The sequence below is a fragment of the Vigna unguiculata genome, chromosome 7 (assembly GCF_004118075.2).
Source record: "Vigna unguiculata cultivar IT97K-499-35 chromosome 7, ASM411807v1, whole genome shotgun sequence".
In the NCBI taxonomy this organism is placed as follows: domain Eukaryota; kingdom Viridiplantae; phylum Streptophyta; class Magnoliopsida; order Fabales; family Fabaceae; genus Vigna; species Vigna unguiculata.
Genome location: NC_040285.1, coordinates 26777393 through 26838340, shown reverse-complemented (window position 1 = coordinate 26838340; position 60948 = coordinate 26777393). Strand labels below are relative to the sequence as shown.

The 60948-nt window shown below is 31.1% G+C and overlaps 4 protein-coding genes and 1 long non-coding RNA gene across 8 annotated transcripts; 1 reads left to right on the top strand and 4 right to left on the bottom strand.

Annotated features, from left to right (window-relative positions):
• Positions 1–6464: 6464 nt before the first annotated feature.
• LOC114191569 (bifunctional TH2 protein, mitochondrial) lies at positions 6465–11192 on the bottom strand. 2 transcript variants are annotated; one of them, XR_003605981.1, is made up of 7 exons: positions 10736–11192; positions 10125–10233; positions 9257–9547; positions 8702–9116; positions 8330–8596; positions 6809–7419; positions 6465–6713 (listed from the first exon to the last, which is right to left on the bottom strand). XR_003605981.1 is itself a non-coding variant. In XM_028080814.1 (6 exons), the coding sequence occupies exons 1-6, from the start codon at positions 11074–11076 to the stop codon at positions 7007–7009; spliced, it is 1836 nt and encodes a 611-aa protein (XP_027936615.1). In that variant the 5' UTR covers positions 11077–11192; the 3' UTR covers positions 6481–7006. The 2 variants fall into 2 exon arrangements, 1 of the variants encoding a protein (XP_027936615.1); XM_028080814.1 differs by having other exon boundaries at positions 6481–7419.
• An 8309-nt stretch (positions 11193–19501) lies between these two features.
• Positions 19502–20915, top strand: LOC114190147. The gene is made up of 4 exons (XR_003605773.1): positions 19502–19645; positions 20239–20336; positions 20431–20520; positions 20816–20915. It is a non-coding gene; the product is annotated as an uncharacterized LOC114190147 (long non-coding RNA).
• Positions 20916–22971: 2056 nt separating this feature from the next.
• On the bottom strand, positions 22972–38625 carry LOC114189755 (myosin-11-like). Of its 2 annotated transcripts, XM_028078426.1 has the most exons (38): positions 38298–38625; positions 36907–37035; positions 35900–36043; positions 35675–35820; positions 35438–35594; positions 35232–35290; positions 34688–34847; positions 34464–34613; positions 34231–34367; positions 34007–34153; positions 33785–33886; positions 33581–33638; positions 33399–33500; positions 32769–32806; positions 32446–32572; positions 32193–32363; positions 31898–32029; positions 31668–31777; positions 31489–31549; positions 31063–31240; positions 30700–30905; positions 30501–30620; positions 29684–29782; positions 29299–29520; positions 27486–27625; positions 26919–27030; positions 26787–26831; positions 26438–26704; positions 26184–26339; positions 25895–26101; positions 25608–25751; positions 25148–25218; positions 24957–25056; positions 24818–24874; positions 24673–24729; positions 24519–24599; positions 24305–24387; positions 22972–23504 (listed from the first exon to the last, which is right to left on the bottom strand). In XM_028078426.1, the coding sequence occupies exons 1-38, from the start codon at positions 38298–38300 to the stop codon at positions 23381–23383; spliced, it is 4602 nt and encodes a 1533-aa protein (XP_027934227.1). In that variant the 5' UTR covers positions 38301–38625; the 3' UTR covers positions 22972–23380. The 2 variants fall into 2 exon arrangements, with proteins under 2 accessions (XP_027934227.1, XP_027934228.1); XM_028078427.1 differs by lacking the exons at positions 22972–23504; positions 24305–24387 and having other exon boundaries at positions 24519–24612.
• Positions 38626–39890: 1265 nt separating this feature from the next.
• LOC114189810 (GRF1-interacting factor 1-like) lies at positions 39891–42968 on the bottom strand. 2 transcript variants are annotated; one of them, XM_028078509.1, is made up of 4 exons: positions 42664–42968; positions 41569–41645; positions 40683–40767; positions 39891–40557 (listed from the first exon to the last, which is right to left on the bottom strand). In XM_028078509.1, the coding sequence occupies exons 1-4, from the start codon at positions 42742–42744 to the stop codon at positions 40162–40164; spliced, it is 639 nt and encodes a 212-aa protein (XP_027934310.1). In that variant the 5' UTR covers positions 42745–42968; the 3' UTR covers positions 39891–40161. The 2 variants fall into 2 exon arrangements, with proteins under 2 accessions (XP_027934310.1, XP_027934311.1); XM_028078510.1 differs by lacking the exon at positions 42664–42968 and adding an exon at positions 42115–42547.
• Positions 42969–54123: 11155 nt separating this feature from the next.
• LOC114190533 (putative pentatricopeptide repeat-containing protein At3g11460, mitochondrial) lies at positions 54124–57048 on the bottom strand. The gene has a single exon (XM_028079459.1). It carries the CDS (start codon positions 56855–56857, stop codon positions 54971–54973), a length of 1887 nt encoding a protein of 628 aa, XP_027935260.1. The 5' UTR covers positions 56858–57048; the 3' UTR covers positions 54124–54970.
• Positions 57049–60948: the final 3900 nt, after the last annotated feature.

Below are 60948 nucleotides of genomic sequence, written 5' to 3'. Positions count from 1 at the left end.
CACTTATTTGTTCTTTGTGCTCCATTTATTTGTCTATTTGGTTTGGCCAATTTTTTTTCTTCAAGCTAGCCATCTAGAGCAAGCAATAAGAGTTGATTTTTGTAATTTATAATCAAATTTGGCGTAAATAAGGGGTACATCCCATTGAATGATAAAAAAAAAGATTTCTTAGTAAATTTTAAAAAATTGTACGAAAAGTAATACGCAACTCCCAAATTATTTGTTCTTTGTGTCCCACTTATTTGACTTTCTGGTTTGGCCTCTTTTTTTCTTCAAGCCAACCATCTAGTACAAGTAATAAGGGTTGATTTTTGAAACATATTGTATCACACCTAGCCGGTTCCGCTAGCGTATCAACACATATCACCCTTAACCGACACCTATGTCGATCAAGGCTGGGGGACTGGTGTATCACACCAAGCTAACTTAACAAAATAATGATAAAACGATCACCATATACCTAGGCATTCGAGTAACTGGCCAAGACCGGTAACCTAGACGTCTAAAGGAACTACCTGCCTAAGACGGCACACGAGCAATACAAATCGTCAAGGGAAGTAGTCGGTTGAGGCCGATAACTTCAATATACTTAGTAAAATGGAAGTCCCCGCGTTCAATAGGTCTTAAGGGCCTGGGTTAGGGTCCAGGCCCACTCACAGCCCAAGCTAGAGCCCAAGCCAAGGCCCGACCCATGGGATAATCAGACATAATTAATGCTCTATAAATACGCGTGGACCCCAGTAATTAAAGGTACGCATTCATTAATCATAGATTTGACCTTTTTGAAAGTTTTGACTCACTTGAGCTTCGGAGTCCCTTATGCAGGTAACCTCTTTTGGGTCCAAACCGACATGTATCAACCGGGAAGAGGCCAACTGAGGAGATAGCGGACTACATGGTAAGGTGACGCTTGTGCCTAACTCATCTTATTTGTTCTCTGCAGGAACACATATAATCAAATGTGGTAAACAAGAAGTGCATCCCTTTGAATGATAAAAAAAAGATTCATCAGTAAATTTTAAATAATTGTACGAAAAATAATACGTAGCTCTCCATTTATTTCTTTATTATGCCCCACTTATTTGTCTATTTGGTTTGACCTATTTTTTTTTTCTTCAAGCCAGCCACCTAGTTTAAGTAAGAAGGGTTGATTTTTGTAACATATAATCAAATTTGTGGTACATAAGAAGTGCATTCCTTTGGATCATAAAAAAAAGATTGATCAGTAAATTTTAAAAATTTATACGTAAAGTAATACGCAGTTCCACACTTATTTGTTTTTTGTGCACCACTTATTTTCCTATCTGTTTTGGCCTTTTTTTTATTAAACTCAGTCTTCTAATGCAAGTAATAAGGGATTATTGATTGATAAAAAAATATTGATTAGAAAATTTTAAAATTTTAAAAAATTGTAATACGCAGCTCACCACTTAAGTGTTCTTTGTGTCCAATTATTTGCCTATATGGTTTGGCCTTTTTTTTTTCTCCAAGTCAGCCAGTCATCTGGTGTAAGCCATAAAAGTTGATTTTTGTAACGTATAATAAAATTCGGTGTACATAAGGGTATATCCCATTGGATGATAAAAATGGATTTATTAGTAGATTTTAAAAAATAATACGAAAAGTGATACGTTGATTCCCACTTATTTTGTATATTATGCCCCACTTATTTGCGTATCTAATTTGGCCTATTATTTTTCAAGCCAATCACTCATTGCAAGTAATAAGGGATTATTTTTGTAACTTAAAATCAAATTTGTGATACATAAGAAGTATCGCTTTGCATGGTAACAAAAAAAAAGATTGATCAATAAATTTTAAAAAATTATACGAGAAGTATTAAGCAAATCTCCACTTTTTTTCTTTGTGCCCCACTTATTTGTATATCTGGTTTGTCTTTTTTTTTTTTTCAAGTTAGTCACCTAGTGAAGCAATAACGGTTGATTTTTATAACTTATAATAAAATTCGGGGTACATAAGAGGTACATCCCATTGGATGATAAAAAGAGATTGATTAATAAATTTTAAAAAGTTGTACGAAAGTAATATGCAGCTCTCCACTTATTTCTTTATTATTCTCCACTTATTTGCCTATCTCGTTTAGCCTTTTTTTTGTTCAAGCCAGTCCACCTGGTGCAAGTAATAAAAGTTGATTTTATTAACTTATAATCAAAGTTGGGATACATTAGATACATCTCATTGGATGGTAAAAAAAAAAAAAAAAAGAGGATTGATTAATAAATTTTAAAAAATTGTATTGAAAGCAATAAGGCTTGATATTTGTAACTTATAATAAAATTTAAAGTACATAAGGGTACATCCCATTGGATGGTAAAAACAATTGATTAGTAAATATTAAAAAATAGTACGAAAAGTAATATGCAACTCTCTACTTATTTGTTTATTATGTCCCCATTATTTATCTATCTTGGTTGGCCTATTTTTTTTCAAGGCAGCCACATAGTGACACTTATTGGATGAAAATAAAATTGATTAATAAATTTTAAAAAATTATACGAAAAATAATACGTAGCTCCCCACTTATTTGTTTATTATGCCCCACTGATTTGCCTATCTCGTTTGGACTATTTTTTTTAAGCCAGCCACCTAGTGCAAGTAATAATGATTGATTTTTTTAATTTATAATCAAATTTGAGGTACATAAGAGGTACTTCCATTGGATGATAAAAAAATGATTGATTAATAAATTTAAAAAAATTGTACGTAAAATAATATGCAGCTCCTCAGCTATTTGTTCACTGTGCCTCACTTCTTTGCCTATCTAGTTTGACCTATTTTTTTCTTCAAGTCAGCCACCTAGTTCAAACAATAAGGGTTGATTTTTGTAACTTCTAATAAAATTCGGGACACATAAGGGGTACATCCCATTGATGATAAAAAAGGATTTATTAGTAAATTTTAAAATATAATACGAAAATTGATACGTTGCTTCCCACTAATTTGTATATTATGTCTACTTATTTACTTATCTAGTGCAAGTAATAAGGGTTTATTTTTGTAACTTATAATAAAATTCAGGGTATATAAGGGGTACATCCCATTGAATGACAAAAAAATATTGATTAGAAAATTTTAAAATTTTAAAAAATTGTAATACGCAGCTCACCACTTAAGTGTTCTTTGTGTCCCACTTATTTGCCTATGTGGTTTGGCCTTTTTTATTTCTCCGCCATCTGATGTAAGCAATAAGGGTTGATTTTGGTAACTATAATAAAATTTGGAGTACATGAGGGATACATCCCACTTATTTGTTTATTATGTAAGCAATAAGGGTTGATTTTGGTAACTATAATAAAATTTGGTGTACATAAGGGGTACATCCCACTTATTAAAAAAAGATTGACTAGTAAATTTTAAAAAATTGTACGAAAAGTGATACGTTGCTTCCCACTTATTTTTTTATTATGTCCCACTTATTTGCCTATCTAGTTTGGCCTGTTTTTTTTTTTCAAGTCAGTCACCTAGTGCAAGTAATAAGGATTGATTTTTATAACTTATAATAAAATTTGAGATACAGGAACATCCCATTGGATGATAAAAAAATTGATTAATAAATTTTAAAAAATGTATGTAAAATAATACACAACTCCTCACTTATTTGTTCTTTGTGTCCCACTTATTTGCCTATCTGGTTCGACCTATTTCTTATTCAACCCAGCCACCTAGTGTAAGCAATAAGGGTTGATTTTTGTAAATTATAATCAAATTCCGGGTACATAAGGGTACATTTGATTGGATGATAAAAAAAATATTGATAAATAAATTTTAAAAATTTGTACGAAAAGTAGTCAGATACGTAGTAATGCAAGCAATAAGGGTTTATTTTTATAACTTATAATCAAATTCGAGGTACATAAGAGGTAAAGATTGATTAATAAATTTTAAAAAATTGTACGAAAAGTAATACGTAACTCTCCAGTTATTTGTATATTATGTCCCACTTATTTGTCTATGTGGTTTGGACTATTTTTTTTTACAAGTCATCTACCTATTGAAAGCAATAAGGATTGATTTGTGTAACTTATAATCAAATTTGTGGTACATAAGAGGTGCATCCCTTTGGATAATAAAAAAAATATTGATTAATTTTAAAAAAATTTATGAAAAGTAATACGCAGCTCCCCACTTATTTGTCTATCTAGTTTGGTTTATTTTTTTCTTCAAGTCAGCCACCTAGTGCAACTAATAAGGGTTGATTTTTGTAAATTATAATCAAATTTGTGGTACATAAGAAGTGCATCCTTTGGATGATAAAAAAAGATTGATCGGTAAATCTGAAAAAAAATGGTAGGAAAAGTAATACGCAGATCCTTCTTTGTGGCCCACTTATTTGTCTAACTGGTTTGACCTATTTTTTCCTTCAAGTCAGCCACCTAGTGCAAGCAAATAAGTGTTAATTTTTGTAAGTTATAATCAAATTCGGGGTACATAAGGAGTATCCCATTGGATGATAAAGAAAATATTGATTAGTAAACTTTAAAACATTGTACGAAAAGTAATACGCAAACCCCCACTTATTTGTTCATTATGTCCCACTTATTTGTTTGTCTAGTTGGCCTATTTTTTTGCCTTAAATATATATTTGGTTCCAATTTTAGCTATTTTTATTCGATTTGGTCATCATTTTCGTTGTGTTCAATTAAGTCCTCATTTTCGTCAAATTTTTTTAATTTAGTCTTTTGTACTAACGGTGTTTAAATAATTAACGTTTTTGAACAATACATGTCATGTGTCAGTTCCTGCTTTTTAAATTTTTAAATTTTTAATTCTTTTTAAACTTTTTAATTTTATAAAAATTAGCCACGTGTCAAGTCATAATTGTGTCATGTGTTAATGTCAGTGCCACATGTTAGGTTGTGGTTGTGTTATTTTTTGTGTTCAATTTAGGTTTTAAATTCATTATTTTTTTCAATATAGTCCCAATTTTTGTTAGAATGAATCAATATTTTTCCTTTAAAATTGACACCAAATTTAATATCTTTTATAAAAATTATACTAATATTTTTTTTAAATTGAAATTTTTATTAATTATTTTTTAAATATTAGTTTACTTTTTTTTATTAAATATAAGAATTTTATTCAATTTATAATTGAATTTCAAAAATAATTAATAAAAATGTCAATTTTAGAAAAATATTAGTATAATTTTTATAAAAGATATTAATTTTGGTGTAAAGGGACAAAGTTGATTTATTTTAACCAAAATTGAGACTAAATTGAATAAAAATAACGAATAGGGACTAAATTGAACAAAAAAAATAACACAACCACAACTGACACGTGGCATTGACATTGACATGTGGCACAATTATGACTTGACACATGGACAATTTTTTTAAAATTAAAAAATTAAAAAACCAGAAACTGACACGTGACATGTACGATTCAAAAACGTTAACTATTTAAACACCATTATTAAAAATAACCAAATTGACCAAAATTTGATGAAAATGAGGACCTAATTGAACACAAAACGAAAATGAAGACCAAATTGAATAAAAACAATGAAAATAGAGAACCGATGTATATGAATATCATTAGAAGATATATCAATATAATAAAAATGAGGTATAATAAATATGTTTGTTTTCTTTACTTAACATTTTTTATGGTATGAAATGTGAACATAATTAGAATGAATTATAATATAATAAAATGAGATATAAGATCATGATTAAAATATAACTGGACTAAACTATATCATAATATGTAATAAAATTAATATTATGAATGTTATCTAATGTTTAGTATACACCAAATAATATCATTGTTTCTAATTGATATGATGATGATGAAATATATATAGATAACAAAATAGTAGCAATGATAATACTAAAAGTGACTGTAACCATCTCCAATATAGTACTAGCTTCTTACTACGGGGATTTCATGTGTCACTCAAGTCTTGCACGATAGCTTGAGCCTAGCACACCCTAAAAAAACAAAAATGATCTCTATTCCAATTGTGTCACTCAAGTCTTGCACGATGGCTTGAGCTTAGCACACCCTAAAAAACCAAAAACTATCTCTAGTCCAATTTTATTGCGTTTCCGAGCATATACAACTTTTTCTCTATGCTGAAATCTTTCGCTGTAGTATGAAGTAACAGTAACTCGATTATGTCCTTTAAACTTACCTGCTTAAAATTTAGAAGGCTTGTGCAAATCAGCTATGAAAGTATAAAGGAAAAAGGGAAAGGAAAAGGGAAACACGAGTTCTAATGTATCCTCATCAATTATTAAAACATACTATTCAAAATTTCCTTTCTCTATTTAGCCAAACTTCTCCAATTCATACGCGAATTAATTCTCACAAGTTTGATAAATAAATATTAGAAGTAGAATACATTTTCTATATTTTAAGAACATACATAAAAGGCCCCTCGGCCATTCCATTCTTAACCTCTCCCACATATATAAGAAAAAATCCATAAATCTATCATAAAACTAACCAAAATTATTCGAAAAGGAATAAAATAAAATAAGTGTCCCAATATAAACATGAACATCATTTCTGCATCTGCATTCATAAATGATCAAGGAGTCAACTGAAAATACACAGGATCTCTGCTGAATTCTTAAAATTATGGAACAGCAATAGCCTACTAAATACCAGTACAAACACTTCCAAGCCTGAATTGATGTCCGGATCTAACAAGCATTTGTATTATTGCTGTCTGAAATTTCTCATACCTGACAAGATTTAAGGGGAAAGAAGATATCAATAACAATGAGCAAACAGAAATATCAAAGAAACATTCGAGAAAATTCCAGGTAATCGCAGATACCCTGGTTACAGCATATCCACTAATCAGAGTGACACCATATCTCTGAATTGCAACATCCTGTAAGAGAAATAAGAGACAGCAGAAAATCTGTGGCCGCTAATAAAATTAGCCACCTGCTTGTGTATTTGTATTGCACTATATATATGTTTCTTTCTTTTAGCCTAGCATGAATTTGGGTGCGAGAGACACAAAATAAGACTAGCAACCCAAAATAAAAGCATGCACTTCAGCCCAACTAGAGACTGTGTAAAGAACGCCAGATAAACCCTTCCAATTAGAAGTAGTTCCTTCAACGTATTCTTTCTGTTTCTTAACCAAGCCAGAATACAATGGGACAAATGAAATACCAAACTGCGTCCCTACTCTCCTAAGGCTTGAACTTGAATCAATGACAATTCCTACATCTGCTTCAAGTAGGCAAAGTAAATCACCCACTGAATCTCCGATGTAAACAGTCAATTTCTTCTTGTCATCGTTGCAATTTTTCAATATGTTACGAAAAGCTTCAACCTTGTCAATGGGAGACTCCATCTTCTTAACAATTTCACCCGTGGAAACAGATTCCTCATAAGTGAACTCATTAGCATGAATATCCAACTCATTTAAATCGGCTGCTCAACAATTAGAGAAATAGAATTATAAGACAATAGGAAACAAAAACATAAGCAATAGGAAAATTTCAATCAAGTGGCAAGTTCAAAAAAAACTGTAAACATAAAGTATAAAGTACTTGGGTAAACAACAAAGACATCCACTATTATTTAAATTACAGTGAAGCAATGAAGGTTTGAAAACGGAAATCAGTGTCAGACAACAGAAAACACGTATGTTAATAGAAAATTACACACATGCTCCAAGCAAATAACAAAAAGAGATCAAGACAAACAAGAATGCGGAATCCATATCGACCAATTCATTCTCACTAACTATAACAATAAAAAGTCCATGCTTTCCGTGTAACGAAGAAATGTACAACTTTAACAGATAATATCTTATCTGGTTGCACGATAAAAGTTGAATCTGTATCTGTAGTGTTTTTTTTTTACTGGCTGTCTACTGTAGTTAAAATCACTAAAAGTTGAAAAAGAATTATATATCTAGTAGCAAAATAGAAGCTAGCTAAAGTGGATCAAAATTCCAGCAGAGCTTTCCACTTTTATTGCATAACAGTAACAAAAAGTCCCTTAGCATAACCATGGGTAGAGCAGGAATGAGAAGCACTAAAAAATAGTATTCCCTAGTAAAAGTAAAGATTTAAAAACACGGAAAATTAGTTCACTCCAAACACATCAAAGTTCCATAAACCTCACAATACCATTATCTGCCTTATTCCGTACAACTTTAAAAGCATCACAAGAATACCTCAGCACTGAAAAGACATAATTGTTCATCAACAACCCAAACAACTTACTCTATGCAACATGGCTTGATAAGGATGACTCTAGAATGAAAATTAAGATGATAATATGATTCACTATTAGCAAGAAACAGAGATTACAGCTCATGGCAAGGGACATGTACCTGAAGAGAAAGCAGACCTGATGAGGTCAACACACCAGCAGTATGAAAGAACATGCACGTTGGCATTCAAATTTTCATTCTTAACAATGCTGTGAAAGAAGTTAGTGCAACCATCTTGGAGGATCAGACGCTCTCCAGCCCGCTTTATATCTTCTAGACTTATACCTTTGAGTACCCCAGACTCGATAACCCTATTATTTGCCGTGTTCTCAAATTTTGAAAGTTGCTCAAGGGCAACTGACAATTCTTTATAATCAAAATAGTCCACTGCAAAAACACAAGGTTAAAGCCAATTAACAAAGTATGAGAAAAACAATGGCTGCCTAAACCATTAAAGACAACTGGAGAAAGAATAGTTGAAAAACACCATACATTTATCGGAAGGCATAATGTTTTCTATACATTGCTCATACTCCTCTGTATACTGTTTAGACAAAAAGCCCCACGTATTCCTGAGATCAGAAGATGACATCCGAACAATTTGATCTTCAGGTTGATTCTGATCAGATTTTGGTGCTGTCACTATAGCAATTTCAGCCAAGATGGCAGACGAATCAACAACGGTGCATGTTAAGTCAAAATCAGAAAATATTATGAGATGATCTTCCTCAGGCTTATGTTCCTTAGTCAAGGGTGCTATAGTCGGCTGAAAGAGTGGCTGAGCGGAGAAGAACTCTATTTCAAGTTTCATTGCTTGGGAATAAAGCTTTTCAATGACATCAAGTTCTTCACCAGTCAAAGAGACACTTAGTTTGTCGAGCAAATCTTCAGTTTGCAGAGCAGTAGCCTAAATTCAAATATAAGAATAACTGAGTAGTTGGGGTGCAAGAATGCCATGACTAAAATGTATATTTGACCAAGATTCAAAATAGTATCCAAGCACCCACAAGGGCAATATGGTATGGCTCTACTGTCAATATGACAAACCTGGAAACCATCAGATGAATAGTTGTCGATCCACTTGTTATACGGGTGAGTACCGTCATTCGAATCCAAAAGTTCCTGGAACTTCTTTCCCAAAACGGCATAAAGCCTCATGCAAGGAGTCATGGCACCTAAAGTATAAGCAGAAATTTTTGTTTTCTCAAACGGTGTAGCAAGTTTACCAGGACCCTTTAGTCCTTCAATTTTCCCAGAGGCTGTGGCCAGCAGGAAATCTGTGTACTTAACAGTTGCAGAATTAATACTGTGCTCTTTGGTAAGGTCCAACCCCCATTCCTAGACACCATCAGCAAAAAAATAAACAAAGTATGCGCTAAATGAATGGCATAAGGAAAGAAATCAGAGCATGTAAAGTATAAATTGGTTTTTTGAAAATTCATAAGTTAGCACAATATGTTGCATACGATTTGTATATTTGAAGTTTAAAGATTTGCTTAATCTCATATACAAGAGTCAAGACCCCGACTAGAAGTTAAAAATTGTACATTTCTTTCCTTCCCAGAAATAATTTACAAGCACTCATTGCCTAGTCCCACTGGAATGGATGTCCCGTGTGGTCAAACTCAAACATAAAAAAACAATGCAAATTTATTGAGTTTTTTAAATAATGAAAACGGATCCAATCATCATATAGAAGAGTTTTATTTCCTTATCTATCAACACACAAATCCTACAATATTTTTCGTGGGGTTGTCCTATTTACAAGTTGAAAATCATGGCAAATGACGTTCTAAACCTGGAATTATTTACAATTAGAGTAACGATTTACAAATATAAGTTACATAAGCATACTGAGTAAGATCTGAACACCATAATTCAGTCCAGCACCATGTTAGTGTGGAAATTGTCTTACCTGTACCAACGAGTGGTGCATCTTCAACTCCTCTAGAACTGCCTTCCTCAACTCACAGATTCCAAGTTTTGCATCGTCATCATCGGCACACTCTTCAGCCAACTCATACCTAAGTAACAATTAAACACGGGAGAAACTTTAAACAACCAAATTATTTTGCACAACCTTCTAACACCTTTTTCTATAACAAAAAAAAAAAGAGAAAAAAAAAGACCAGGGGAGAGTAGAGTGGGTCTCGCACGGTTTCTTTCCTAGATTTAAAGACCGAAACTCACATCAATGAATGCATATGCAATATCACCAAAAAATCTAACCTTCCAGTTTTGGTTGCAAAGAAAACCGACAAAAGGAAAAAAGACAAATATGAATTGAGCGGCACTAACTTGGAAATCCATAAATTGAGTGAGACGAAATAAATAACGCTGAGTGACGAGAACATTTTCACATTTTCACACTCTACCATCTGAGACAGACAGATAGATACCAATTTCAATATAATTGTCGAGCTTCTCCGCAACCAAACTAGAGAGAATAAGACCTAGGGAAGCCATTGTTTGTGGATAAGCATGTATGAGTGTATGAATAGTATAAATTGAAGAGAGTGAACTCACGCTTGAGCAAAGGCGCGTAGGAAATGGACGTCTTGGGCGATGTAATGGTGGAAGGAATCGATGTTCAAATTCCCAGACGCCAAGGCGATGGCGAAGGGAGTGTACATGGCGAAGATGGATTGGCGCGTGAACTTGATCCAGAAGCGTCTGGCAAGTCCAGCTTCGCTGTTGCTGTTGTTGTGGATGGCTGCCATTGGAATTGACGATCTCGGAAGGGAGCGACGAGAAGCGGGACTCGGCCAGTGAGGAACCAAAGCTCTCAACGAGAATGAACGCCTCGGGCTCAGGTTCAGATTCAGCGGGCTTTGGATTGGGCTTCGGAGGAACCACCGCATGCGCATCAAATATCAATTACACACACGCGCCGATGCCTCTCTTTCTCTCTCTCTCTCTATCTATCTCTCCCTCTCTCTTTCTCTCTCTTGTCTTGTGTGTTTGTTTTACAATCTACACAGTGAGTGAGACGGAGAAAGAGACGAGTGCTACTCCTGGTCCTGGGTCTCTTCGCTTCCGCTCTACATGGGCTAGCCTTTTTTCATTCTGCGCCTCCAAATTTATGGATACACCCCATAAACTACGAAATGACCAAAAAACTCTTCGGGTAAGGGTGCATCTCATTTTTGAAACTCCGAATCTAAAACTTTAAATCCATAAACTTATCGAGATTCCCAATGATAATGATGGAGTATTTCTTCCATATCATAATTATGGAATTATTTCCATATAATTAGAGATTACACAATATAAAAAATAAGTAGTATCCGATGTATTAATAATTTTTTTATTAAGTTTAAAAAAAATAATTGTTTTAATTATAATTTTGGGTATTTTAATTGAGTTCATATTAATATTTGTTTGTATTGAGTTGGGAAAATGTTTATAATTTTTAATAGAATCTTTATGATTTAATGTTTTTCGTTAATTCAGTGATGGACATCTCGCACTGCACGCTTAATTGTCTTCACATGCTAGTTTGTGTTAATATCAAAGTGCTTAGTGTTGTGGTTAACATAATAAGTAAATTTTATTGTTAAATGAGGGTAAAAAGAGAATAGGAAAACAAAATGAAAATGAAAACTTAAATACGGGATTGGGAGACTACGGGACAAGTATAAGGTTGAACGGCATAACAAGTGTGAGATGAGATTGAAAACGAAGTGGAAACGAAAATGTGTTGGATGAGGGTAAATAAGAACAAAAATAAAACGAAAACTTAAATAATATGTTGAGAGAATGTGAAACAAGAGTGAAGTTTGTTGTACCGATTGCTGGTGTAGAAAAATTTGGAACATTTAAGCTTGTTAGATCTTGTCTTTCAAGTTTTAAAATTGGTTGATCAAGGGATTTAGAAATAAAATATTAATTAATTAAAGTACTCGGAAACTCCAGAGAGTCCTAACAGTTAGTAATTATATATATGGTAGTTCCTTATAAAACACAAAATTTGTTTCATTGTACTAATTTATTTATACTATGTGTTTGTAATGTGAATATTGATTTTTAAGTTAGATGATCTTAGTAAGAGAAAATACTACATCAAAATTATAGCTGTTAAATTATTTATGAACAATGAAATGAGTTTGGGAAACATGTGTACTTGGTTAAATTGTTATACGAGAAGCACGTAGTCTCCTAAAACTGTATTCAAGTGGTTTTTATTCTTCTTCTTTTCTTTTACCCGTATCCAACAAGTTTTTGTTTCCACTCTCATTTTCAATTTCATTCCATCTTTATTTTATTGTACTGTTATGAATTAATGATCGTCCATTAATCTGATATAATTATTTATGATTGATATTCATATCATTCATTTTTTTTTATATAAATATTTATATTAACTATTTACTATTTAATTTGTATTCTTTATAGAATTACTATATTATATATATAATTACCCATGATTCTTTCTATCGGTACTAAGACACATAAAAGAAATGTTCCCTTCATTCTCTCATTGTCTATCCTTCTTTCTGTTTTATATTATTCTTTATGTTATTAGTTTTATTTTATAATTTATAATTCAACATTTATTTTGCGGTCTTCCAATATTATATTTAGGTTTTCACTTTGTTTCTCTCTTTATTTTTGTTTGTCTTATAATCGAATAATAAAAGTATTGTTACGTTAACCACCGAAATAAATTGTTTAATATTGAAAAAAAATATGTGAAAACAAATAAACAAGAAAATGGAGTAAAATAATAACCACCTCAATTAGTTAATAAAAAAGTTAAACTATAAAAAATTAATTAAAAGTTAAAAAATTGGTTAATTAATTAATAAAAATTTTAATGGAAACTCAATTAAAATATACTTAAATTTTAATTAAGCATTTTAAAAAGAATAATATTCAAAAACAAAATTAAATATTCAGAACATTTTGGATAAACAATCTGAAATATAATATTGCTGTATTTTTTAGTGATTATACGATTTGAAATATAAAATTATATTTAAAATTATAATTTGTTATTCAAAATATGTATTATATTATAGCAGCTTTATATTAGCACTGTGTGGTTATACCATTTCATTCAAACAATCTGGAAGCAACGATTGACAATTGTATAGCACGTGCTATGATGAACTCCATCGACAATCCTTGGTAAGAGCGGAAGGCGAAGAATGCAGAGACATGGAGGTGTGTGGATGAATAAGGTTTGGTTTTTAACTTTTACTTAAAAGTTATTTTAGTGATTTTTCACCCACTACAGGGGTGCGTGCATGTGAAAATCATTGAAAGAATGAACAGAGCGACTTCTCTCCTGCACCTTGTTTGGCATCCCAAACATTTTTTAAATTTTCACTTTATCCTCTCAAGTAATTATATTTTCTCTCTACTTGATTTATGCAAGTTTATATTTTAACAAATGTCGACATCTAAATACATTATATTTCCTTTTACTGTTATTATATCTGTTATGTTATTTTTCTTTTAAATTTTTGTATGTTACGATGTGAAAAATACATTATATTTGATTTTATTTTATAAATGTCAACATTCAATATTTATTTCTTTTTTACTTTTTTTATTATGGATATCAACATTTTTCATTTATGAAAGTCAATATCCCATTAACATATATTAAAAAATGTTTATAACAAATTCATATATATATATATATATATATATATATATATATATACATATATTAGGTTTAAACGAGAGTAGTAGAAGTTCGTCCAAGTTTTATGCATGTGTGACTTGATTTCATGAATTGAATTTGGTATGTTGGCATGAGTAAAACATGGAACACGATTTGGCTCGTTGGTTAAGGATTTACATGTCATTTGGATGATATGAGATAACTTGTGAGAACATGGATATGACATTGGTTAGATGTAATTCCATGAATCCTTTGTGAGATTTCATGGTAGTGTGTAGTGTGTATAATTAAGATAAAGATTTAAGTAAGGATTGTATCCCGAAACTCTAAAGAATCAGTATCAGTCAGTATCAGTCAGTATCAGTCAGTATCAGTCAGTATCATCAGTATCATCAGTATCATCAGTATCATCAGTTAGTATCAGTTAGTATCAGTTAGTATCAGTTAGCAGTTAGTATCAGTTAGTATCACGTAGAGCAGACTGATTCAAGTGGTGAGAGTAGCAGGAGGTTCTAGTACTTTGGCAGGATAATGGCCTAATATGTGGTAGGGTGAAACCCATTGACAATGATTCTGCAGAGCAGTAGAAGCCACCACAAGTGCAAGCATCCAGTGAATCTGATCTTCTTATACGTATCCACATAAATTGAGTCTTAGAGTCATACTGTTTGTTTGTCCTCACATGTTGAATACCTATACTATTCTGCCTGTTTGAAGTCTGTGTAATATTACTTGCTCAATGCTATGTTAAAAATAAAATTTTATCTCTAGCTTACTTGTGTTTGTTTTCTTGTGAGAGGTTTCTTTTTGCGATGATCACCAGATCCTTGGTGTGAGCAAACGTGGAGATTCCTGGGGATCGTTCAAATGATAGATCCTGTTGTCTTGTTTTGGGCATGGTAATTGATACTCTTTTGAGCAACTTTTGTCATACAGTTTTATTTTTTTTTGCAACTCTTTACTCTGTGAGCATTCTATGAGCACTCTCAAGTTAAGCTTATCGCGAAATGTTTTGTGCCTTAATACATTTTCTCTTAGTATATTATGGATAACTTTAGAAGGTTAATTCATATATGTTTTAAGTTGGTGCTCTATTTTATGCTATAAACCTACGACATTTTATTTATTGAATTATTCTACTAAATTGGACGTTTCAGATATTTGAATACTATTTAAATTCTATAGTTCTTAGCTATGTTATTTAATTTTCACATCAAATAAAATATATACAAATTGTTTTTTTATAATGCATAAAACTGTCATGAAAATTTATATTTCATTTAAATGAGTATATTTAGAATACTATGATACAATAATTCAATATTTTAAAATTTTTATATAATATAATGCACAATGAACTCTCTTTATATATATATAGATTTGTTTATATATAAATATATGAAAAATTTATACCTAATTTAATTGATATGTATAAAAATTATTTATTATATATAATTGAACTTTCTTTTATTTCAATAATTTTTTTATTGTTATTATTTTTTTAACTATTTTAATTTTATAGTTCGTAATTATTATATTTAATTTTCGTACAAAATAAAATATGTAAAATATATTTTTTATAATGTATAAAACTGTCATTTTAATTTATGAAGATTTATATTTGACTTTACTATGATAAAATAATTCATTTTTTATAAGTTGTTTTACAATATATTGCACAATTATGAATTGTTTTTAATATATATATATATATATATATATATATATATATATATATATATATATATATATATATATAAAAAGAGGATTCCGTCTTTTGTATCCACATTTTAAAATTCCAATTTTACTCTTAAAATGTAATTATTTATTAATTTTTTTAAAAATAACTGTTATTTTTACAAGTTTTTTATAAAATCGTCTATCTTTACTTCTTTTCTTTTTTCCTATTTATCAACCGTTATTCTCTCATTTGTTATGATATATTCCATTTTATTTTTAATAAATATAATTTTATATCGTCTATCTTTACTTCTTCTCTTTTTCCCTACTTATTCTCTCATCTTTTCTGATATATTCTATTTTATTTTATATTTTAACTTAATGACATTACATTATTATCACCTACTAATATAATATCATGCATATGTAAAAAATGCGTATACACAGGCGCGATAGCCTGTGTTTAAGCTAGTATATATAAATAATAAGTTTGTCTAATATAAGTGATTTATGAAAACGTATTTATTATATATCATATTTTTTATTTCAATTTTTTTTTGTTCTTCATTTTTTTAACTACTTTTAATTTTATAATTCTTAATTATTTTATTGAATTCTCATATAAAATTTATTTTTTGTAATGTATAAAACTATAATTTAATTTATAGAGATTTATATTGACTTAAAACATTGTATTTAAAATAATATGATACAATAATTCAATTGTTATCATAGTATTTAAATTTATTTCTACAAATTTTTCTTGTCATGTATTATGAATGCAATGCAATCATAGACTATATATTAATAATCTTTCTCAAAGTATAATTCTGTCATGAAATAAAAAATAATAATTATATGAGTGCTTCTTTACTTTATTGAATAAAACACAACTTAACAAGCTTGAATCAATCCTAAACTAATGAAATAGCAAAATTAAAAAATTTCAAACTTTCATCTGAATCGGTCCCCGAAAAACCATTTTATAAAATCTATTTTCTATTTTTATCCCTATCTTATTTATTTTTTAATCAGATTTTTATTTTATTTCTATAGATTCTGAAAGATGAGAAATCCAAATTTTAAAATTGGATCACATTTGTATTTAGATTTATCTAAACAACAGACACCCCAAATTTCTCATTTCAAAATTTCAATAATCTGAACTCTAAATTTCTTTTCTGTTCTTTTCTTATTGTTGATCCATCAAGGTAAGTCTAATTGTTAATATAAACAATAATAATGTATAAAAAGGTCTCCTCTTCTGTGATTACATTTCAAAATTCCAATTTTACCCTTTAAAATATAATTATTTATTAAATTTTTTAAAATTAATCATGATTTTTACAAATTCTTTTAACACTAAGAGTATGTTCACTGCAGTAAATTGTTTTTTATTTAAGTAACACACAAACATTTGAGTGATAAAAGAGGTCATAACCAACCTTTTTTTCTTGATGTATATTGCTTAAGTAATTTATATATTCGATACTATGCATGTTGTTATCTTTTATAATTAAAAATTATTTTAATTGCAAAGCTTGTAATCTACTTATTGATGATTTTTTTTAATTGTTACTTGTGTTTTAGAAATATGGAAAATTCATTTCTAATCAAGTTTGGAAATAAGTTTCTAAAACAAAAAACTACCTTATTGAGATGTAGAGTTATGTATGAGAACCATTAAAGATATTAAAACTTCAGTAATGTCAATAGGATATTAGAGAGAAAAAAAAAAAGTAATGGAGAGTCATGAAATACAACTTTGATCTTTGTACTAAATATAAATATCTACCATAACATATTGAATTAATCTATATATGGATATACTTTGATGTTATGTTTTAATAGTAGATGTAACTTTGATCTTAAGTTAAATTTTAATATTTAATAGATGTACTTAATATATGTTTAGAAATCATTAAATTTAACTACGATGAAAATCAAATAAAACTTATAAGCATAGAAATATATTTTTTATGGTGTAGGATTTTATCAGAAAAAGTAGAAATTTAATCATGTAAGTTATTGACTATTTATACAATAATGATTATGGTTAAAATTTTATATAAATTGTGTTATGACGCGTTCATGTGTTGTTGTTCTATTTTTGTTAAGAGATAGACTTAAACCTAACTTAATCCCACAAAATCAGTTTGTAAAGTGAGATTTGCACCCTACTTATATTAAAATTCTGTTAATGTCTAACTCAACGTCACAAAACTAGTTTGTAAGGTAAAGTTTGTACTCCACTTATATATTATGAAATTATTTTATCTCTAATTAATGTAGAACTTCCAACAATTTTTGAATTGTGATTTTGAAATGTTTACTGGTCCTGTTTTCTGACTTTCTCAGCAAATTTTATTTAAAAAAAAAATATAAAAGTTTCTCTTAAAATTCTTCAAAATTGTAATACTCCTTAAATTTAAAATGACATGGCTTTTTTAGCATCTACTAAACTTTGAGTAATTCTTATTTAATTCTAAAAGTAAACATTATGTTAAATTTAAGATGTATTTGTGTATGTAATTATTGTTTCTCTTGGATAATAATTACAGAACAATGCAGCAAATTATTACTTGAAAATGAGAATCTATGTTAATTTGAGTGGTGTGAAGAAAACTTGGCAAGAGGGGTTTTCTTTTTCTTCTTTTTTATGGTGCTGGTTTTAATGGTCTGTACTGTAGCCTTATTAGATTATAAGTGATGATAATTTGCAATGTGTTAGTTTGTGTCTCAGGTTTATTTGTCTTTCTAGGCTCTTCATTTGACTTTAAAAGAGATTCCAAAAAGCACGTTAAAATTTAGGAGACTAACAAAATATAATATGTTTTTTTTTTTCAGTAAATAAATAAACTAAGTGTCTAATGTTAAGAAGAAGCTGGAATCATATGTTATGATTTAAGAATAACATGTGATCTTTGTAAGAAAACGTGCTTTCTGAACAGAATGTCAATTATTTACTGATTATTAATGGACTACACGTTTTAATCTATTACGAGAACACGTTACTCTTATTATAATCCCAAATCAATTCTTTCTTCCGTATTAAAATTTCATAATTCCAATTTTATTTTTTATAATATTATTATTTATTAAATTTATAATTATTTATTAAATTTTAAAAAATTAACGTTTACTTTTACAAAATTTTATAAAATTATTTCTGTTATTAATATAATATCATACGTATTAAAAGAAATTCATATACAAGATGTTTACGTAATAAGATGTTTACGTAATATAAATAATATCGCAGATGAATATATTTCTACGCGGAAATATAATTAATATTAGTGGATGGATCAGAACTTTTCATACGATTTGAAATTCGAGTTGTGCTATTTTTCTTTTCAAAATATTAAAACGAATCTTTATTAGGGTTGCCAATGAAGTGTTTTCACAAGAATAGTTCAACACAACATTTTATAGTCGTAAAAAAGTTGTAGTAACAAGAGTTTAGTTTTAATATATTAACTTATTAATCATTTTACCACATATCACAATTCACAATGAATTTTACAATAAACAGTTGCGTTAGTTTATTTAAAGAGAACAAATTTTGTATACTTTTATTTAATTTTTTAAAATTAAAAAAATAGTTATTTATTATATTCTTTTTACGACTGAATTGTATTTTTAATTATTAATTATATTCCCAGGCTTTAAATTTGAAGAAAATTCAGATTTAATCTTTATTCAAAAAGACAATTTTAACCTCTTAAATTAAAAGAAATACATTTTTTTTTCTTAAAAATTAATGTGAAAGATCAAAGTAATACTTTAATACTATTTTTCATTTTTTTAAAATAAAATGAGATATTAAGTTATTATTTTTCAATACGAAAAATTAAAAGAGTTTTTAAATTAAGAGATAAAATCAGGATCTTCAAAGAGAACAAAAACTTAATTAATTGGTTATTTTAACATTAGTTGTTTCTGAAAAAATCTATGAACTTTTTGTCACTCTCTGGCATACTGTGTAGCAGAAAACATATTTTCTGGGGCAGTTACCATAGCCATACACTGCACACCTTCTACGCTGGGCATCGCCAAGATCAAAACTTTCCACTCTTTGAAGATCAAACCATGTCTCATTTCAACTGGGAGGCTGATAAAATGTATCAAAACCTCTCACTCTTTGAACTTGGAACCTTTTTTTTTTTCTTTCTTGACCCATTTCATTGTTCTTTCTTCTTCCTCTTTGATGCATTCTGTTTCTCTATTGGTGACTTCTGTGTCAGCTTTTTCCTCTTTTGTTCATGTTTTAGGGTTTAGGTTTTCATGTGATCATGTTGGTTTGAGTTCTTGGATTTGATTACACTCCCTTCTGTCACTGTTCACAACTTCTTGGGTTGCAAGACTTTTGCATTATCTGCGTTTTATTACTTTCTCGAGTTGCGCCTTTGATTTTCTTCTGCATTTCACCACAAACATTGTTTTTTTTTTTTTGTTGTTTTCTGTTCATATGCAATCTTATACGTCCTTTGGGTCTTTAACCTGTTTCTTTTAGTCCTAAATATTTAATTTATGATGACAATCTGTCTTGTAGTTATCAACTGTTCTTTGCATGATATGGCATACCTGGATATTTTATTTGCAATAACAAGATTTGGTTGCTGTGTGGGTCTCTGGCCATCACTTATTATTTTATTATATTTTGCTCCACATTTCTAATTAGCTGTGTTTGTCATTTTTGGGGGCTGGAAAACAGGTTAGATTTATATATCTACCATTATCTTACGAAGAGACAATTGCATACTACTGCAAGATTATTCAAGGCCGAAGCAAATGTTTCAACGGGTTCTGTTGGTAAGATAATATGAACATTCTTAGGGGACTGAAATAAGGTATATGCAAATGTTCTAAGTTGAATTTAACCTTTACTTTTGGCCACATTCCTCAGTTATAGAAGCACCTTCTGGTTTTCTCTTTGAGTGGTGGTCTGGGACATATATATTGCCAGGGCAAATCAGAAGCAGCATCTTACAGTAAGGTATATTTCACATACGTTAATTACTTTGTTCTCTTCCTTGTGATTAATTCTTTGTTATCCTACTTAGTATATGCTATTTTATTTATCTTCCTGCTTCTAGTCTTTCTGTCATTTAAGAATGATTCGTCCAAAGGAAGATATTAAGTTATTATCTTCCTGATTCGTCCGTCAAAATTAAAAAATCTTTCTGTCACAAGTGTTTTGTTAGTTTCTATAAATATCTAGTTAATTTAGACAGAGTTGTTTTGCAACTGGTCTTTCTGAATTTTAATTTTAATGAGAACGTGTCTGACAGATACAAGTGCCCAAGATGTCCAAACCTCAAAATGATCCCCTTCTGCAATCGGGGACAACTTGTGGAACACTTCTCTATGAACTTCATCACATAGTTACCGAACAGAATTCATTCAATTCAGAAACTATTGTAAAAACTAATATTGGTTAAACAAATAAAAAAACAAAATATTAATTTGAAATCTTTAAATTAAAGAGAACACATATATTTTCCATCAAAATAATTCAAATGAGTAAATATATTAACTCTTGGTCTTCTGGAACTAACTCCATTGGAAATATGAATTTTTGTTGAGTTAAATTTGTCATGAACCAACATTATACAACCCTTAGTGATTCTAGTTACATTTGAGATATAGACATATTGCAGTTAGACTACTAAGGTAGGCAAATTTGGATAAAAGAACAAAATGAGTGCAAATATCTGTGAAAACATATAAATGCTGCAACATTGCATAATGAGATAAAGATTTAAAAGCCTAATTGTTAAAAAGCAAACTTTAAATCGTAAGAAAATACTCTATGTTAATATGTTTAAAGTTCAATATTTTTCCCAAAATACATGAAAAATGCAAACTTTAACGTCCTAAAAGGAAAATAATTTGTGTTCATATGTTTAAAGTGTATGAAGTTTAATACTTTTCCCAAAATAGATTAATTTTAAGCCGTAAAAACAATATCATAAAGAATAACTATTAAAATTTTATTTTTTGCACAAAAAGAAGACAGTTAAGACACATAAACAAATGTTGCATAACAGTAATAAGATAAAAGTTTGCTCTTTTGACAAAGAAAATCGTTATATGAACAACATAAAGATTATAAAGGATAATAAATAGATTTAGTTTTTGCACAAAACGAAGAGAGTTTAAGCTGTATAAACAAATATTTCTAATCGTAATAAAGTTTGTTCTTTGACAAAGAAAATCGTGATATAAACAACATAAACAAATACAAAAAAAATCAAATCCTAATCGTTAATCGTGAAAAACGAAAACTTTAATCCGATAAAAGAAAAATATCTTATCAAATCTACATAATCAAATTTGAATTTTTTGAAGGCAAAAATAACAACATGAAGATGTGTTTTGTAAGTAAAAAAGAAAAAAAAAAAACTTAATTTGAAATCCCAAAGAAAGCGAAGTTTAGATCTTAACGGATTTTATTTCCAGAGGTGTAAATTTTGTCGTTTTTGGTCACCACTAGACTCAAACTACAACCCCAATACCAAGTGCAATGTATCAATTTGGCAAACCATGACTTCAAAGAGTGCGTATGTGTGTGTTCATAGAGCACGAAAAGCATTTTACAGTGCATTGTATCACCATTTGGACGAACCTTAAAATTCTTAAATTAACAATGATACTGATTTAATTTTTTGACTCTCATTTTTTTCATGTTTACATGATTTAGTGTGAATCATTTATTAATATATTAATCTATCTTTTTTTTAAAGAATCAATGACTCACACTAAATTACATTAAAAAATAAACGAGGAAGATCGAAAGTATGTACCATATATGAAGACAAAAACGTTTGAAAAATGAGAAATATGTCTAAGAAAATATGTACCTTTTTTTCTAAAACAGTATGAGAGAGACATGTGTGATGAAGGCGTAGAGCATGACAATGAGAGAAGTTGTTGTTGTTTGCTGCATCCTATCAGTTTTCTTCCTGTACCCCATCGTCACAGCTTCCTACAGAAAATATCCAAAATAGGAGTGGGTGTATTTTCCAAAAAAGTGGGTGAGTGGCTACCAGACAAATGTTTCCGGAATTGATTTAGTGTATTCCGAAAAATAAAATCCATAATGATGGGGTGCCTGAGTAATTTAATGGGGGCGGAGGAAGAAACAGCCATGACAGAATTGTGGAGCATTTTGAAAATGGAGCACCATGTTCTATGCACTAGAGAAGCCCACGATAGTCCCATTAGATTCCTTCTAGCAAGCTTTTATTTATTTTGATTTTCAACTTTTTTGGCAAATTTCTGCAACTTACACGTATCAAAAGTTTCCAAATGTATTTCCCCGATTGTTATTATTATAGATTATAGATACCGAGAGAGTGGATTCATTATTCAAGAATTCGTCGTGATAAGATAAAATAACAAATCGAAAATGAAAATGTACGACGAAACATGTCCATATAAAAAACGAACTTTTGTTACCACATTCTAAACCATGGTCATGGACTTCATTCACTACCATAATTAGGTAAAATTCCTATACTTGTTTCTAGATACAAAATCTTATTCCAAGCAAAACAAAGTGCTCAGAACTAAAAAGGTTCATAAAAAATGAGGATGAAAACTTTATCGAAAAAGGCTATTACAGTATTATTCCTTTTACTCTCAGCCCAAAAATCCACTTGCACGACGTGATGATCTATGTTTTGTCATCCATCACTACGATGTAAATTTTGGTATGTTTAATACAATGACTTGTTCTGACAACCAAAGTCAACAGTTCAAGCACAACCATGATAGCATCTAACTGATGTGACCTGGTAACTCCATGGTGGTGGGTAACAATACTGGTGGATCAAAATCTACATCAAAAGCTCTCAATCTGGGCGCGGCAACAAAAAGCTAAAGCCAGAGTTTTCACGAATTAGTGGCGGGGGCTCTATATCTGCAATATCTATCTGTTCCATTGATTTCGATATGTCGTCAACAGAAAACGGAATGCTGCACAAAATAGATGATTTCACATGGTTAATGATACAATGTCACGATGCATATTTTCAAGAGGATTTATTAAGAATACAGGCTCTCAAACCAGTATTCATGTAAATTTGGATAAACTTTTCAACAAAAACATGTAAGAGTAAAATATAAAATAAATGTAAATTAAACTTTGCATAAATTCAGCTTACACAACTATACTTTTTCAGAAGCTCCCTAGTCCAAATTGTTCGTCAGCACCAGTAAATTCACAAAAACATGACATTCTTGCCTTAAATCATATTAAGTTTTCTTAATTAAAAACCTCAATCCAAGCTACGCCTTGGTCCTCACTTCCTGTCCAGATTAGCATATTTTGGAACTAGATTTATTTATTTCCCTTTCTACAATATTTCTGGAAAAAGGAAACATTGTCCTTAAAATCGCTACACCAAGCACGCTTTCTGCCTCGGGACACAACAAAGTAATCTTGCAGTTAGGGTTCAGCTGAATGCATGTGATTATAAGCTTGGTAGCTTATACATGAAAAAACTGTCTATTTTCCGTGTAAGCGTGTGCGTGTGTTATTCTGGTCAAGTCAGGGATCACAACTTTGAATATGAGAATAATTAAAGTCAGGGATCACAAATTGAAAACTTCAGGACTGCCACAAGCTTAACTAAGTTTTATATTTTTCTTTATTTAGTTTCAGTGCATCATGGTTAAACTAATCAGTAAGAATTAAAAGTGAGTGATATTTTGCAAGAATATTAAAAATAGGAAAACCTCAACAACTATACAAGAACTAATGATATCTGACTGACCTTGAATCATCATCCAACAGGAAAGAGTTACTAACGGCATTATTTGAATCTTCAGTCATCAATACTCTCATATTGGATATGACCTAGATGAAAACATTAATACCGCAAAGCTCAGCATGGTTTTTCTGTACATCTTATATTTGAAATTATCGTACTGCTTTCTAGCATGGATGATTTTAAAGAGCTTAAGTAAAACTTTTCTGTAAAAACTTACATCAGAGGACACACTATGCGTTCCATATTTGTCATCCCAGTACATGGTGCTTATCCGATATAGTTGCTGTATACTAAGGACCTGTACACAGGAACTGATAATGGTAACTATACCATAAAGTGAACTTTCAATGACAAATATTTTTTCTACTTACTGGGCACAGGTCATGACTTATTTCATCCAATGTTTTCTTTGGTTTCTGATGAATGACCTAAAACAAAGGAAAAATCATTTGTATCCCCTCTGACAATTTGCAAAAAAGAGAGCCAGACGGTAGGGAGCAAAAAATAGACCGATACCAGAAATCCAATAGCTTGTCTAATATGTTTGAGCTCATCCCAGGCAGAACCTGCATACTGAAATTTTTTTGGAGGGCCGAAGATGTTAGTACATGTAGTTAAAAGAACTGCAGAGAGCAACATTGCAAAGTAAATGCACCTCATCTGTTGCCTTATAACACCAATGCTCCAATTCACACAGACCAGCTTTGACATATTCTCCATTACTAAATGAGCAGCACTCCCGTCGTAAAAGAAGACTAACAAAAAAAACGAGATGATTAAAATGAAAATTCCAATATACCGAACAGAAGTTTAAAACGGGATATTAGAAGTGCAGAACAAACCAACCTATTAAACAATTGTACATTGATGAAAGAAAAAATTTGCGTGAACACCTTACGAACTAAAAAGGGAGGAACCTGCCAAAATTAAGCCGCAAGAAATTACAGCACTAAATAAATGAAAATATAACAACTTCCAAAGAAAGGCAAATAAAATCATGTTAGAAGAATATATTATGCAATATGAAGACCAACCTTTTTGTTCAAAAATTTATTCGAACGTCTAGGTGAATTATCAAAATAAATCTCCCTTTATTTTAAATCAAAGTAAAGAAAAAATATGTAAGTTGAGAAACAATAAGGGAGGTCATGTAATTTTATTAAATTTTCAATAGAGGTATACGTAATTTTATTAAACTATATTTAACGGCACCAAAAATATATGTAAAGAGCAAGAAGTATTATTGGCACATATTGCTATGAGGCAAAAGCACAGAAAGAATGCTTCCAAAAGAGATTATACTAACATGATTAGCTTTCAAAGTGTTTAAAAAGTTTCCTAGGCTCTTCACTATCCCCTGCCAGTGAGCAATCAAGGCGCGCTGGGCTTCAGTGTTTGCAACAGAACGTGATGATCCCTTGACAAGGCTTGCTCTCGATGTTCTTGGTGCCTATCTCGTCACATACCAACAGTGATGTTTTAAATGAATGATATTCCAAGGAAATGTGAAATATATAAATTGGAAAAAAAATTATAATTTTAAAGTCTGCATTATATTGTAGAATCTACACATTAAGGAATAAACTGTCACACCTGGATGCATAATCCGAGCAAGGGAGAAATTTCTTTCTTCAAATTATCACGAATCATTCCATATATCTTTTCCACATATGCTGTAAGCTGCTGTTTGAAAAGAAGGGCAGGGTACTTGGCTTCAACTTGTCTTAATGTATCTACTCCTCTGCTTGCGCTACCATTGACTAGGGAAAGGTTTACTCCAGCTGGAGTTCCACGGAAACTCTGGAAAAAAGGAACAATGCTTACCTGAAGAATAAAAGATTTTCATTGGGAAACAGTTCATTAAGTCAGAAGCTATGCTTACTTGAGTCATCCTCCCAAACAAGGTTGCAGATGAAGAACGGCGGCGTTGCGGAGCCATTCCAGCAGCACCACTAGCCTTGAGTGTTCGCTGGAGTAACAAGAGAAGTGTAGAGGCATTGGATAACCAATAAGCCAAGACGTCATTATTATCCTGGGTCTGAAATTCGAATGGAATCTATCAGCAACTTGAAAGTGTTAAGCTGAGAGGAACAAGAAAAAGAGGGCACTAGCATGTGGAAGTTGCCTTTTTCACACCTCAATTGCATGGCCAATAGTTTGGATGATACGATCAAAAACACTAGTACGCTCAACTTCAAAAGATCGCCAGTGCAAGAGGCATTTGTATATGATACAGGCAGCAATTGGTCTGTTCCCAGCAAAGCCAAGATGTTGTGCAATACATCTGATAAGTAACTCTTGATTCTCCTGTTGTTTCTCATTTAGTGACTTTTGTGGTTTATCATCCAAACCGTCGGAGGGTTCCCTCCGGTGCATTGATGCGCTATGCATTTCCTGATTAGACTATTAGGTGGCCAAGAAAAAGTCAAATCCATATAGACGTACCCAAAAGCAATAACAACGAATTTGTAATAGATGTATTTACCATAGGTGTCTTTGCTTCCGGTATAATATGACCACTTTCAGTTCTCTATAAGGACAGACAAGAAACCACGTTAAATCAATGTCAAGCTTATTATTGTTTCCGGGCATATAATATTTTTTATTGCAGGATTACCTGGATGATTGATCTTGAACGTCCTGAAAGGAACTTGTTAGGTGCCATGGACACAGCTTGTTGACGTAGTACCTGATTCTCTGATTCTAAATTAGTAATCTTCTCTTCTAGCCTAATCATAGAATTATGAGATTTCAGTTAATGAAGAGTAGGCATGATATGATGAAAATTTTAAATTAGATATAAATTATTCTGAGATATAAAGGAAAGATAAAGATAAGTTTTTGAACAGCTAGCCGATGATATTATGGAACATTTTACGAAAAAAGAAGTCTCTAAAACAAAGAATTTGGCACACAAGTTTAGACAAGCCATCCAATATTTTCTGGGTAGATCATCACTGATTAAAGGGTGACCCAGTGGACAAGGCTCCCACTACCTAGTAGGGTCTGGGTATAGTAAATGTACACAGCCTTACCCCCATGAACAGAGACTCTATCCAAGATTTGTGCTAATGACCTCTTGGTCACAGCTAACACCTTAACAGTGAGCCAGGTTCGCCTTTGAAAGGCATCATTGATTATTTCTGGAAAAGAATTACATTAGGTTATTCATTATTTATGTTACCTAGTCAATGATTCTTGAAGATGACGACCCTTCTTCTCCATGTCTTCTAGTCTTTTACCTCTCTCATCAATACAAGCTTGGGCTTCATTGTATTTTCTTTCAAAGTCATCAGCTTTCAGTTTCTCTGACTCAAGCGAGGTCTGTGTGAAGATATAGCCAAGACAAATCACTTAAGATGAGATTACCACTATATGCTGATAAAAAACATTGGTATATCACCATAAGCCTCGGACAAAAATTATGCTCCATCATCAATTTTTAATAAAATTATCTAAAGACATTCAAAAACATAAACATTTCCGTTACATAATTTTTGCACTCTTATTTGTCCATCCAATCAAATATATAATCCTAATGCAAGTTATTTGAGTAGAGATATAACCTGTGGCTAAGTGCCTCCACCTAACCTCTTAATTTTTTAAATGATTTGTTCTTGACATTTTTACATTGTATGGAAGCTCCATAACATGAAATGTACTAGTAAGTTTTAGTGCAATCATTATCATCCTTTACATGTAGTACATTTAAACATGGTATGGAAGCTCCTAACCACCCTCATTCATTCTTCACAATCATTCATAATTGACGTAAGTTTTAGTTTAATGTGCACACGTCAAAGGACATTTTGTGGGTGAAGAACATCACTCTATCAACTAGCATCAACTATGTTTTTCTTCCATAATGAAGAATTTGATTCGATAATATTGATAATCTGAAGAGAATGAAAATTTATCTTGCTGTTCCCTAAATCAACCAGAGAGAAACTTGCTTTGTTGTATCCCTTTATATTAAGGATCTATAGAATGTTAATGAAGTAAAGAATAATTTAGACTACTAGTGGTGTTTCATGATAACAAAAAACACAGAGGTGGATCAGCATCGTATCAGAGAAGCCTTGGCCAGTCTTGTTATACATCTTGCTCACACATCTACTACACTACAAGTAGCTGATAATTTTACCAAGGCTATGAAGACAGAAGCACAGGTTTCTTATTGCCAAAAATTTGTTGTTGGTTGGAAAACAGCCTTAATTTGAGGGGAGGGGGGCGGTTCATGAAATTAATGGCTGTTAGAGGGCTCATATTTATCACATGAGTTTTAGGCTGGGCTGTCATAATCATTATTGCCAACTGTATAGACATAATCTTATGAATATATCTGCTTTCTAATAAATCAGCACTAAATATTTGAAAAGATAGAAAAGATGCTGAATGGCATTTAATAAGACTAGCGCGAAGAGAGCAGTTCAATTTTTCCAAACACAACTTCCTAATCCTTTGTTATGGTTCTTCAGATTTCTTAACACAATAGGTCTCATCAAGTTCTGAAAACATGTTTGGTGAGTTGCATATTAGGCCTAGTTTGGATTAACTTTTCAACAAGTACACTTAAGAAAAGAAAATAAGATAAAGTGAATCAAACTTTTCCCATAATTAATCAACTCATGCACATGTTTTCACAAACTCTTTCATTAATTTCTTATAAATGCTTACTAAGAAATATATCCAAAATAAGCCATAGGCTAGGTTGCATAACTGGATACATGTCCGGAACAAAAATATATAATTTGAATAACATCCTCACATTGAAATTCTTTATGGTCCCAATCAGATATAACAAATTCCAGATCTGAAGTTTTTTTCTTTTTCCTTTACCAACTAACCAATGAAGAAAAAGAGGCTACGTAATTAATGTACCATTCTAGGAATGATATATATCACTGAAAAAAAATAATGTAAGAAATAAAAGCTTTAAACTTTAAATGAAGCATTTTGTATAGAAAATGATGCATCCTATGACTGAACTTTCTTACCTTTAGGCTCTCAATTTCTGCTGTCAGTGTCTCAGTCTTCTGTGTATCTTCAACAATAACCTGTGTTTCTTTAATGACAGGAGATTCTTCTTCAACAACCTTCTTTACATTCTCTCTCTCTTTGATGAGCAGAGCATTAGTTTCTTCATATTTGATCTGCAACTCTTGCAATGAATTCTGCAGTTTTGCTATCTCCTGAGCTTTGGATTCTTCCAAATTTGTCTGCACATGATTCCACATGGCTTACTTTATGCCTTACCAGTTGTAAGGGTACTTAGTAACTTGCAAATTTTTCCTCTTAACCTTTTTTTTTGTTTCATATTTGTACAAGAGATCATCAGAACAACAAAGTCCTTCCAAAAGTATATCTATCCACAGATCTTACCTTTAAACCTTTTTCTAGTTGGAGACGCCATGTTAGTTCCTCCACTCGTTTTTCAAGTTTATCCTTTGCTTCTTGTAAGGCACCAGTTTCTTTTGCGGCCTATAGCAAATGGAAACAAATGTAAACTTAGAGAGAAAAAAATTATAAAGATATAATGAAACCAGAAAACAATATAGGAAAGGTGAGGTTTATGCTACTTTATTATGAATTAGTCAAGCACAGGCAGCTTAATCGGTTAGATCAAGGTACGGTTAGTTTTAGATTCGATCATTCATATCATAAAAAGGAAAGAAACAGTAATGTCACACAACTCTCGGCTCAGATCCAATGTGGACGCGATATTCTATTTTGTAGATTTCTCAAGGTCTACTTTGTATCTATTTCATTTCTTTCAAAATAAAATATGATAGTTGTTTATGAAATAAAAATAAAAAGGGGACAATTTTATGTCTTCTATAATCACAAGTAAAAAGTTAAAGCCAATTTCAATCTTGGTAGATCACAAGAGAGTTTTGTGTTCTTATGTTGTTTTTCTCTCGAAAAAGATAACAATGATGACAACGATGATGATGAAACAAAAAATATAAATTATGTTTGTATTTACTTTTATGATTTAAAACTCAACTTTACAATAAAACAAATTAATCGGGTGACAAATAGTATCCTTTTCCTTTTGTGGCATAAATTATGTAGGAAGAACATGTTACGTCTTTAGTCATATATATATATATATATATATATATATATATATATATATATATATATATTTGAAGGATCTACTTAATCTATAAGAATCATAGTAGACATAGAAATATACCATTTTCAGTTTCCTAAGTTCTCTCCTGGATACACGCCCCCTCCATCTGCACTGTGTAACTATTGTACCTTTCTTTAGCCTCTTATAATATATGGCAGCTTTGTGACACCGCCACCGAGCCTACAATTTTTTAGAGAGAAAATTATTGAACACTGATTGCTCTAGAGGATGATCCAAATCATTTAGTACTTGACGAAACCTGAATGATGATGGAAGCTTTAGTCTGCTTCCTAAATCTGAATTCCTTGCGAGCAGCAGTGGCCCTTATGGCTCGTTGCAGTGTAAGTACTGCCACATGAAGTTCTTTATAGGCTTTCCTAGCTTCGTGTCTGCGTATGTTCTTTTGAATTTTCACAGCAGCAGCTTCCCTTCTCAAATGCTCATACTGTTTACATGCAAGTCTTCCTATAGATAATATATCATATATCTTAAGAATAACATCTAGTAATGAGGTCTCCTACAGATCTAAGATATCTGTGCTAGTTAGTGACGTCACGCTATGAACATGGCTGCATTTATCCTAACAAATTAATGAGGTTATTTCCCTATCGAAACAACTTACCTCTCCACCGAGACTGCACGTATATGGTCTTCTTACGCAGTGCAAGATAATGTCTGCGAGCTTGATGGGTTCGTACACGACGTTGGATAACTTTTGCTGCATTACTAAGTACTTGAGCTCTCCGGGCATCTAATTCAGCCATCTGACCTGCTCTCAAGAATACCTTTGTTTTTCCAATCTACAACATTTGAAGCCAACCAGCGAACATATGAGCAGGGCATAAATATTATACACATATGCACGTTATGACATACTAGACCCAGATAATATTAGAAAGTTAAGTCTGAAAGAGCCGTTAAAAATTAATGCTAAAAATGTACACGGATAATAGTTGTTCCCAGGGCCTAAAAGGGATTTACAGCAGAGGTATGAACAACTCGACAAGAACACGAACAATAATTGTTCTGGTGCAATATAAAAAGTTACCTGATATCCTTTAAGCTCCATCTTTTCCAGAATCTTTTGGCAAGCAGATTTTTCATCACAGCTACTCACAGGTGAAAAACTTGAGTTAGCACCATGCCCAAGTTTGGTACAAAATATTTTAACATTCAAAGCGAAAATTTTCCTCCCAAGCATAGAAGATAAACTAAAAGAATGCATACTTTGCTTCCATGGTCTCTGGGGCAAGGATGCCAAATCTGTTTATAAATTCAAAGAAAGCGCGACGAGTAGGGTAGCCAGCACAACTGATTCTGATTGCCTCCAAAACACCCTATAGGGGTAAGAGTTAGGAACAGCAGATGGGGTAAAGACTTCAAGGAATTACGGATATACTTTTGCATAAACCATATTCTAAAGAATGAATAAAGGAAATACATAAAAGCATACTCACACCACAACGAAGTTGTTGCATAATATTGACATTCTCAAAAATTGCAGGCTTGAGGAGGTTGTTTGGTTTCACACATCTAATGTAATGGGGTTCTGTAGAATTTAATGTGTCCATTAGGCTTTGTAGTTGTAGCTGCACCATTCAGAATTTATTAGCTTCTAGATAATAAGAATGCAGTTCAATTGTAGGTAGTGAAGGGAGCTTGTTCACATATTCATTATTTGAATGATGCCTTAAAAACTAGATTACAATGAAGTCCTAAAGTCTACAATGAAGACATGGAAAGGAATGATACCTTAAAACGAGAACCAATTGAAGAAAATTTGGAAGATTTTGATGTCTCTTCTGGAAGTGGTGGAAAAAGGCCAGATACAAAAGAACATTTGGAAGCACTCAATAAATCTTGATGTTCTGGAACCACATAATCCTTGTTTTTGTCTAAGAATTGGTCAGACTGGTATAGTACCTGCAAATTGACGAGGGTAAATTTGAAAAAACAACAATGTCTCATTCTGGCAGCAGCGAATGCTGAGATTAGTCATTCATACCTCCCCAGCATAATGAGCAATTGTGAAATCCGTTCGAGACAATTTTGGCTTAATAAAGCGCTTGTGATTCTTAAAAGTTTGATAAAGCTTGTTTGCAAATGTTTCATGAGTTGATTTTGGGAACATGCTGAAAGACAAAGGCAGAAGGTAAGGCAAGAATGATGGATATAGGTTATGTTATTTAACAAGGGGCTATAGATTTTAAGAAACTAGAAAGAAAAACTGGATCATGTCTACTTTTACAAACTAAAGGTTAAAAATTAAAATCATCAAGCAAGCCCCAAAAAGGAAAAAGTTTTCAAGAGGAAAAACCAATATTTTACCAAGCTTCATCGAGGAGAGCAATGATTCCCCCAGGTTTCTGCAAAAGCAAAATCAATGTAAAACATTATAACAAGAACAAAAGGCAGGAAAAGCCTAACGAAGGATTGAATTAGGATGTAAAATGGGCCCAAAGTAATATAGCATGATGGAAGACTACTCGGAAATAGAAATTCCTTAATTGTATATTTACTTTCATCAAAATAATATAGATTGTGTAATATACTCCAATAATACATAATAAAGATATCACAGTTCAGTTCAAAAGGAGCAAGAAAGAAACTCGTAAACTAATTTTATTTTCATCACACATTCCTGTTCCCCCTGCTTCTCTTACTTTCTACATGTACGTAGCTATTATGTGAATTTTATCAACCATTTCCAACTTGGATCAATCGAGTATTCATTATTAATATATAGGAAAGGTATTGTCACACTAAATAGACAGTGGGAAGAACCTATATTAGATAGTTAAAAAAGCCGGCATTGAACATATCATCACTAAGCATATAAAAAACACTACCTTTCAGTTTCATTAATGATCCGAATAATTAAATAGAAGGCTTCCAACTAAAATGAGTTAATATACTCAGTCTCTGGAAGAAAGTGGGAAATAAGGATAAAAAGAAAACCTTCTCAATAAGGTCCAAAACATCTTGATTGTCAACAAATTCAATGTAGCTCCAATTGATCTCCTCCTTTGTATATTCTTCTTGTTCCATTTTAAACACGTGCTGAAAGTCATCATCTTAATCATATTAAATACAGAAATAGCAAAGAAACTTGAAGTGCATAATTTGTTCATAGACTTTGCCTGATTGAAATGTTGCTGCAACTTCTCATTTGTGAAATTAATGCAAAATTGCTCGAAACTGCAGAGCATGATAAACTGAAAATAAGTTACAAAAGATTGAAACTTGAGAACAAGTAGAGGTAGTTGCTTTCAATATCTTCAGTAATGCACTCTTGTGAACATACTAATGGATAGATATGTTTATTCTTCGAAACTATATATTACCTGTTAGCTTTAAAGCTTTCAAAACCATAGATATCAAGGACCCCAATCAAAGATTTAGATTTGGGGTCTTGTCCGATTGAATTATTTATCTTGTCCACCAGCCTGTTAGAAAAAACATACATGACCCAGGAATCAAAACCAGAACCCTGCATCCTTATGTTCAGTGTGTCTTACTAATTAGACTCTAAAAAAATTACTGAATCTCCATTTTCAGTATCTTACCAGTCAAATAGCCGAGAATAAATTGTTTTTGCCAATCCATCTCTACTCACTGCTGCACTCTGGGGGTCAAGGCTCCTTTTGATAACTTCTTCAGGGGTGATCATGACACGCTTACATAATGCATCTTCCAAGGCATCAGCATCACACCTGATCCAATATTGACAATCATCTTAAAGAAACTACAAACAGTACAAACACAAGTAATGATATAGCAATGATCATACATGAGAAGCTCAGCAGTTGTTTTTAGGTGGAATTTGGCTTTGTCATCTTTTGGAACCGATGAGTCAACATCTTTTCCTTTGGTGAATTCAATATTACCAATATGAAGAATTGCAGCAACAACTCTGAAAATGGCTTCCTGAGAACAAGGAACAGGACAAATCAGAGAGGTGGAAAAATATCATTCTATATTCTAGCAAGAAAGAAGCTACATTAGCTATTCTTGAAGAAATACCTGATCTTTTTGACTTATTCCAACAATATCCATAGCTCTTCGAGTGGCAAGATATTCACGAGCATCACTTACATCAGCCAGTTCATAGCATTTTGACTGGTTTAGGTAGTGAAATGATTTAGGATTTCCTAATTTGTATTTCTCAATTTCCTGTTAGCAAAATTTCCAATGACTTTACATAATTAAGAGAATCAGTAGTAAGTAGATGATAGACAGAAAGCCACCTCGTGCGGTGCAGCGCAAAGAAGATAAAAGCAATGGTAATTCCTTTCAGGATCATTAATTTGGCAAACCCGAGATCTCTCTAGAAGATATGTTCGGATGGCTGCTCCTGATATTCTTCCACTTTTATCAAATTGGATCTCAACAAATTTACCAAATCGACTGCACCATTAACACTAGGAGAATTTGAAACCAACTCTATGGTAATAGCTTGCACATTCTCAGTATCATGCAGCAGGTTATATTATCAAAAAATAAATTCTTTTCTGGAACAAAAATTTGATTAAGAAAGGCATCATTGTAACTTCCCTTCTTAGAATTATAATGACTTATGGCAATATGACGTGATACTAAAAGTAATGAAATGAGAAAAAAAAAACGGAGGCACAGTTAATCCATAATTTCAGACAAGCAGTACGAAGGGAAGCACAAGGAATCCTTCATGGCCCACATGTCAAAAAAACTGATACAAAAGATAATTTATAAACCAGAAATCATAGAGAATAAAACCCACAAAATTCTTTATTTACCACGCTATAGACTCACCTAGAATTGTTATTCCTAACAGTTTTAGCATTCCCAAATGCTTCCAGAACTGGATTTGACTGCACTCAAATCAATCAATATGGAAGTCTTGAATGAGTTCATATCAGAAGATAAGAAAAAGGAAGGTTATTCGGGAGGGGGAGGGAGCATGAGAATGGGAATTCTGTTAGAGTTAAAAAATTTGAGTGTTATTAATTGAATCATACTTCAAGAACTTGTTGTTCAACTGTTCGTCCTTCGGTACCAGCCCTACCACCTAAGAAAGCAAGGTACTGCATAAGCATTTTTGTAGTTTCAGTTTTACCGGCTCCACTTTCCCCACTGACTAGAATTGAATTGCTTTTTCCTTCATTAATCATCGCCCTGTTATTAAATAAATATATCAATTTAATATTTGCTTCAATTATAGAAAAAAAAAATCAATATAAAAAAATTAAGATTACCTATATGCAACATCAGCAACTGCAAATACATGAGGGCTTAATTCTCCAAATGGTGCTCCCTTGTATTGTTGCATCATGTGCGCACCATAAATATGAGGTAGTCTTTGGAATGGATTTATAGCAATCAGAATATTTCCAGTATAAGTCTGCAAAAACAATAGGTAGCAACTTTTTCACTTATAAACTTCACTGTATCTCATCACATTAAAGGGAAGAAATCCTTACGTATATTTCATTCAATTCATATCTAGCCTTCAAGTTCTGCAGGACTCCAGGCTCATGCAAATAGGACAGTTTAGTCATATCGTCCACTCCACCAGGGGGAGCTTCCATATCCTTAGGATATATTTTTGATAAATTTGCATTAACCTTGAAATAGCCAAAATAGAAGAACAAGTAATAATTCAGTTGTAATCTTTGGCCTAGTAAGTCACGGTAAAATTTGCTGACTATCAGTTAGCAGTAGAAGCATGAGAAAGAGTGAGTTCTTCATCAATGAATGAAGTAAAATGCCTTCAGAAGTCAACAAATAATAATTATTTTTTTACTACAGAGTTCATCAGTAAAAATAAAACAGGAATACAGTAAAGACACTGACAACGATAAATTTATTCAAGACTCCAATGACTTTGATGGTGGATTTTCAACATGAAAACAATGATTAATACAACTTTTGATGGATCACAATGATAATTTGAATACCAAGCTGGGAAGTTCAGTTCAATAATGAAAGAAAGAAGGCTTATTTATGGATCTCGTTACGTTTTAGTTTTTCTTAAGCTATTTTACACATTTTGTGATCTACTTGAAGCTAAGATACAGCTGACTAGCAGTGCTTTCTCTTTTTTAAGTTGATCATCACGTAAGCAGTTTCTACGTGTGTGTAGAGGGGCAGCAAAACTAAAATAAATAACATGGGGACATAATGTAAACTTAATTGTTTGTAGAGGGGCAGCAAACTTTTTTGTTTTCAAAAATTAATATATAGGAAAAAAAATGAGGTCAAACCCTTACCTTAACATTTCACCACCCCTAAATGAAAGGTAAACCATTTAACTATTGTGATACAATAAGACAAAGTCTTATTTATCAAGACAGGATGCCGCTTATCAATGACCCAAATTGGCAATAAACCTACCAATCTTCTTCTCGAAATAGATTGGATATAAAGGCAAAAAACATAAACTATAAAATACGGAACCAAGTAAATGGCAGTCTGACAGTCTACAAACCTTTTTTCCATTGGTAGTTTCAATTTCAGCATCCTTTCCCTTGATTTTTAATACCTGTCCATCAATCCAAGATACCTCTGGGTCTTCAATCCAGACATGAGAACCAACAATAATATTCACGGGAGTCCCCTGCAGGTGGAGATATGGAATAATCTTTTATTACAATTATCTAAGATCTCATTACGGTCTAAATATGTACTATTATATTATCTTGTCCGCAAGAAAAGCTAGCAAGAATTGTACATCCATTTCTCCCATAATGTTTGCCTAGAAAGATCTAAAAATTCCACACGAAACTAAAATATGTATAGTATACCGATAGCACAAGTTTCTTTCTTATAGTTAGTTACACGGGATCAGTAATACTAACAGCCGAATAAAATAAACCAGAATGTTTTAGCGTAACAACCAAGTAGATATCACATTGTAGAAAAGTCAGTCAGCTTAATCAGAGTTAGCTACTAGCTGGAAGACAACATATCATATTTCTTGCCCAATACACCCGTTTCTACACATAGATAGAGAGATATTATATTTTGACATTTTGAATCTCGAAAAAATTGCTTTACAAGAAATCACAATCTACAAGTCTAAGTCAATGCTTTTCAGAAGTAGAAGTCCAACATTTTTTTGGCATAAACAATCACGAGTCACAACCCACAATTCAGGATCTTGAGCTCTATTAATTTGAAACTTGATATGCCAATTAAATCAAAATTTCTTCGACCCATTGCTATCAAAAGAATACAAGTTGAAAAAATTAACCCCTTCTCTAACACATCTGGATAACATGTCCAATCCATCCACTTCACACAGAACAAACCAAGTGAGATTTGTCTGCAACCATTTAATGATTTATCACTTTTTGTTTCATAATTTATCCACTGTTGCCATCATATATCTGAGCATGCTGCCTAAGTAGCCCAACTCCATCGGAATGCAACATCTCCAAATTCTTATTAAAAAATACAACACTAAAAACACCTAAGAAACTATACATAAGTTTTGTCCTACAGATTTAACCAGTAAACTCTCCAATCCTTTTTCCCATACTTATCCAAGATCCTAATGTGCATTAATCATGGGAGAGGATCACTATATAAAACAGGTATGAATTGCACAGAATCACTTGACTTAAAGCTTGATGATCCATAACACATTCTCAAACATCTAGTCCGTAGTTTCATTCCATCACATACGACGACGCGAGTATTCTTTTTTTAAAATATAAAACAAACAGGTGATCCTGTATTTTTAATTTTTACATATAAAACAAACAGGTGATCCTGCATTGATTCTGCATGCGACTATCTAAATAGAAAGAAAAATCCATTAAGTGAAAATGACGAAAATTGAAAATGGCGAGATAAGTGTTTGAATTAGAAGCATACCATTGTCGCGGTTCATAAAGAGAAGGATAAAACTTAGGGATCTGATGCTGCGATTTGAATGAAATGTGTTGAGAAAGTGGGAAAAGATGAAGATGAAAGTGAGAGGAAAGGGAAAATGAAAGGAGAGAGAAGTGGAAGTGAATGTAGGTGAGGATGAGGGTGAGGGTGTGGGTCTGGATCCATGAGAAGACATTCTTCGCAAAGCCCTTCAATTTCGGCACCTTCTTCTTCTTCCCTTTGCTTTCGCGCCAACTCGTGGTTCCTAATCCTTATGTGTTTCGCTCCTCCCTTTTTAACCAATTTTCTTCTCACTCCCTTCCCTTCTCTTTCAAAGCTCAAATACTGTTACTTCCTAACGTAACCATAATCTTCACAATAATATTCAATTTACTTTATACATTTATCCATTTGGTGTGTCCCATTGCATTATTATAACTAATTTTAAAAAAATGCATTAATACATCTAATATGTAAACTTCATCTACAGGCAAAAGAATATTATATATATATTAGAATTAGAAAGAATTAAATAATAATTTTTTATTTCTTATCTAATGTTATAATGAAAAAAGATTATCTGATATTATAAAATTGGGCCTTGTATTAGTTGTTGAACTTGTAATTTTCAGCAACTATGTTTAGTTGAGTGAGTTTTATTCTATGTCAGAATTATTGACAATTCCCACAACTTAAATATTATTTTTGTCTTGAAAAACAAACCATTGAAAACTCACTTACCTAGTTTAGTCCATGTTGGTTCCATGGGATAAGTTGATTAATTAAAAACATTTCTAATGCAGTCTTATTCGTGATCTAGGTTTATAAAAAAATTATTAGCATATACTGTTGAGCAGAAGATTAAAAATTTTAAGAATAAAATAATTGATCACATAATTAAAATATTTTTTAATTATAAAATATTAAAATACAAATAAAAAAAATGTAAAGTGAGATTACTATGAAATATCATCATAAAATCTCTTATTTAACGTGACGTAATAAAAATCCCTTGAAATAAAATAACAACTCATATAACAACCTTAAAGAACTTTACAGAACAACTTTTACAAACATAATTTCTTATTCCCTAATTGAAATGTTAAAATGGATCTTTAAATAGTATTTTGCTATAAATTTGAAGAATAAAATAATTAATTACATAATTAAAACATTTTATAATTATAAACTATTAAAATACAAATATAATTTTGTAAAGTGTGATTACTATAAAATCTCATAAAACTTGTTGCTGGTGTGTGACATTAAAACTCCCTTCAAATAAAATAACAACTCAACAAACCCTCACGATCAAATTTCTTATTCTCTATTAAAAATATTAGAACGGAACTTTATTCAATATCATGCAGAATATTTTGAAGACTTATAACATGTGATTTACATGCACAAACTCAGTTTTAAATATTTTCTTTTGATTTTAATTTTATAAAATTATAAAAAAAATATAGTATTGGGTAGTAACTAACCATGAACCACACCAGCATGTTGCATATATGATGGGTTTGGGTTGTGAATTAACTTTGTCGCAAAATTTCATCTGTCATGGTTCAACCAAAGAACCTTTAAGATAACAAGTGGTGAATCTGTGACCTTGACATTTATGACTAAAGCTTTACACCAGAAAATAAAGCATGCATCATGTTACTACTAGTAATACTGCAGAAACATTAAGACAGTGATTAGATTGTTTGTCTTTAGCACAAGATAAACAAACAACATATCTAAGCAACAAGTGCAGCAAGTTTTTCCCTTTCTTCTTCCTCTACTTAAACATCCACTGCCTAATTCTCCTAACTAAATAAACCACTAAAGGCCAAAGGAAACTTCAGTATTCTCCCAGACTAGTTTAGTTTCCATCAGCTGCAGATTTCAGATAAAGGGTCTCACCACCATCACCAGAGTGGCCACTAGAGCTTCCTCCTCTGCCTTCACCAGAGCTTCCAATATCTTGCTTGCCACTGCCACCAATGCGTACAAAATCAGGGAACCCTCCAGAACCTATGGCTGCATTGCCCCCTACAGTTGTGGCTTCACTTTGCATCATGTGAAAGCCTTGACTTCCACTGGAGCTCATGCCAAGTTGGCTATGCAAGCCCTGCTGCTGCTGTTGAAGGGCTGAGAAGGGTTGTTGTGCGTATAAGAGGGAGGAGCGTGAAGCCATTAGCTGTTGTTGTGACATCTGCTGAGCTTGTTGAGCCTGCATGTAGTGTGCTCCCTGCTGCATCATTCCACTGGGAGGATACTGCAATGATATTCAGAAGAATATGAAGTTAACTCAAGATTATGTATGATATTGGATCATTATAATATTTTGCATGTAAAATGTATCAAACATGTAATCAAATGTTCAGAAAAATAGTTGTGTACCTGACCAGGCATAGGAGGTGGTTGGGGCTGGGAATCAGCTATTGCAGCAAGGTACATCAGATTTCTCTGCAGCCTGGATTGGTTCCTGAAATAAAGACAAGAGGATTGTGATGCTTTAGGACCACAACAAAAGGAGCAGTAAAGGAACCATAAAATCTAATAATTGTTTTGGATTTCTATCACAAGGCAAACATGGAGAACCGTGATTCTTTGAAGAAACTTTTTCATACCCCCACAGTTCCCTAAGAAAAAGGTTGATCTACTTAGAGTATCCTGTGTCCCCTTCCAGTTGTGTTGACAAGAAAACCACGAAATGATGCAATTACCAAAAAAGGACTACAACCTTTCTTCTAATGATTGACCTTGTGGAAATATATATGTACAGAAAGTGACAACTGTTTTGCAACTTCAATTCATAGTAGTATAAAACTATTGGTGTCCAATTTGTTTTAAGTATTGTGGGGTACACTGTATCTTAGAAAAAGCCTGCAAAAAGATAGGTAGTCAATGCACACTCCATTTACATTCAAGATTTCGAACACCCTAGCTTTATCGTCAGACTGATTAGGTAATTTATAACAAGGTCTGTAACTGTGAGTAAAATATCAGATAAGAAACCAGGAGGGTAAAGTCTGCAATTAGTCATTGTTAGCATGAACTATTTAACCCTGCTAATACCCAAATCTAGCCTATCAGAAGTTAGGCTATTACAAATGGAACAAGTGACCAGAAAATTAAGACAGAAATTAACAAAAGGGATTGAGGTAAGAACTTGTTCCAGTTTATATTTCTTACAGTTATTATATGACACCAAACCAGAAGGGCTCCTGTTTGTCAAATAATAAAGATTTCAGAAACAAAATTTTCAAATGAGACCAATTCTTACTCGGCACACTCGCTCAGCTTGCCAGAATTCTGGCTTTCAACAATCTTCAGAATCAGGGACTTGTTCTCATCCAGATACTGCTAGTAAAGAGAGAGAAACTGGTTATTTCAGACATGACAATATCACAACAATGAGGAAAAAATTGCATAATAAATGTGAGGTAGTGGGGGCAAACAAACACAAAGAGTCATCTTTGATCTGTCTTTCCTTTAAACATACTATGATGCATGTTAATCATACTAAACTTCAGAAAATATAAGGTATATTTTCTAAAATGTATTGCAGAAAAATAGTCATGTATACAATATAACATTAATAACTGTAATTTATGTCAACTGAAAGTATCAATGTGAGTATTTCCTGACATGCAATACCCATCCTGTCATTTTTTCTTTAATATCAAACACTTTCTTCAATGGACTATAATTGTTGTGTGCAAGCAAGTAAACAAACCCTTTATTCAACATGAAACAGTTAAACATTGTCTCCCAGAAATCACCATAGAGGTACTAAACCAAAACAGAGAGGCGAAACACATGGCTGTACCATCTAAAAAACTGCAAGGACAACAACAACACATGAGAGAATCTAGCAGCTATTGTTCAACACTACTTTAACCCATGAACGGAGCAAACAACACAGCAAGTATCAAAGTGGGGTGCCACCAGAACAGTGTAAACACTAAAGAACAGTGAAAAAAGAGTAATTAAAAGGAAAGGCATAGTGAAGGGGCCCAAGAATGAGTGGAGTGAAGCTTAATAAATGATAAGAAGAGAGGGAATGAAGCAAAGTGGTGAAGGTGAAGTGACAAAGACGGGGATTACGTTAAGATAGGCTCACAGAGATGTTAGCAGAAAGTGACAAAGAATAAAGAGAAGAGGGCATGATGAGAAACAGAGTAAGCAAGGAGTAGTACTAAAAGTGGCACAGTAAGACCCACAGGCTCAGAGACACAAAAGAAAAGGTTCCCTGAGCAGAGACAGGTGAAGGGAAAGTGGAAAGAAGGTTGAGAAAGATAAAAGAAAAGGAGAAGAAGGAAAAGAGAGGGAGAATGGAAATGGAAGAGTGAAAGGAAAGGAAAGGAAAAGAAAGGACCTGTTGAATGTGATCAGTGGTGACGTTGTTGGGGTAGTAGGCTGCCATGATGGGCTGCATCTGCATCAGGTGCTGCTGCATTTCTCGCACGCTAAGTAACTAAGTCCACTATTTATATACAGATGATGAAATTCAAATCTATTCTCTCTCTTTTTTTCTCTCAAGCACAAGGGAGGAAGGAACTGCAAAGGGAGGAAGGAACTGCACAGAGAAACAAAAGACTGTGTTTTTCTCTGTTCTTCTCTCTCACTTGCAATTACAATTACAATTACATTTACAAGGTTGCTACTACCACACCGAGAAAGATATTATTATTTATTGCAAGAGAGAGAGTTGAGGTTGAGGGAACCTGGTTGATTTGGCTCTTTCTTCTCTGCAACAGGGTCCCTCTCTGGAACTGCGTGTCTTTGCTCTCTCTCTCTTTCAAAAAGTAGCTCACGTGATGAACCAGAGAGAGAAAATAAAAGATGCTGCTGTTCGCAACTAAACAGAGTCAAATACGTCAAAAGTTTCTCAAGACATGGCAAAATTTTGTTTTTCTTTGTTAAGGTTCATTTTAGGAATGCCTGTTTATTTAGTTTGATAAAAATAATGTTAGGAACAAATAATCTTTTTTTTTTTACTTTGTTTATACATAGTTTGATATTTCTTATGAATAAAAGTAGTTAGTTTCAGCAGTGGAACACCTGAACATATTGTTTGCTAATTAGAAATTAAAAACTGTAAGATTCCACTTTTATTTTCCTTTCACCATTTCACAACCAAACGAGAGAGATGATTTGCATTATTTTGGGTTTCTTGTACCTAAATTCCATAGCATCAAATAAATCATACAATAGGGTTGATTTTGGAAAGCGTGAAAGGAAAAATTAATGTAAAAGTGGAAAATAAAATAATTTTGTCGATTGTTGAGATTTTTTAGATCACGGAAAGAAAATGAAAATTATGTTATGCTTAAAAAGTAGTATTTTATAGTTCATGTTGGTTTGGATACTCAACCCTCCAAAAGGAAATGTGTGGAATTTATATAAAATATTTATGAAATATATTGTTTTAGTTAAAATAATTTATAAATTCATCAAATAAATCAATAATTAACTTAATGGTTCTACTACTAAAAAGGTCTCATTGTCTTTTAAGAATTTCATCTACCAAGAAAATGAGATTATAAATGGTTGTGACATCATTCTAAAGGGTGAAAGCTGTAGCAGGAACAGGTGTGATAAAGATAAACTGTGACATTGAGGAGAGTTTAGTAATTTTCTACCCTGTTGACATTCATGATGATTTTGAATTATTTTGGTGAACTTTTCTAACAAAATTATAAAACACTTTTATGCATAAACAAGTTTTATAAATATTTTCTTTTGAATATCTTTTAACAAGAGATTTTTTGTTTCTTTATCTTTATTAATCGTCTGACTTTATATTTGTATATGCACATATATCTTTTTCTTGGACTTGAGATGGTGATCACAAACATATTCTTATTTCCCAAAATAATTTTAAAGGGAGAAAAATGGAACTTGATTGATTTATAAGAGAATATTTTCAAAGCAGTGTTGATGAGAAATAAATTGTTTTCATATTCACCATGTCAGAAAATTGGTGGCTTGTTCTGAAATCAACTCTTGGTTTGAGCATATTTGTCGCTATTTGAAAGCATTATTGAATGACGGTGAAATTCCTATATTTATCGATAAAGTTTGACCAGTGACTAAAAAAGAAGAAGAGGAAAGTATATAGAGAAGGTAGATAAGAAAATTTAACATACTAAAGAAGAGATGTTAAGTATAATAATGTCGAGCAACAAAAATGTTTTACGAAGATGAAAGATGTTGTTCTTTACTATCTTCGTTTACAGAGTTACTTTCTTCAATTTTTTGTAAAATAAAATAAAAATTGAAAATAGTAAAATGGTTCTCATTCCCGAACAGTTACAGTGCATGTCAAAAAATTCACATATTATTCGATTCTTTTATACTTTAGTTTAACGAGTGTTTTAAATTTAAATTACATAACTAGTGTATTTATTTGTTGAAAATAACATTAAAAATTGAAAAATAAGAATTCCTTTTATTATTTTTTAAGTTGAAAATGATGTCATGACGGAGCATAGGAATTTGAATGGAGATGTACAATTTTCAATAAAAAGACAGTGTGCAGAGGGAAGTTTGTAGAGTTGTAGCTCTCACATATATTAATGTTAGATGATGACGTTGTAGTTCTGCAAGAGATTCCCACTCTTTTGTACAATTTTTAATATTTTTATAATTATACTTTTATTTTTATATCAGACTTTTTTATATAATTTAAAATAGTAGGATCGTTCCAAGTAATTAGATATCAATTTTTAAGTGTAAGTTAAAAGTTTAAATATGAATTTAAGTTGTATAGTTAGAAATAAAAAAAATAGTATTATATAAAAGTAAAAATTAAAAAATTTATTATTTTAAAATTTTAATTAAAAATAATATTAATTTTTTACATAATTAAATTCAGATCTAGTATTTCTTTTTATAAAATCCTATATCCTATCTTCATGATAAAAGAAATAGAATTATTTTTTAAATATAATTGTGTCTGGTGTATCTATGCTCCTTTTAAGTTCAGAGTGGCATTATTTTAATAAATCCACTTAGCTGTTTGTCAATGGTTAATTAAAAAGCATATTTAAGCGGTGATTAAGAGGTTTGGATTGCATCACTGCATGGGTGCTTACTCAGATTTTCTTGGGAAGATTACTCTAATATCTGAAGAGAATAAACCAATCAGAGACAGAAAGAGAGTTATTAGTAAAATTTATCAATCTTAAATATTTTAATTTGATAATGACAACATGGTTTGTTTAAAATAGTTGTCTTTTACCATATCGATGAATTACCTGCCACAATCCCCTCGTGTTTGTTAATGTGTTGGAACCATTGTATGTAAATAAATGAATTAAGTAGTAGTAGTACCCCTGCATACCAATTGACAGAACATAGAACATAAAACATTGAACATAGAACATAAAATATTACTAGTTATTTGTTATTATGAATTTAAATTTTGAACATGTGTATGCACGTGTCATCTGCTGCCTCTTTTCCAATTTATTTCATTTATTGTTATAGGAAGAATATCACCAACCATACACATTAATAGGGGAATATCTGTTCTGGGTGTATAAAGTATTTTAAATATACCACCATCAAATACTATAATGTACAAAGAATTTCATCATTGATATAGCTAGTAGCTACCATATGTAACTATTTAAGTCAAGTTTACTTACCCTTGTTTAATTATGAATCATTTTACAATTTAAAATTACTGGTTTTTATGATAATTCATTTCAAAATTCAATCGCAAGTTCACAGGGTTAAAGTTTTTATATTGTTGTGTTGCTGTAAACTTTTAGGTTATAAAATCATAACATTTTATGACATTCACTCGCTGGTTTAAGATTTTCTTTTCCTCCCTTTTATGTTGATTTGAATTAGGGCTAAGAAAAAAATTATATCCAACCAAATAGCAGGAGATTGTTCGGAGATTGGGAATAAATTTGAATATGAGATAAGGTTGGATTAGATAAACCAATGATGTAAGATATAAATTTGAGTAAAATAAATAATTACGATCGGATTTGTACAGTAAGTTAGGATTTTATAAATATCCAACTTAATCGAATTTATATCTCAATATTTATAAATTTGTAATTATATTTTAAATTTTACTTTTAGCATGATATTTGTTAAAGTATAAAAAGAAATTATATAAAATTAAATATGTATCATTTAATTATTTAAAAATTCACCATATTTATAACATTAATTCAAAATAAAAAAAATCATTAAAAAAATTAATTTAATATAATCTGTAATTCAAAAAATATGATGGAATTAACCAACATGAATTTGGCATTTTACTTACCAAATATCAAAGCACATTTATCATTTATCGTTATATAACAATTTATTAAAAGAAAAATAATAATACAAAAATATGAGAGATCACACCAAACATATATGATAAGAAATTACAATTAATGTAATATAGACTAAATATATTTATTGTGAAAAAAAATTAAAAATACATGAATATAAAACATTATTGTTGATGAATAAAAATAAAAATAATTAACTTATTATTTCTCTTACAAAAAATACAAGTATTGATGTCATATTCCTTTGAGACCTCATAAAACTACGCGTTTATCCAATAAACTTTGACAAACTAAAGTGTAATTATTTTCAAATCAAAACATTCAAAAGTCCTCATTCTCTGTTAAAAAATATAACTAATTTTCGTAAAAACTTAGTATAAATAAATGTTTGCACTCTTAAAATACATAAAAAATATACATTCATATTCATTCAACTTTCTCTAGAAGTACCAACTAATATAACTAGACTAAGACAACATTAAGTTATACCATTGATATTTATATAAAGTTAGTCAGATGAAACTTGTCATATAATGAAATTTGATGTGTTGTGAATCATATGTCGAGATTATGTAATGTAGTAATGTAATATACATGTATGAAAATTGCTTGGACTAGACCAAAATGGTTTACATTAGGTAATAACTTAAAACGTGAGATATATGCCGAGATAATTCTTTTTTCTATTGTGGACACTATTCAAGTGTTGTTTTAAACAGTTAAGGGTAACAATTGACTGTATATGTTTTTGGAATATGTGACAATGCATAACAATCATCCTCAACACATTATTAATTGGACAATCAAGCGTTATTGAATTATATTTCACTTAAACAACAATAGTATTGTTCAAATGCACTTAATGATGTTTTTATCTTTTGAGATAACATTGTCTAAATAAGATTACCTTACTTAAACAATATATATATATATATATATATATATATATATATATATATTGTTGATAAATCAATATATATAATGTATATAAGGTTGGATTAATTCTATACAATTTTGGAACTAATGAAACATTTAACGTTTTTATTTGTTATTGTGTATAGTTTAAATATGTTGTGTTACATTTGTTTGTTTTCATATATAGGCACTTATATTTTGTTTTACAATAATTTTAAATTAAAATAGTGTAAATTATATAATTTATATTTATTTTTTGCTAAAACTTTTCATGTATTACATTATTATACTAAAATGTAAATAGTAATATCTTATTGAAACAAGTTTAAGATTATGTCTTTCTTATAATGTGACTCACTAAAACTTTTGATAATTAAAATATAGTTTTTGAATTCTTAAAATAAAATAGAAAAAGAAGTGTCCAACTCTTGATAAATGTATAAAGTTTAACATATTTTTAGGAAAAAAAGAATCATTAGTATACTAATGAGTTGGTTAACATGGGTTTAGTATGAAAAAGTGTAAATGATATTTTATATTTTACTTTTGCATTAGTTTGATTTTTTTTTTCATACTAGATATTAAATACAAATGCATAAGAGAGTCTAGTTCTGGTTGAAAATGTGATCGAAAATGTCTATATTCTTTGATCATGGATTTGATTTGATTATTTTTTTAAAATAATATTTTTCATATGATATAAATGATAAATGTATTTCGGGATAAAAAAAACTTACTTGAAGTGTAAAAAGAAAATAATAAAGAAATCCTGGTTCAGCATTTGAATTTTCTAATTCATTCCTGCGCAGATCATTCAGTTATCACAACCTTAATAAATAAAATAAAATTGAAGTAGAAATAAAATAATTGAAATTACACAGTGCACTAAATTAATTCGATGATTTGATAGGGTAATTTAATTTGATGATGATGGGTAATAGATAAAAGGGATGGGACCCAAAGGTTCACATGCCCTATTTAAAGTGTGGTCGAGTCCAGTCCATTTCCAACTGTCCTTGGAACAGACCCCTCATTACCAACACAAAGGTCAAACTGACCTCACACTTATCCTTATACCCTCGCACACATTCCTAAGCTATCTATGTGCCTCACATAAATGCCTTCTCTTCTCTCTCTCTCACACTATTACAACAAAACAACAACCTCTATTTCTTACCCTTCAACTTTAGGGAGGGTCCCCTTCTTAAGATTCCGAATCGCAATAATAATAATGGATCACATCATCTTCATCTGTAAGGAAAACAAAACTACAGAACAAACAGCAAGGACATGTAAAATGTTGTGCATAATTCGTATTAGTACAAATAACTTAAGATTCTAGATGTGTGACAAGAAATATAGTGCACCAAATGTGGTAAGATGTTTTTTCGTGAATATACCAAATGTAATGAAATGATAGGTAGTAGTAGTGGTGAAATAAATAGTATTTAATTGTTATTGTGAGTAGAAGTACAATGTGTTGGTGGTTAATGGAGTCAAATGAAGAAAAAAAAAGCAAGAAATATGATGCTGGCAGGTCTTCAAACATGATGGGTGGTTAGGGTGTCTCCATTCATTAATGTTGTGTGCATAAATTCCAATCCTGTCTTTTCAACACCCTGCTGCTTTTCACCCTACACCCTTTCTTTCTTTTTCTCACGCGCCCTCTCATTGCTCAAGATCCACGTAATATCCTAAATTAAATAATATTGCATGTATTCTTACCTTAATAGTCTCGCCTCAAAATGAATAATATCCCAGATGATTTTAATTTTATATTTTTCTAATTATTTTATAAATTAATTTGATTAAATTGGTATAAAATTTAGAATAAAAATAAGAGTTAACGAGATGAAGATTGGACAGGTGGTGAGAGAAAGGTTATAAGAAAGTGTACGTGTTGAGAAGACGCTTGAAAGCGTTTGGTGTTGCTTACAATGGCAGCATAGGATATAGCATAGGCTTTTGCATTAGTTACTTTCCTTAATCACTTTTGCAATAATGTCACTGTCCTACCATCAATGCCCAATGGTTACCTCTGTCCTTCACCATGTGAATTCTTCATGCAAATGCCCCACACACTTTTCCCTTCATTCACACCGCTTTCAAAAATACCCACATTTTCTATTATTTTACACTACCAATTCAAACTTCTGTATCCAAATTCCCGAAAACAATGTACCAGGTTTTGAAGAAAAAGAAGATAGAAAATATTATAAATGCAATAAGTGATTTGATGAAAATAGAGTAGAAAAATAAATATGTGTGAATATAAGTGATCTTTTTCTGCCATGGAAAGGAAACATATTACTTCAGTTATATGAGGCTATGGAACATTTAAATGAAGTAGGTTCAGAGTCCTAGAGATCAGGCTATGGAAGATTTAGATGGAGTAGCTCCACAGCTACATCTAAGTTGAACTTACAACAAAATACAAGGAGACAATAATTAAAGGTTAAGAAAATAATGAATAATTTGTTATCAACTATGGAAAGGTGTAATCAGACGTGAAAAAATAGTTTGTTTACACTGAAAGACCAAAAAATAGTGTAAAAATAAATGAAGAGGACAAAAAAGTTAGATAAATGGATTATATTTTCTACACGAATTTAGCAAATGTCTTAAATAATTTATCAGTATTTTTGTCTTTAGTTTATAATAAGAATAATGCATAATTAAAAAATATTAAATAAAAAAATAACAGTAATGATAACTGTATTTGACTACTATTTATTTACATAAGAATAATACATAATTAAAAATGATTAAACAAAAAATAACAGTAATGATAACTGTAATAGACAAATATTTATTCACTTTATTATATTTTATTTAATTAGTTTTTTTTTTTTTGTCATTCTTATTTTCGTCACCGCATTCAAATAAATTAAAGAGCTGAATTAACTTTTGTTAATATATAATATTTTTATTTAATTAGTAATATGTTTTTATATTGTTACTTTGTTTTTATATTTTATTTAATTGAGTTTTAATATTTATTAACTAATATCAATTTAATTCTTGTTAAATTAATATTATGTTGATTGAAAACTTATCAAAATTTGAGTCATTTTATTTTCTATCTCTGTTACTTTCTTCACCATCTTCCACCACTTTCACTAGTTGAAAATGTGTCAATTATTTCTAACTCTAAAAGATATTAAATGTTAATAAAATAAAGTGACATTTTTTGTAAAAATAAGCAACTTTATTTTATTTGTTTATCAGGTATAAAGAGTCTCATTTATATCAAAGGTCTAAGGAACATAGTAATTTTTTTTTTTTATTATTTGAGGTTAGATATAAAAAGTCATTTAAATTGAGGCCTACACATCTGATGTAAATGAGAACTTTTTATTTTATGCCTGACGTATAAGGTCAGATGTAAATGAATTTTTAAAATGTTGTATTTAACTTTTCTTCATTACTTATTTTCCAAAAACTTGAGTGAGCAACTTTTCTCTTATTCGATGATGATCTTAAATGTGATAGAGGTTTCATTGGTGACCAAAATAACTCATTTCTTTATCTTTTATCGGTTATTTTTTGTGGAAAGTCGTTCTATCAAATTGTATATGTGTTCTGTATTGAAACTAATTGTCATCTTTTACTTTGTTCACATTATAAGGTTTGATGTAAATTTACGTCATCCTCGTAAAAGTTATTAACCTACGTAAAAAGCCAAAAATATTGAATATAAAAAGTTTCTTTTGTGATAATGCTCCTTCTACCTCCCTTTGTGCTTTATATTGAAAATTTTCTTATATTTTCTGGAGTCCATTCTTACATGGGGTGGGATATTTTGGGTGAGAAGTTTTTAGGACTTTGAATTGAACAAAGTACCTTTTGATGTAATGTAATGGTGTTTTATTAGGAGGTGATGCAAAACGAATATCTAGTGGGAGGTGGAGGAAGATGGAGGAGGTGAAGGGAGGAAAAAAAAGTTTAAGATAAAATTTTATTCAAATTTTGACACGTGATATTTTTAAATGAGATTAATACCAATTTAATAAGACTAAATTAATTATATTTAACAAAGTATATATATATATATATATATATATATATATATATATATATTTTTAAGTCAGTATTATAAATTTATACGTGGTGAATTTATTTTAATGGTAAAAATTTATATTAATAAAAATGTATTGATATTAATATAATGTATTGTATCCAGGTATAATTGGTTTCAGACCAGGAATATACTGTATGTAGTTACATTTGATTAAGTTTAGACAAAAAAAGATAGGTTAGATAAAAATAAATTGCTGGAATAAAATAAAGTAAAAATTTAAAATATCGAACAAAAGAGAATAGAGAGAAAATTGATACATATATAATGAAAATATTACAATTATTTTAATATTTTTGTTTTTAATAATGTCTCCAAAAACATTACTATGTATTATTATACTAATGAAATCGTGTCATGATTTAAAAGCCTCTAAAAATCATGATATACTACTTTATCATAGGAGGTTAACATCCTAAACTTATAATATTTTAGTTGTCTTAAGTTTTTAATATAAGAGTGACACAAAACATTTGTTACTCACCACTAGAGTCTTGTTTATGTGATTAGACAACAATAAAATTAAAATACCTCTTTTAAAGTGAATTTCGTGTTTATCATTACTACACACGACAATACACCATCTTGAGTATCCATACATCAGATGTCAAAGGTTCATGCACCACCTAATCAAATCATCCATCTAGGGTTAAACCCTACATACATAGGCTACCTCACAAGAAAAAGATAAGACACAAATTCATACCTAGTGACGGGCAATGAATATAAATTTTATGAAAATGAGTATAATCCAACATGCATTCACCCTATTACCATCCTTACTTTTAACTGAGTGACAATGTATATCTATAATACTTTAGCTTTCAAACGGGTAGAAGGTATACTAATTAAAATAACCTTAATGTTTAATATTTTTTTACAAGTTGATAACATGTTCCGATTTGTGCGTAATTGTCATTTAATATCATTATAGATGTTGTAGTTATCATAAAATTTTAATGGTGTGTTTTTGTTACTTAAGGTTATGTTTTCTTTCCTCTTGTTCTTTATTTTCTTTTAATTTTGTAAGAAAATTATTTAGTTAATATTTAACATAATGCAAAAGTGAGTATGGGATAGGTATGAATATATCTAGGGGTGGCAAAATAGGTTAGTCCGACCCGTTTTCATCAGGTTATCTGGGCTAGCATGTCAAACAGAACCGGGTCAATAATCACAACCCGTCGCGTACAGAACAGGCTAACAGGCTGGGTCGGCCTGGCCCATCCACTTTTTTTTTGTTTTTTTTTAATTTGTTTTCAAATTTTTTATTTTTAAAATTTGTTTATGTATACATATAAATTATTATTAAAGATATATTTAATCAAATAAAATATTTTTTAAACTTTTAATTGATTAGTTAATATTTTTAATTATACAAATTAAAATAATTATTATATTTATATGTTAAATTATTCAATTATAACTAATAATCGACACTTAATTTGTAGGTGTTAATGATTTAAATTACAATACTATTATATATTTACACATATAAAAAATATAATATAAAAAATTAACATTTTTAATTACTTTTATTTTATTTTATTTGTTTAAAACGGGTCAACAGGTTAGGATGAACTGGCCGATCAACTTGACAAACTGAACCAGAACAGACTGATATGTTGAAATCTTTAACCCAACCCGTCTCTTTTAACACGGAATAACAAACTTATCCGTTAGGCCCAATCCATTTTGTCACCCCTAAATATACCCATTACCTTACAAAAATAAGTATAAGACGCAATTCATAGGAGAAGACACAGTTCATATTGTGGGGGAAGAAGACATAGGATGAATATGAATCTTTACTTTGATGATAATGAATTAATTAAACTTGCTCCTAACTTATTACTATCACTACTTTTAATCAAGTGACAACGTATATGTATAATAATTTGATTTTTAAATGGATAAAAACTATACGGAATAAAATAAGCTTATTGCTTAATATATCTTGCAAGTTCATAACATGTCTCGATTTGCTAAAATTGAATATAATTACTCCATAGCAAATAACTTTGATAGCAAATATGATTAAAATCTAATTATTTTTCTATAAAATCATAAGTGGGGGATTATCATTCCTAATACTAGTATAAACACAGGCACTATATAGCGCCTGTGTGTACGCATTTTTTGAATTATATTAATAATTGATGATATTGTAATGTTATTAAGTTAATAAACAAAATAAAAGTATATTTATAAAAAATAAAATAAAATGTACAGAGAAAATAAGAGAAAAATAACTGTTGATGAATAATAAGAAAAAAAAAGAAAAAGGTAAAGTTGGAATTATGAAATGTGAACACAGATACTTCTAAGCATTGCGAAATTATCATGCATATCTCAAGTCTACTGATATGACACAGTGACTCTCATGATTTAATCTTTATTAAAGACACCTTTGAATGTTAAAAAAATAAGATATATTTAAATTGTATTTGATTTCGATTTCTAAACAATACGATACTATTAACATGTCGAAACAACCTACTCATTCAAGGAGTAAGGGATGTATGAAGCTTCACTTTCAAAATATCTTCTTATTCTCACAAACAACATCAAGATGTTTAACCATATGCTTCTCACAAGCAAAATTTTCAATGATAGTTTGTCCTTCGTTTTTTAATTAGAATGTTATTATCTATAAACTATAAGAAATTGGTAACACCTGTTGTCAATTAGTACCTCAATTCTCACTTAAGTAACAGGAAACTGACAAAAAGGAAGGCTGACAGAAGTAGTATCCCAGACAAGCTTATTGGGTTGTACAAGTCATCTACAAAATGAATGAAAGCACCCTTTGAATTTTCTATTTTGGAGAACGAATGCTGGGATTAAAATTTTTGGTATGTGGACAAAATTGGAGGGCATGTCATTGTTAGGGAAACTGTTTACGGTGTCGGGCAACAAAGTCAGTCACCTCCTTTGGAGGATTTCCAGGAAGCCACAGAAAACAAAAATGCTATTGCCAATTGAAGGATGCCATACACTTTTTTCCACTGGAAGTTGCACTTGACCATCTGGTGATTGATTTAAGTAGCACATGCTTGACTTTCTTAAAGGTTCAGGACGAGTCTTGTATGCGAAAAAGAATAGTTCTTCATTGGAAGTTAGCCTCATCATGCTATAGAATAGAAAACCATTGCACATCCCGTGCCAGTGGTTGCAATCTTCCTTTTTCAAGCTGAGCGGATTCACAGTTTTTTTTCCCCCTATTTTCCTAAATAATTGGGTTGTGCATATTTATAGAATTTCTCAACATGCATGCATCGTCCTCAGTCCTCCTTCCTCACTAACAGAAACAATCACTTAGGTGAGTTCAGACATCTGAGTACTATCGAAAGCAACTTTTGATAAATACAGCAGCTGCATTGGTTTCACCAGTAGTCCTTGCATGAGCAGATCCCATCTCTGAAATGATGAAAGCGAGTGGCATCTCTAACAATAAATTGGCGATTAACAATCTTGCTAACCAACTTAATGAACAGATGACAATGCACACACACTCGCAAGTTTTTCATGACAGTAATTTCTGTTCCACTCTTAGAGTTCAACAAAGCAAATGCAATTGCCAATTTTTCACTGTGCACCCCTGTACCAATTAAGAGTTCTTCACTTCTTCCTTGACATTTCTCATCTGGTGAAAGAATCTCCTTCACAAGATTTTCCAATTTATCTAACATCCTATATATTTCCTTACTTCGAGGATGGCTCACATCCCCCGAGTGAAAAAGATGCATTTTTCCCTTATATTCCACATAGCTGTGTCCTGGATCCTTCCTAAGCTTTCTTTCCCTCATCATGACTCTAACCCTTAAAACCCCCTCTAAGTTGTTAGCATCAGTGTATATATTGGACAACAAAACATAGTAACCTATATTCATGGGTTCAAGCTCAACAACATGCTGAAAGGCCAACTCTGCTACCTTCACATTCTTATGAATCTTGCAAGCACCCAGAAGGGCACCCCAAACAGCACCATCAGGTTTCACCTTCATTGACATTATGAGACCCACAGCCTCCTCCAACCTACCTGCACGGCCTAATAGATCCACCACACAAGAGTAGTGCTCCGGACCAGGCTGCAAACCATACTTCATTTTCATGTCTTCAAAATACTCCAAACCCCTATCAGTTAACCCGGCATGGCTGCACGCCGAAAGAACACTCACAAATACCGTCTGATCCGGCTTAACACCTGACTTAACCATCTCATCAAAAAGCTCTATCGCAACTGCCCCCTGGCCATGGATCCCATACCCACCAATGATTGCCGTCCAGGAAACCAAACTCTTCTCCCCCGAGCAATCAAAAACCCTGCGCGCCTGAGTCAGGTTTCCACACCTAGCATACATATTCACAAGCGCATTCCTCAAAAACGGATTAGAATCAAAACCTAACCGCTCAATCTCGCGCTCCACCTCACGACCAATTCCTTGTGCTCCAAGGTTTGCACAAGCTGACAGAAGCCCCAGAAGAGTAACAGCATCAGCATTCACCCTACTCAATTTCATCTCATTATAAACCTCCAAAACACTCCTAGCATGCCCGTTTTGCGCGTACCCAGAAATCATAGCATTCCATGTAATCAAATCCCTGACAAACATTTCGTCAAACACTTGGCGTGCAACTTGAACCTCCCCACATTTCACATACATGGTGACCAAACTATTCGCCACAGCCAAATCAGTCACAAACCCAAACCTAACAACACACCCATGAAGGCACGAGCCAATTTTCAAATGGGTAGCCACGGAACAACCAGAAACCAAACTCAACAGTGTAACAGCGTTAACACTAACGTCACCATTAACGTACAAACCGTCCTCCACCTCCCTCCGCATTTGACGAAACAACTTGACAGCGTCAAGAGGATTGGAGTTGAAGGAATAACCGGAGATCATTGCATTGTAGCAAATGGTGGGGTTTGGCATTTCATCGAAAACCTTGCGCGCGTGGTGAGGGAGGGAGCATTTGGAGTAGGTGTTGATGAGGGAGGAGCGGGTGTACGGGTCGGGTTGCGAGCCGGTTCGGATGACATGTGCATGGAGCTGGGAAGCAGTGAGAGGGAGAGAGAGAAAGGCGCAAGATTTGAAAAGAAAGGGGAAAGTGAAGGTGTTGGGAAAGAATGAAGAACGGAGCATATGACGGTAAAGGGTTAAAGCTTCCCTGTATTGCCTTTGCTTCGATAGCTGCCGGAGCTGGTTGTTCCACGCCGTGGTTGGGTTGGTGTACGGGGAATAATCAGAGTCCCACATCGGCATTAATGAAATAGTAGGCAGAGGGGAATCCTAAATAGAATGACAAACTCAAACCACAACCTACGAATTCAACACCTGAGCCAATTCTTAGTTTCATTTTTCTTTTCCAACACCAACCATGATTCTGTGAGCAGTGATCCAAAATAACAAATGGAAAAAAAAAAATTCTCTATTTTCTTGTTTGGTAGGAGAAGATGGTGAATGTTTTTTGACAAGAAGCTACAACCAAAAACCATTTTAAGAAACAGCATTAATTAAAGTTTTTTTTTTAGGTTAAAATACTCATTTGTCCATGTTTTTGGTGAAATATTTTAAATAGGTTTTAAGATCTTTTTTAGTCTTAATTAGGTTCATATTTTTTAAAATGTGTAACAATTAGGTCCATTCCGTGATTATAAAGTTAACGGTGTTAAAGACGTGCCACGTGTCAGCTCCACATTTTTTTAGGTTAAAATACTCCACATTTTTTGAATTTTTTTGAATTTTTTTTGAATTTTTTGAATTTTTTTTTTAAATTATTCATGTCACGTGTCACGTCAGTATTGTGTCAAATCATTGTTTGAGTCTCAATTTGGTCCATATATTTATTATTTTTATTACATTTCAATTCATTTTTTAAAATTTTTTTAAATATATTTACTTTAACTTTTTACAAAATTGTTTTAAAATTTAAATTTATAAAATTGTTAATTTTAAACAACTCTAACATTTGTATATAAATTATTTAAAACAATTTTGTAACAAGTTAAAATAAATATTTTAAAATTTTAAAACAAAATATAAAATAAACTTAATATTATTAAAATGTTTAATAAAAATATCATTATAAAATTTATATAAAAGTTAAATTTGATCTCAATTTGGAAAGGATGAAATTGAAAATTAAAAGAAAATGGACTGAAATATAATTAAAATAACAAATATATGGACAAAATTGATATTCAAACAATGACTTGACACGTGTTACCTTACTGACTTGACACGTGGCATGAATAAATTTCAAAATTCATAAAAATTCAAAAAATGAGAAGCTGACACGTGACATATTCTTAACACAATTAATTCTATACTAACAGAATGAGCCTAATTGTTACACATTTTAAAAAATATGGACCTAATTGAGAGTAAACAAAATCTTAGGATCTATTTGAGATTTTTCAACAAAAACATGGACAAAGGAAGTATTTTAACCTTTTTTTTAACATCATTAGAAAGACTTGGGTCCATGTGTCCAGTATTTTTCTTATAACAGTAAAAGTAAAAAATATAAACTAATAATAATAATTATTATATATATATATATATATATATGAAAAATATAAATGTGAATTTAAATTTTACATTTATTAAAATAAAAATATTAAATATTAAATATTTAAAGATAAAATTTCAAAAATTATTTATTTAAAATTTTTAATTAAAATTAATATAAATTTTTAAAGAGATTGTTTCATTGATATTTGTATATTTTTATTAATTTAAAAAATATTAATAATATCATAATATATATTAATAATGATGATCGACTTAAAGAAATCGATTATTTTAAAGTTTTTTATAGAATGTTATGTAAATTTTTATGAATAAATTAGGCATTTTTTATGGGTTATATATATATATATACATACATATATATATATATATATAATCCAGAGAATAATTATTAAAATTCATGAATTTATCCCAAAAATTCAATATATTCTCATTTGTATTTTTTTTCTTTTTCCAAATTAAATACCAAAACAAAGCCAAACTTACTAAATAATTGCATTTACAATCTATAATCAACCTTATATCTATATCAAATATGAGTCTTAATCTCATCCTATAAAACATAAATGTAAAACAATATGGTTCATAGTACGAGACTACCTTAGTTTAAATACATGGTCAATTTGATTATAGTAAATTATGCTGTCTATAAATATTTTCATGTAATTTGGTTTACAAAATTGAAGTATAAGGCTAACAAGTTTGTCTGGTAATGTTTTCGTCTTTGAAATTTATATATTAAGATAAAATTCGATATCTTTCATCAGGAGTTCCCTTCTCTCAATGCAACGTGTCACACACCTTAGATCCCTATCTTCACTGTCCATCATCAAATTGAACCGGCAATTCAGAATTCAGTAAAAATTTAGATTCTATACCATCATTTTCAAAAGAGTTCATAGTACCCAAGTTACCATGTTAGTCCTCTAAAATGTCATTATACATATTATTCTTCCACAATTTGTCACCAAAGTCAATCTCAAAAAAAATTTAATTCATTACTAAATTAATTTCTTAAAATCCTTCTTTACGTCAAGCTATTATCCTAACTAATTACTATAAAATAATTTGTGTACGGTAATATTTAAGAACTTTCAAGAACTAACCTCGGTAATTTAAATCAACATCTTATATATTTTGCTCATAAATAATTTGATTAACTAATTAAATAATGTGTCCAGTAAAAGAAAAATCTTCTTTTAAATAATGATCAAATTTTAATGATAAAAAATAATTAGTTACTATAATGATCAATTTATATATTAATTTATAAACTAAAAATTATTAATAATTAAAATATTTTTCAAAAAAATTATAATGAATCTCTAAATTAACAATTTAAATAATTTTTATTATAAATTGATTATTAATATTAATTATTTAAATTTTAATTACTAAAATAATTAGTCTCTAAAGTTTTGATTATGATTAGGTAAGAGTTTTATTGTGGCATAGTTTTGAAAAACCTTTTATTAACCTATTTATTATATGCTAGTCAACGCATCTTTAATGAAAGTAGCGAAACTATATATGCATGTTATAATAAACATGTCACGCATGCATGGCAGCCAGCCAGCAAATTTGACGGCAAGATCTGTGGAAGTAATGAAGAGCACGGCACGGACAATATAATATCACCAGTAAAACTTCAAAATCCAGAGAGAGAGAGAGAGAAATAATCAAATTAAAGAATGAAATCGTTTTATTTCAGTTGGATAAAAAAAATATGGATCCTATATTGCGTATACATTCTGTAATCTATATACATACATACAGAACCTTTAATCGAATAACATGAATATGATAGAAGATCATCGCCTAAGTCGAAATCACGAGACATATCTTTGAGAAAGTGTCGTGAATATATAGCAGAAGATGGTGATGATGATGATCCAAACTAGGTAGCAACTTGTGGTGAGGTTGGTGGTGCAGGAGCAACGTTGGTTTCAGAAGTGCAGCGTCCATGGCTGCGGCCAGGAACGGTGGAGCAAGGGTTTCTTTGGGAACCTTGCACGGGGCCTCTTTGTAGTGATTGAATTATTAGCTTATTCTGCTGCCACAGCAATTGTTTCTCTTTCAATAGCCTCAATCCCCATGTTTGTTGCAGACTCAATACCAGAATTGCGGTGAACACCAACATCTTCGTGCAGCGTCCCATGGAAGCAGAATGAAAGAATGAAAAGGGTTTCTGAAAAAGAAGAGAAAGCTTTGAGACGGTGAAGGGTAACGAATGAATATGATGATTTTAGGTATGTTTATATATGCGTGTGTGTGTGTGTGAGGACACGACAAAGTGACTAGGTAGCTAGGTTTGGGTTTGTTGAATGTTTGCTTTGACCAAAACAAAAACCCCGCGGTTTGAAGATTAAGAGAGTAAATTAGAAGGATGAAAAGGTGTGGATATTTAAAATGATGTTCAAACACACCGAAATTTCCTTGCAATTTGGCAATGGCAAGTCCTGGTTGGCTAGTTGAATGAGTCACCTGACCCATAATTAAGGTTATTCACGTTCAACATCTCTACTTTCGCAAACACTTTTCGTTGTGTTTCTTGTCATTCCACTTTATCACGCTTAGTTCCAGTCTTCACCACTGACCCCACGACCATGACTATGTCAACCGCTTCAGATAATTTTGTTTCCACAATCAACCATGTCCAAAGTTTGGTTCCGATGTTGCTTTTTGTACTCTAAGAAATTTTCAATTTATACTTCAACCAAATTTTATTCACAAAAAAAATATGTGAATAAAATCTGTTTTGTTGGCAGATTTTATTGATAAATTATTGAATTTTAATATTTGTTGTAAAATTCATTCGCAAT

Bases quoted from the DNA above. Each gene is read 5' to 3' on its own strand.
- LOC114189755 (XM_028078426.1), bottom strand. The intron at 35,821-35,899 runs GTAAGGATTTCT...TTGTTTTTGCAG, and splicing joins ATGAATTGAATGAAATATAC to ACTTATACTGGAAATATTCT. The intron at 35,595-35,674 runs GTAATCTTAATT...ATTTAATAACAG, and splicing joins GTTGCTGATGTTGCATATAG to GGCGATGATTAATGAAGGAA.
- LOC114189810 (XM_028078509.1), bottom strand. From the start codon at position 42,744: ATGCAGCAGCACCTGATGCAGATGCAGCCCATCATGGCAGCCTACTAC. The intron at 41,646-42,663 runs GTCCTTTCTTTT...CTTTACTAGCAG, and splicing joins CCACTGATCACATTCAACAG to TATCTGGATGAGAACAAGTC. The intron at 40,768-41,568 runs GTAAGAATTGGT...TCTTTATTTCAG, and splicing joins AAGCTGAGCGAGTGTGCCGA to GAACCAATCCAGGCTGCAGA.
- LOC114190533 (XM_028079459.1), bottom strand. From the start codon at position 56,857: ATGCCGATGTGGGACTCTGATTATTCCCCGTACACCAACCCAACCACG.
- LOC114191569 (XM_028080814.1), bottom strand. From the start codon at position 11,076: ATGCGCATGCGGTGGTTCCTCCGAAGCCCAATCCAAAGCCCGCTGAAT. The intron at 10,234-10,735 runs GTGAGTTCACTC...ATTGTTACTTAG, and splicing joins CTACGCGCCTTTGCTCAAGC to GTATGAGTTGGCTGAAGAGT. The intron at 9,548-10,124 runs GTAAGACAATTT...GATGGTGTCTAG, and splicing joins TGCACCACTCGTTGGTACAG to GAATGGGGGTTGGACCTTAC.